The 72,089-nt window shown below is 34.3% G+C and overlaps 6 protein-coding genes across 8 annotated transcripts; 3 read left to right on the forward strand and 3 right to left on the reverse strand.

Moving 5' to 3' along the window:
- Nucleotides 1-6,557: 6,557 nt before the first annotated feature.
- On the reverse strand, nt 6,558-9,706 carry LOC131645883 (uncharacterized). Its single transcript, XM_058916083.1, has 3 exons — nt 9,551-9,706; nt 8,944-9,109; nt 6,558-8,465 (listed from the first exon to the last, which is right to left on the reverse strand). Exons 1-3 carry the CDS (start codon nt 9,594-9,596, stop codon nt 8,210-8,212), a joined length of 468 nt encoding a protein of 155 aa, XP_058772066.1. The 5' UTR covers nt 9,597-9,706; the 3' UTR covers nt 6,558-8,209.
- A 4,918-nt stretch (nt 9,707-14,624) lies between these two features.
- LOC131649173 (E3 ubiquitin-protein ligase RING1-like) lies at nt 14,625-16,985 on the reverse strand. Of its 3 annotated transcripts, none has more exons than XM_058918921.1 (2): nt 15,968-16,985; nt 14,625-14,923 (listed from the first exon to the last, which is right to left on the reverse strand). In XM_058918921.1, the coding sequence occupies exon 1, from the start codon at nt 16,921-16,923 to the stop codon at nt 15,973-15,975; it is 951 nt and encodes a 316-aa protein (XP_058774904.1). In that variant the 5' UTR covers nt 16,924-16,985; the 3' UTR covers nt 14,625-14,923; nt 15,968-15,972. The 3 variants fall into 3 exon arrangements, with proteins under 3 accessions (XP_058774904.1, XP_058774906.1, XP_058774905.1); XM_058918923.1 differs by having other exon boundaries at nt 14,625-14,945; XM_058918922.1 differs by having other exon boundaries at nt 15,952-16,985.
- Nucleotides 16,986-17,165: 180 nt separating this feature from the next.
- LOC131649174 (pentatricopeptide repeat-containing protein At3g59040-like) lies at nt 17,166-21,212 on the forward strand. The gene is made up of 7 exons (XM_058918926.1): nt 17,166-17,315; nt 17,437-17,740; nt 18,434-18,724; nt 19,158-19,406; nt 19,811-19,935; nt 20,179-20,277; nt 20,561-21,212. Exons 1-7 carry the CDS (start codon nt 17,242-17,244, stop codon nt 21,120-21,122), a joined length of 1,704 nt encoding a protein of 567 aa, XP_058774909.1. The 5' UTR covers nt 17,166-17,241; the 3' UTR covers nt 21,123-21,212.
- A 1,547-nt stretch (nt 21,213-22,759) lies between these two features.
- Nucleotides 22,760-24,139, forward strand: LOC131649175 (thioredoxin X, chloroplastic-like). The gene is made up of 2 exons (XM_058918927.1): nt 22,760-23,180; nt 23,729-24,139. Exons 1-2 carry the CDS (start codon nt 22,845-22,847, stop codon nt 23,933-23,935), a joined length of 543 nt encoding a protein of 180 aa, XP_058774910.1. The 5' UTR covers nt 22,760-22,844; the 3' UTR covers nt 23,936-24,139.
- Nucleotides 24,140-26,174: 2,035 nt separating this feature from the next.
- On the forward strand, nt 26,175-28,063 carry LOC131649176 (DNA polymerase I A, chloroplastic/mitochondrial-like). Its single transcript, XM_058918928.1, has 5 exons — nt 26,175-26,509; nt 26,645-26,737; nt 26,818-27,197; nt 27,308-27,520; nt 27,836-28,063. Exons 1-3 carry the CDS (start codon nt 26,378-26,380, stop codon nt 27,016-27,018), a joined length of 426 nt encoding a protein of 141 aa, XP_058774911.1. The 5' UTR covers nt 26,175-26,377; the 3' UTR covers nt 27,019-27,197; nt 27,308-27,520; nt 27,836-28,063.
- Nucleotides 28,064-33,205: 5,142 nt separating this feature from the next.
- On the reverse strand, nt 33,206-34,479 carry LOC131648568 (uncharacterized). Its single transcript, XM_058918317.1, has 2 exons — nt 34,245-34,479; nt 33,206-34,179 (listed from the first exon to the last, which is right to left on the reverse strand). Exons 1-2 carry the CDS (start codon nt 34,477-34,479, stop codon nt 33,206-33,208), a joined length of 1,209 nt encoding a protein of 402 aa, XP_058774300.1.
- Nucleotides 34,480-72,089: the final 37,610 nt, after the last annotated feature.

Below are 72,089 nucleotides of genomic sequence, written 5' to 3' on the forward strand. Positions count from 1 at the left end.
TCGAAGTGTGCATGCTGTAGTCGAAGATGGGTCTAGCATGCAGATGTCGAAGATGCTAGGGTTGTTAGCATGTTAAATTAGGTTTTAGTGTTTAAACCCTAATTTGTTAAGTTAGCTTGTTTATTAAGTTGGCTTGTGTAATGGGTCTTGCTGAAAAAGCCCATTAGTTAGTATGTTAGGTTTTATTATAAATAGCATACTAGTCTCTCATCATTGCTAAGCTGCAAATCCTAATTTAGGGTGAGAGAGGTTATTTGTTATTCTTGTAAACTTGTAATCTTGTTTTAAGAGAAAGTAAAAGAATAGCAGTTATAACCAATTCTTGTGTTCTTATTCTCTTCCCTAATTCCCTATTATACTTTGTTATTGGTATCGTTTTTCACAACAATCACTAATTAACAATAATACTAATATCAAATTAAAACCCAATAATATTATGATACAAAGTAGTAATATTACAATTAAAAATTTGCATAATATATATATATATATATATATATATATATATATATATATATATATATATATATATATATATATATATATATATATATATATATATATATATATATATATATATATATATATATATATATATATGGGATTTATTTTTAGATGATTAATTAAAAAATCTGAACCAATTTTATTCAATATTTTACGTTGTTTAATTTGGATTAGTTTTTGGGATATCTAAATTATAAATTGTAAATGTTTTTGTTAATATTAATATTATATCAATATAATAAAATAATAGTTTTAATGTAGCATACAACATATTAAAAATTAGGGTTAACCTTGTAATTTTTTTTTTTAAAACCAACATTATCATATGAAGATAAAAGGGGTGTATGCGGATAAAACAATTCAATTAAATTAAAAATCTAAACCAAACCGAACTAATAAAAATTGACGTGATTTGGTTAGATTTTTGGTTTTAGTTTTTAGGGACCGCCAAACCGATGAACTAAACCAATGAAAATAATTACACTTTAAATCTTTTATTTTAACCATCATTAAACTCAAATTTTTTATCGGTCCAACCATTATTCATATTTGTTTACACTTTATTCCTTTCAGTAAAACACACATCTAGAACCAAACTCCAAAGCATAACAAGTATAAACTGTAAGTCACAAAAAATTTAATTGCTCTCGTTGCCTGCCATCACTGTTGCTCTCACTACAGTCATTCTGACTTGTTATGGTCGCATTCTCCGTGTTCAAGTTTTCTTCATTAATTTTCATTTTTTTACGTATTTTGTTTCGTCTTAAACAAAATCCCTTCTAGACTTGTTATAAAATAGTTTTGATGTGTGTTCGAGGTGTGAAACATGTTATTTGAGGTGTGTTTTATTGTGTTCTATTTGTTAAGCTTTCAAATCCCTTACCATCATTCTGATGCCAAGTGTTAACTTTTATATTTAACAGTAAACTTATTTCATGATGCAATGGAAATCAAGTCGCTGTTTAATATGTGTTAAGAGCAACTTGTAATTTGTTTGAAAAAATAGAGCATGAAATAATTTACATGAAATGTATTATTTTAAAAATAATAGCATAAAATACACCGAAAAACACGATAGTGAAGTATATACTAACTTTGCCCAAAATCTCATACTTTATGTTGTACCTTGTTGTTCTCTTTTACTTTGACATCAGAGTGCCTTGCAGATACAACCCCATTTTTCTCATCCATAAGCGAAGATCAAACCTACTGTTGCTGGCCAACTGCTCGTCGCGAACAATATCCATGTCACTAAGTTTGGCGATATAAATCGACCCCACTCAATATATCATATTATTTTATAGTTTTCAATTAGTTAAATGATTAAAATACATCTTTCAAATATTCATACTACGCATTTAAAATTTAAAATTAGGTCTCACTAATGCTACTATATACTTTAACTAGTAGTTGTATCCGTGCGATGTACGAAAATTATTTCACATAAAAAATTAAAATATATAAAATATTAATAAATTATATGTTTAAATTTTTTTAGATAAAATACAGTAGTATAATAAAAAATGGCTGTTGTTTGTATTTTTTAAGTGGAATTGTTCACCATATTTATGCAAGATCGGTCCAATATAAAGTCAAAAGCAAATTTAAAAATAAATTTTTTTAAAATAGTAAATTTTATATTTATATTTAAATTTAAATTTGTTTATTTACTTATAAGGTATAAATTATTTATTAAATATTAATTATTTGTAAATAAAATACAATGTATAATATGAAAAAGTGAGAAAAAAAAGCATTATCCTCAATTATATTAAAATGATTATTTATATTGTTCTCTATATACTTTTATATAGATAAGGATCCTCTACCTTTTGGGAGGGAAAGGTACTGACTTTAGGCTAAAAAATGAATATAAAATAAAAGAGTGATGATGTTTATTTTGGAGGGAAAAAATGTGAGAGAAAGTAAATCATGAGAGAGATAGAGAGAAAGTTAGAGAAAGGTAGAGGGTTGAAAATTAGGGGATCCAATGATCCTCTACCTTTTGGGAGGGAAAGGTAAAGTGACTTTAGGCTAAAAAATTAATAAGATAAAAGAGTGATGATGTTTATTTTGGAGGGAAAAAGATGTGAGAGAAAGTAAATCATAAGAGAGATAGAGAGAAAGTTAGAGAAATGTAGAGAGTTGAAAGTTAGGGGATCCAAGAATCCTCTAACTTTTGGGAGGGAAAGGTAAAGTGACTTTAGGTTAAAAAATTAATAAGATATTTCTATGGATAAGGATCTTCTAGCTTTTAGCAGAGAAAGATATAGTGATTTTAGGCTAAAAGATAATAAGATAAAAGAGTGATGATGTTTATACAGAAGTTAAATTAAATCAAATAATTTGATATGATCCAATATGCGGACACCCTTAATTTTTTTTATTTATATAAATGAATACTGTTTATTATTATTATTATTATTATTATTATTATTATTATTATTATTATTATTATTATTATTATTATTATTATTATTATTATTATTATTATTATTAAATAGATAGCCAACTAATGTTGTCTCATTGGTATTAATAAATGCATTATGTGTTCTCAACTACTACCAAATTTTATTTTTAGTGAAAGCAGACAAAAGGAGAGATTGATAATTATGCCAAGGATTTGATGCAACTTTAAATGATTTGCATACTCATATCTCTATGGTTGAAATGATGCCACTTTCCACATTAGTCAATAAAAATAATAGGTCGTGATCATATTTTCTTTATTTTTTATTTTAACTTAACAAGAGTCTTTTCAAGCATTATCCAAACATTATTTTAAGTCAAACTCTTTTGTTCCCCTAAAAACTACACTTTCTTGTTGTTAAATTTTATACTTTTATTTTAAAACAAAAACTTTAATCTCTCTATTTTAGTATTGTTAGAATTTTAATTTTCGAACTCATGTAGCATGTCAATGATATGACAAAGTTTATGTGATATTATGAAATATCTATATTATTTAAAATTATTTGTTATTTTAATAATAATAATATAAATGATTATATTTAAAAAATAAACTTAAAATTTAAATAAATAAAAATGTAATATGATTAACACAATGTGGCTGTCATTTATTTTAAAAATTACATCAAAATATAAAATAATCTTGAAAAATGAAAAAAATGATTAGATATATCATTATCATCAATGCTCAAGAACAACAATCACTAAATCTTATCCCTCTAAGTGATGTTAGCTACATGAATCAACTTTTGTCATAAAATTCTATCAAAGTTTATGCTTTTATTCAAATCATTAATCTCGAAATCTTTCTTAATAACTTTTTCATTATTTTTTTAGGTCTTCCTCTAATTTTTTATCTTTTTTTTTTTTTATCTGGTATACACTCCTTACCATAGAATCTACATGCCTTCTCTCTACATGTCTGAACCACTTAAGTCTATTTTCCACAATTTTCTATACTATAGGCACTACCCCAATACTCTCTCTAATATTTTTATTTCTAATTTTATCCTGATGAGTCTTACCACACATTCTCTACAACATCCTCATCTCTGGTACACTCACTAAATTATATATTTTTAATTAATAATATTATTATAAGAATGCGATTAAATAATAGATAAAATATAAAATATAATATATTAAATATTAAATTTTAATATTACAAAATTAAACTTAATTATGTTTAAAGCATATAAAATGATATTAAAAATACTAAATTAAAATAATATGTTATAGTATAAAAAATTAAAATCAATTAATAATAGATTGATTTAATACATCATTCTAATATAAAAATACAAAGTATTAAAATATATGTTTGAGGTTTGGTTTAGTTTTGGAAATTCAATTGAAAATTTGATCCGGTCCAAACAATTTTCATAAAATGACATCCTAATAAATTCAATAATATTCATCAGATGTCTTTAAACAATTTTGAAAAGACTAAATGATGTTGGGTGAGAATATGGACTATGAACGGTCTAGAGGGGGGGGGGGGGGGGGGGGGTTTGGGGTGTTTGAATAGAACTTCCATATTTAAAATTTCATTTGAAAAGGTTTTTAACACATTTTCGAAAAACAAAGTTTATAGAAGCAAATTTTGTGTAAAACAGATTATGACTATATTGAGAGTATCACAAATATGCTTAATGAGTTTATAATATATCAAATTGAACTACTGAATTTCACCAAAGTACATACTAATCGGATTGTAAAATTATTCAATTCCACAAGATGTCTTATCAAATGATTTTCAATCACGAACAAAAATTCTACTATCACAAGTCTTTAAACTTAATCCACACTAAGACAAGGTTGAATTACCAATTTTAACATAACCTACAATTTATTCAACAAATTGCTACTAACAGATAAACCCATCAACATGCAAATCTAGAAATCAATAAAAACTACCTAATCATGCGATCAAGTACAAAATTAATTGACTGAGAGATAGATAATTGAGTAAACTAAGATTTATAGTGGTTTGACACGTTCGTCCTTTCTTTGTACTTAAATTCCACTATTCAATGGTTGTCCATTGAAATTTCGTTGGTCTCCCTCTATGATTTGCAATAATATTACAAGAGTTCGTACAATCACTAGTCCACAAATAAATGTTGAAAATAAATTTTCTTCTATTCTGGATATTGACTTGTACACAACTCCACGAACTGAATTTAAGCAAAATCTTTACTCGAGACCACTTCTTGAATCTTCTAGCCCCAACAATCTGCTCCTAAGTCTCCGTTTGCGGCGATTTCCATACAAATTTGTTGGTACCTGGAGTGTTGGCTTGTCCGAAAATCGAAAAGAACTCATATCCTATATGTAGACTTTCACACAATACTATCAATGTCAACTAGGAGAGATGAATCTTATTATTTCCACTAAAGTTGTTATAACCAATCACAACACCACAAAAATGAATCTCCTCAATCAATCACGGAACTTTCAAGATAACATTCAGATCCATGCAACAAGGAAAAAGAATGAGATAGAAGATGAAAGAAATAATTTGTAAGTGTTCAAGAAAGATTCAAAACTCTTTTGAAAATCTAATAACAAATGGTTTGTGAGTCTTCAAATAATCAATGAAAGAATTTTTTTCTAACATTATAAAAGGTTTGAGAGTTAAAAATGATTTATAGGTGCTAGAGATGAAGCATAAAAGTTGGTGAAAAATTCATGTTTGATTCAAGTCAAGAGCATTTAGTGAATTGAGTCAAGTTAGCAAAGTAATGTGGAAGAAGATATACGCTTTTTTTAGTGATTCTAGTCAAGACTAATGGATGATTTGACTCACACAGCCTATGATTCAAGTCAGCTTGGTCATGATTTTACTCCAACTTGGCAGAGGCTGAAGAATGGTCCGTAATCCAACTTATGCACAAACTGTGATCCGACTCACAGAGTGTGTGATTCGAATCAAAGCAAGATGCATTTCGATTCACAAGTTGCAACAAAGCTCTGGTTCCTTTCTTCCTTGTTTGATTCGACTCAGAGGAATGTGTGATTCGGATCACACTTCCAAAATTTCAAAAACTCAAATTTTCAACGATCTTTTGAGATTTTACCTTTGGCATGGCTTAAATAAATCTCAATTATAGTTCTTGTTCCAAAAACTCGACTAATTAACTTAAAGTATAATGTTCATACTCAAACACAAACACTTTGAATTATACAAGCTAAAACACAATCAAAAACTCGATCCTTAAAGATGCCTAATTGAAGAGGAGACTCAAATATAAAACTAAATTCAAATTAAAGCTTAAGGGACAAACAACAAAACCACATAGATGTCTCCCCTTTAATGTATCAGAGACATGCAACTTCAAAGGAGGCCATGCAATATTCAATTTTCTCAAATAGGAGTTTTAGAAATATCTATTAATTGTCGACACCTCTAACAAGGTGGGTGATGAGGTGTATAGACACATGCACATACAATGGTTATTATGATGTATCTTCTATTTCTGATGGGTTTGACCATTTTCATAGACAATAATGTCACCTACACCACTTGGTATATTTATAGTATTTTAGAGATTTAGATATGGCTGATGACTGCACCTGGATATATGACTCTTTTCTATATCATATTCATATAATTATTGAATTATTTGTTGAAAAATATTTTATTCAATGTTGCTTAAGTATATATTGAAGCAGACATGAATTTATCAACATTTCTAGGTATTGGTGGACGAGAGAACGGTCACAAGTACACATAGATTGATCCATGTGCCAACATCTTTATTCCAATGAAAGCTCACTCTAATACATAATTGTATCGATAGTGCATGAAATTGATTACTAACGCAGTATGTGTTGTTTGATAACTATGCCACTTATTGTAACGCAGTATGTGTTGCTTGATAACTATGCCACTTATTGAGACACGCACCCACCCACTAGATGACAACTACTTCTATTCTAGTTTGATAAGATACGGATTGCATAAGGTATGATACCTTATTGAGCGCGTTTGGTGCTAGTTCGTGTACAAGCAATATACTCCCAAGCATCTTATCGTCTTTGCTCTTCATGTGTTTAGTACAAGGAACATATTTTGTCTGAGAACCGAGGTGTCCAGATCCTACATGGTTGGGAAACTATATATAAATGCATGAGGTGATATTTTAAGATGTAGTTAATCCTCTAACTACATTAAACAAGAAACAAAGGTTTTAGTATATTTTATACGAGAACAACTACTTATATGATTCTCAATTTGGAAGGACAGTCATTTATCTTGCAAAGGAGGCAACACTAAATGAAGGTGGCATTATGAGTGATATTATCTTGCATATGCTCGCATCCGAGACTTGGCTTCTAAATTACAATCTAGTGGGATTGTACAGAAGGGCATTGATGCCCACGTTGATGTTTAAGAGACTTTGAAGGATGCCGATACTTAAAATACAAATGAAGAGGTTAGACAAAAAGCGCATTAGTTTTCGTGCAATGCAGCATGATGCATTCTTTTTTGGGACATCTGGTTAGTATTATTTAGGTAGTATTTTGTGTGCCATATTATGCATCCGACATCATCACGTATTTTCTTTAACATGTTATATTGTGCATTATTTTAGATATATTATATCATTGGTTTCTATTATGCGATATAGATTGCACCAACCTTGGTTTCACTGACACTCAACTGCATAATGACAGTGATATGTTGAGCTGGAGTAACCTGGCTGTCCAGTCCAGTGACATACATCCCTGTTGCTATACTTAAATTTGCAACAATTACCAACGAGGGAGGCGAAACAGCGAGACAGTGGCAAAAACGGCTACAAGAACGGGGAGAACGATATGGCAAAAACCAAAAAGCACAAGCAATAACAACAAAGCGAAACGCTTTGATAGACATAAGACATGTTACATAGATATGAATCATTTCTTAGAATCATTCATACTAAAGCGTCTCAGCCTTTTGTCTATGTATATACTCTAACTTAGGCCGCGCAGTTTTTGTGATCTATCTCTATAGATCATGTTTTAGTGAGAACTTGATTTCTTTGCAACATGCATATTAAATTGCTAGTAAAAACTTTTGGTAGTGTTGATTTAATTACTAACGGTGAACCTCTTTCAATATGAGGGGAATGTGCTTTCTTTGATCTAAACAAAGAGATATTACAGCAACTTTTTTGAATTTTACAAGGCAGTGAAACTCACATTTCAGCAGAGGGATTGAGCAGCAAAACCACTGCTATGTCAGCATTCATTCACTAGGGAGTACATTGAAGAAATGATAAACCTCATCTTCATCAAAGACACCTACCTCTGTTGAACAAACAGCGCAGCAGACTTGTTTTAATTTTTCATTACTAGATGAAATTGCATCGCTCCCACCAAATTCTTTGTCCCTTCTATTTCTTTTTCTTGATGTTGAGCTACTTTGCATCATAACTGGTTTATCCTCAATCTTGCAGTTTGTAACAAATATCGCTCTATATTGGGTCAAATATTTCTCGTGCCTGTAAGACACAAATAAAGTCACAAACCACAAATATTATTGCAATCTACCAATTTAGAATTCATACACAAAATACTCTGTAATAGACATAAACATATCTAGTGAGAAAAATTCTTGTGACTCATGAGAACAATCAACAATGACCATAAAACCATATATGAATGATCAAGATTTTTACTCCTCGTTTTCATGTTTGCGCTTAATATGCTCCCTCCCTATAATATGTGCAAGGCCGTTTTTGAGGGTGAACAGGGCGGACTACCGTACTGGGCCCAAAATTTTTCACGATTAAACAATGGTTAAATAGGACCGTTAAATCACATGTAAATAGAGTCTCTATTTGTTTTGTCATGGTTAAATTGCGGATAACCTACATAGGGCCTCCAAAAACTTGAGACGGCTTTCAATATGTGTATGAATGCATGCGAAACAACACAAAATACATAAGTTGGTTTGCAAGTATAAATATCGGCGTATACCTTTGACATTCTAGGCAGAGTGTGGTGAAGCAAGCAGGGCAGCAAAGCACCGCATCAGAATCACGTCCATGTCTATTTTTATGAATCCACTTTTCATCCTTTTCGTCAAGGTCAGGATCATAAAACTCTGGTTTCGTTGCGTAGTCAATCTCTTCATCATCAGAAACTGTGATATTTATATCAAATAAACAAAAAAAATTAGATGATTAGGTCAATACACAAGACCGTCTTCATGGCTGTGAAAGACAAGCTACGGCACAAGGCCCAAGGCCCAAAAGAACCTCATAAAATAGTTGTGGCACTTAAACCGTAGTTAACCTACTCAGAGCCTACGAAAACTTAAGACGGTCCCACAATACAATGTCAAGCATTGCATAGTCTGCTGAAAAACACTCTAAAAAATACATGATTCCTCTCTCCTCTCTCAAAACCCTAGATTTCCCTTTCCTCTAAACTCAAATTCACTTAACAAATTTCTAACCACTAAAATTTGCCTATAACAAAGATGCAACAGTTACATTTTTATTGGCAGGTAATTTGAAATTAAGAGAAGCGTGATAACAATTACACTATTCAAAAAAAAAAAAAAAGTGGTGTTAATAATTACCAGTTTGTTGTGAATTGGTGGGTGATTTGGCATCTCCTTGTTCCATCTCTGGGAAACGTCACTCTGTGAGAGAGAAAAGAAACGAATTGAAGATGGAAAGTGGAGCCTTTGAAGCCCACAACACTATATTGGGCCTGGGTTTCGCTAAACAAATTCCATCAAAATACTACTAACACATTTTTTTTTTAATTTTTTAATTTTGTTAACTTTTGATTTGATAGAGAAACAAAGGTTATTGAAGCGACCATTGTTAGCGATTCAATTACACTTTTTATTTTATGTGAGATGATCAAAATAATTTATAATTTACGAATAGATAAAATAAACATTATATTATAATAAATATATGTTTAGTTATTTAGCGTAGAGAATTTTAAATTAACATTTAAAAAGAAATTTGATAATTAACTTTCAATTTTAATAATTCATTAGAGAACACCTATCTAGTTTATGAAACAAATATCCATCTCTCTTATCTAAATAATTTTATTTTATTCAAAATTTTAATCACTATCGAGTGTTTTTAAATTCTGAACCATCGATCGAACCGATTGAATAGAAAATCAAAAAGATTATCGATTGGTCTAATTGCTGGATCAGTTAAACCCTTAAAGTATTAAACTAGTGAAAATCAATTAAAATCAGCCAAAATCAACTAATCATCAATTTTGAAAAATCGGCAGTTTAAATACTTGCTTTATTTTTTCATCAAATAAACGATATTGTTTTGATAATTTTTTAAAAATAAATTAAAATATACATAGACTTTATTTAAAACTTATTTGAAATAATTTTTTCTTTGAAATTAAATTTATTAGTTCAAAATTTATTTAGAATTTAGATTTAAAGAATTAACTTTGTAAAATTATAAAATTTTAATATTTTGTAGGTGTCGTGAATTTTTTTAGAAATAAAAGCATTTGATTGGATCAGTTTAATAATTATAAAATTTTGTTAGAAATCAAGTTTAATCCATTTTATTGATGTGATTCAACTAATGACTCAGTGGTTCGATCAATGAACCAATAACTTAGTATCTTCACCAATTTAATGATCGATCCAATTTTTAAAATATTGTAATATCACATAAATTGCATAGTCCTAAAATTCTCCCGTTCCACAAAACAAATACAATTCTATATTTTATAAATTAAAATAGGTGGACAGTCCGATATTTTTGATACTCTTAAATTTAGATGGATGTGAATACCTTATTCAATTAAATAATATTATTCTAAATCATATCACTTTTTAAAATTATTTTATTTTAAAAATAATAAATTAGTTTTCCCTAAATATACTTATACCCAATTAAAAATCATAAAAACTCATATCATATCACTTTTTAAATTATTTTATTTTAAAATAAATACCCAATTAAAAATCATAAGAACTCGTGACTAACAAAAGAAATTTACCAAACCTCAAAAGTTGGTCTAGTCACTAGACTCTAGTAGTGGAGGCTTAGATTTTGAGAGTATGCTCCTCTCAAAGTCCTAAATTCGAATTCCGCTGCCGATTAGTCGATCGTATGACCGAATATCAAGATTTAAAAAAAAAAACAAAAGAAATTTACCTAATACTCCATTTGATAATAAGAAAGTTCATTAAATAGGACTCATCACATTTTTATTTACACATTGCTTGAAATTTGCAGAACTATTATACATTCTGTGGGATAATTTTGCTAATAAAAACATAATTACTATTTATTGTTTACTAACTTTCCCTTCTTCATTATGATTTCTGTAGACTCATCTTCTTTTGATGATTTTTCTTTCTCTTTGGCATGATTTTGCAAAGACCTAATTCTCATGCTGTAAATTCCTCTTTGAAGATTAATCATTTGGAAAAGAAATTATTTATCAGTCTTCATTCTTCATTCAAGCTTAACTTAATGATAATTCAGACATATAGGAAACTGAGAGTGTAAAAGCCATCCAAAATGGCACAATCATTGTATAAGCTGTAGCTGATTTGTAACACCTTGAGAATATGTAGTGTACAAACTTTATTGCAAGAATGAGGAAGCCATTGAGAATGGTTTGTGGTTTTATATTGAGTGGTTTTTTACCTTTACTGCCAAAGATATTACAATCATTTTCTGGTTTATAATAGGTTGGAGTTCCACATATAAAAGAGCTAAAAATAGCACCTGCAAAAAGCCCTAAAAGGGCATAAAACAAAACAACTTTGTTCATGTTTAGTCTTACTTTTGAATCCTTTTTGATCTTGTACACTTATGCACTCTTAGAGATTTGAGAATGCTACATTATATAAGTTTTTTAAAGTTACAAAATTTGTAGAGTACTCTTAAGATTAAGAATGATTCATAGCATGGTTAGTTGAATGTTTAAAATAAGAGAAGGTCAACATGTCTAGTTATTGTGCAACAAGTCAACTTGGAGGGCAAGGTATAACTAACAATAATACTACAATAAATTATTTAACATCGAGTCAAATAAGCCACACCAAACATGGTTTCCAAATTGACACAAGAAAAGTGTAGTGTGTTTTGGATTAAGGAATTTGTAGGGAGAGGAGGACGAAATACTTTTTTTTATAAATTGTTTTCGGCTAAAGTTAGTTGTGATATTGACAATTAACCGTGTCTTCTAATAATTGTTCCCAATTGTGATTTCATTTTAGAGTAACTAGTAAAGGACCCGTGCGTTCGCACGGGTCACGCAAATTCAATATAGATAATAATAAAATATATAATAATATAAAATGCATATAAAAATTAGTTTCATTTAATATGAAATTCATATAATTAGGTAGTTAGATACCATTGTGTCCGCACGCGTACGTTATTGTTTAAAATATACCATTAGTATCCATTACCCCTGCGTTCGCATGGGTCGCGTAATAATATATCTAACCAATAATAATATTATTGTGTAAATTGTTTTAAAATGTACCACATATAAATTCATTAATTATTATATTGTGTATGAAAATCCATTCTAATATTTAAATAATGATGTATATAAAAAATATATATATTTGTTTAGAATATATATTGTTTTCGACTAAAGTTAGTTGTGATATTGGCAATTAACAGTGTCTTCTAATAATTGTTCCCAATTGTGATTTCTTTTTAGAGTAATTATTTAAAACTATGTTCTACAACTATGAAATCTTTTAATAATTTAGAAGTTGTAGAGAATTTTTGAGTTTTGTAAGCTACACTAAAAAATATGTAAAATAATAAAAAGTAAAAAGATAAATGTGAAAATAGTTTGATCTAATGATTTGTGTAGGATATTTATCAAGAAAAATATTCAACTTTTTATAAAATTGTGACTTAGATTATTTTTGCGTGTAATGTGTGAGTGATCGAAGGTTTGAGACAAATGGACCTCCACCAGGGACATAGAATTGTGATCTATAAAAATGTCACTTCATTCAATTATTTTCGCATGTAATGCTTTTGTATTGTTCACTAACCGCACTAGTGGTGTCTAAATGATGGAACCCAATCTCAAATGTCCAATTATCACATTTATCTGGAGTTTGGACTTTGACCCTTTCTTGCACCTCATGTCATTCGCGGACTCTAAAACCTAAACCATGGAACACAATCTCAAATGTCCAATTATCACATTTGCCTGGACTTTGACTCTTTCTTGCACCTCATGTAATACGCGGACTCTAACAAATTGAAGACTCCACTCTTTCTTGTTCGGTTGCAATTTCATTCGGCTAGCTTTGCTTTGACTAAAAAACGTTCAACTAACTTTAAATGTCCTAGTCCCTTTTAGACTGATAATTATTATACTAGTTATAGTCGTTTTTTTGGATTCTAGATCTTCCAATTATCAAACCCCATAACTATTATGCTAGCTATAGTCCCCTTTTGAGTTCGAGATCCTCCAATTATCCACACCCAAGGTTTCAGTGTACCAACAAGATGCATATCAACTATTAGATTATGGATTTTATTATCATGCCAAGATTTCAATGTCATAAGCGACTTATGGATTTCCACACAAGGATGCCGTGCTAAGAGCATCAATATCTATAATTTTATGTCATGCCTACACTATTCCCAAAGCAACGATGTCTCCTTAGATAATTGGGTGGTAACGCTCAATATCGTTCTTAAAGATATATATATATATATATATATATATATATATATATATATATATATATATATATATATATATATATATATATATATATATATATATATATATATATATATATATATATATATATATATATATATTGTGGTATTTTGTAGAACCCATTTTAGAATTTTTAATGAATTACATAAATATTTAAAAAATATAGATAAGCTGTTTAAATAATTGAAAAGTATAAAATCATATAATAAATTTAGTAAGACCCATTTAAACAACTAAATGAGTTTTTTTGGATGTGGATGCTCTAAGAAGATTGTAAGAAGCCACACCAATGTTTAAAAGTAGTTCGAAATTCAAAGACAAATTCATGTCCCCACTTTTTAATAATAAAATAAGGCACCTCTACATCTTTATATGGCTAAGATTGTGATCTAATAACGAATCAAAATACTTCAAAAAAACTTAGACGTTCATTCATTAAAGATGATAATGGAAGGGCAGATGAAAAACCATAAAACAGAAGAGGAACCCATAACAAAGAACCTTGGTCGAAATGTATATGGCTTAACGGTCACACACACAATTGTATCGTCCAACATGATTGTCTCCATCTACTACAATTCCCTTTTTTTATCTTTCCTAATGAGATCCAAGTTCATATCTCTAGTCTTGAAACATTATATAACCCCAAGTTTCAGGTCATTAATCCCAAACACTTACTTTTAATTACTTTTAAATCTAGTGTTAAAAACTTATCACCCACAATGGATCATCTGTCCCATATGATTAAACGCTAAAATTTCAAACAACTTTTCTAATTTAGAAAAAAATCGTCAACTATGTTTCCTAATGACATTAACAATCTACCTGCATCACTCATTTAACATCCCAGGTGACCGATGGTTAACAATTATCAGTAATGACAAATTTCAACCTGAGCATGACATGCTACGATTATCGTTGTAAAATAAGAAGAGTGCGGATGAAGGATAACAATTAACACTGGACAATTGAGGAAGATGATCTGTACATAAAACAGGGAAAATTTGCTATCAACTCTGTATAGCATACCTAAAATCTCAACAACTGTATACTGACACAAAATACCATATTCCAGCCATCTAAAAAAATTGGAAAAAAGACCTTTAAAATTGGACAAAGTTACCAGCCAAGGGCTTACAAGAACTTCTATAGACATAATAATGCAAGTAATCTACTATTCACGGACACCCTCAGCTGCATGTGACTGTTCCCAATTCCAGTTTTAAACGCCAAATCATACCTGCAGAAACACCATGGACATGCTATTCAGCATTAGATATCAACTCATAACATAATAATGATTTGATTAAACAACTAAATTCCTTCCAATTCACTAACTGATGTTTTATTTCTCTTCATTTGCACTTCTTTCTACAAAGCATAGCCTTAAATAAAACACGGAAAGAAAACAATTATATAAAAAAGTTCAAGACTCCTAAAATAAAACGAATATCCAGGACGTGATGACTATACTCGGAAAGAACACTTCAAATCTGAGATGCAGTTCAGACTATCAACACTTAATATAAGATAATTATAAGACGAGAATATAATAATCTTGAAAAATGCATGGCATTAATCAACTCGCTAATTAGAATGACAATACAAGTACTCTGGGAATACTGATATGAACGTTCTCACCCCAAAACAATGCAAAAAAAAAAAAAAAATATAGTTTTGTTAATTGCAAATGGCGGTAAAAATGGGCGGTTGTTGAAATTTTGCAATGCAAAACAGTTTTGTTAATTGCGGATGGTGGGAAATAGGCGAATGTTGAAATTTGCAAATTGGAGAACCATAGGGGTTAGTCCAAATCCCGCTACGCTATAGTGGCTATTAAACAACATTGGAGAAAATAAATTGACTTTGACAAGAAGTGTAAATATTAGAACCGCCAACAAAACTGATCCAAGAAAGACGCCTAGAAAATCAACAAGGCTAGACTTACATATGACATGGTTTGTCAAACATTTGAACATATAATTCTACGCAGCACTCAAAAACAGTAATAAAACAGAACATTAGCCAAAAAGAATAGAGTTGAGTATTGATTTGAATGTTTCAGGACTAATACAAAATCTAAACCTTAAACACACTAATTAAATGTTCAAAACTAACTAAATCTAAGCCAAAATCATAACAATAACAATGATCCAAAATTCTAATCAAAACATAATGTATCTGAAATGCTAATAAACTAGAAAATGACTCACGATAAAGAACACCATCATTATCGTCATATAAAACGAACATAAGACAGATTAATACCTTTCTAGATACTTACAATTTTCAATCCAAATCTTCTTGCCTATTTCCCAATCCCCTTCCATCAGAGTCCTGATCAGAGTTACCAGAATCAAAAGGATACCGCAAAGATATTCTAAAAGTCCTGTGGACAGGTCTATTTCCTCCTCCACCACCACCACCACCAGTACCGCTCCCATCAACAACAGACCTCAAACCATCGCCGCCACCACCACCACTGCTCCCATCCCGGTTCTCATAATCCGCATCATCAGTAGGCAATTCATATCGACAAACAGGGCACGAGTTATGCAATTGAAGCCACGGAAGCAAGCAATCATCATGATACACATGCTTACAAGGCATTTGCTTCACCTGCAAGCCCTTCTCAAACTCATCCTGACAAACAGCACACTGGTTCATCTCCGAGTTCAACAACTCATCATCAACAGTAACACTTGGTAGATTCTGAACAGCCTCTTTCGACGCCGGCGGTGTTCCATACCGGTTAGGATCATTCTCAGCAAGCTGCTGAATCAATTGCTCGAGACCAGGACCAAGGAAGTAATCTCCCATGTTAGACGGAATACGAAACCCTGATTCGGAATCAGAACCTTGATTGATCTCGAACTGAATATTAGCACCATCAGCATGAAGGCCGTTAAGATGATTCTGAAGGAAAGTGATCGGGTCGAAATTATCGGTCTCCGGTTCGGCGGTTTCGAGCCGGGTCCGTGAAATGGAAGCAGAAGAAAGCAACAAAGGGAGAAGAGAAAAAGGATGGAAGGGGAAATCGGATTCGTTATCGGAATCGTCTTGGTTGAAACGAAAAATGACGTTAGGGTTAGGGTTTGGATCGGGAGTGCATTCTTCAATGAAACCTTGAAAGCAGATTGGACAGAAAGGCTCGGAATCCTCCGAGCAGGTAACTCTTTGAGTGCAATTGTGGCAGAAGTATAGCTTTCCGCCACCGCCGTCGCCGCCGCCAGAAGACATGACTCGTCGGAGTAAAGGCGACTCAAACTAAAAATGACAGCAACAAGTTTGATACGTTTCAAATCAATCAATTCTAGTAACTTGTTTATTTTGCTTCTTAAATGTATAAATGGGCCTAACAAATGGGCCTTATATTTGAGTTAACTTTGGGCCTGGCCCAGCCCAACTAAACAACATGATATGTTTTTTATTAAAAAAAAAAAACAGATAGATAGATATTTATAACTGATTATTAACATAATCTTCTTCTTCTTCCTTCTTCTTCTGGTGCGATTTTGGGAAAACGCTGAAGCAGAACTCGACGCAAACCTCTTCGGTATGTGTAGTCTCATTTCGAAGTCACACTGTAACTTAGGATTGGGGAAACTCTCTTTGCCACCTCTTCAATCAAGGTGAGTTGAATTGAATTTTTACGAATTATTATTATTATTATTATTTTTTTGTGTTGTTGTTGTTGTTAGTAGTAGTTTCTCGATATTGTTATGTGATTATTTACTATGTGTTTGTTTGTAGTAAGTCTGAATATGGAATTGTGAGGGTGAAAATGAGTGGGAGATTGAAGGTGGTGTGTAAGGGTATGTTGACACAGAGGAAATTCATGCAGAGGAAGAAGAAAATGGTGGTTTTCAAGGATGATGATGATGAAGAACCTGAGAAGAAAAATTGGTTGAGACTCATGAAATTGATAGATGAGTCTGGCTCTGCTGTTTCTGTGCTCTCTTCTGAGAAGATGAAGAACAAAACTATTCCGAAAGACCTTGTTGTTGGTACTTTAATAAGGTTTAAACAACTCAAGAAGTGGAATGTTGTTGCTGAGGTATATTTTCCAATGCATTGCTCTTTGTATTTTTTTTTTCTGAATGAATTTGGCTTCAAATGTTTTTTGTTTGACTGTTTGGAGGATAATTTAGTTTAAACTTTTAGCTTTTCTAATGATTCTAACCTCTGCAGCACGAAGCCTCTTGTATTCAGTGTGTGTCTCAGTGTCCAACCGACCTTATACTGAATAAAGAGTATATATGTATTGGTATCATTGTCTTAGTCCATTTTTTACCTTAGTTGTAACAACAGACAAAACCATAAAAAGATACTTAGGGGGGAGGAATTTAAAAAAAGGCTATATGTAGTTAGGTATAAACTACCACTTTCGACTTTTGAATTTTTACGTATAAAATATAAATTAATAAAGTACGAAAACAAGGAGAATTTACGTTGGTAGCAATGATATATATACATTGACACAAGTGTTAGAGGATAAAACATAATAGGAATTGCAATTTTTTACCTTTTAAATTTAAAACCTGTAGGAACCGTGTTATTATTTGGTTGGTGAATATCATTTTTAAAACAAAGGGCCTCTGAAGATTTTGTCAAATGAGGATGGCGACCGCTCCTAAACCTTTATACTTAGTTCCGTCCCTAGTGTCAATGTGTTTGAGTCGTGAAAAGTGTCTGTGCTTTATAGATTCTAATTACCTGTGGGTTGTTATGTGGTTTCTATTCTGTTTAGATTCTTGTATGGCTTAGAGGACAAAGCTGGTGGGATTTTAGTAAGATGGATTTCATCTTGCTTATTACGGCTTATGGAAAGCTTGGAGACTTCAATGGTGCTGAGAGGGTGTTGGGCTTGATGAATAAGAATGGTTATGCACCAAATGTAGTGTCTCAAACTGCACTTATGGAAGCATATGGAAAAGGAGGCAAATACAACAATGCTGAAGCGATTTTTCGTAGGATGCAAACATTTGGCCCTGAGCCTTCTGCATTCACATATCAGATTATACTTAAAACATTTGTTGAGGTAACATAAATATCATATTTATCCTGTCCAATTTTATTTACCAGTAACATTGCACTTATTGCTTTTACCCTCTGTGCTAGTGGTTATCGTTGTTGTTGTTGTTATTGTACTTCAGTTTACCTATAAGATACATTCAGTTGAAGTAAAATATATTAATTGCTGCATTCTTAACTTTAATTTCTTTATGTTTGGTTAAAGTCGAAGCAAGCACCTTAAACATATGTCCTCATGTGAATTTGAACATAGAGATATTATGGGATACATGTTACAACCACCATCCAAACTAATCATGAATGTCCCATGAATGATTACTCAACTCCAACACGTTTCCTCATATTTCTTTCATAACTACATTGAACTCAGTGTAGATTTCTGTTATAGAGTGCTGGGCTTTCAATTTCGGATTCATATAATTGATTCAATTCAATTGTAGGGGAACAAGTTTAAGGAAGCTGAAGAAGTATTTGACAAGCTATTGAATGATGAGAATCCACCTTTGAAACCAGATCAGAAGATGTTTAACATGATGATTTATATGTATAAGAAGGCTGGAAGTCATGAAAAGGCTCGCAAGACATTCGCACTGATGGCTGAACGGGGAATTGAACGATCTACTGTAACATATAATAGCCTGATGTCATATGAAACAAATTACAAGGAAGTTTCAAACATATATGATCAGGTAAAATAAAAATATCTGTCTACTTTTTACAGAGTCCTCGATAGATTCAGGATTCTTTCATTTCATTTGTGTTGTATCCTATGCATGGTTACTGTAGTCAACATTTTCCTGAAAATATTCATACAATTAAGTGATTTTATTTCTCTTATCTTATGGTTTAGAAACCTTTCTCCATGTTAAATCGATCAGAATTTTATTAAAATATCAAATCTCTGATGTATGAAACTCGGTCCTTATTCACAAGAGGCAATGGTTTTCTCTGGAATTTCCCCCAACAGATTATTTATTTAATCTTGTGGTATTTTCAAGACTTTCCATTGGTTTTTGTCTCGAAGATCTGTTCCCTTTTTAATTTACTGTCTATAATTAATTCATCAGATTTTGAAGTAAATGCCTAATTTTAGATGCAAAGAGCTGATCTCAGACCCGACGTGGTTAGCTATGCCTTACTCATCAATGCTTACGGGAAAGCCAGGAGGGAGGATGAAGCATTAGCAGTATTTGAGGAAATGCTTGATGCTGGTGTCAGGTATGCCAGAGAATGAGAGAATAAAACTGTTAATGCCATGAGTTAATAGAAAGCTTGATAGATTAGCTTATTACTCCAAGAGTAATATAATATTTTATAATTATAATCAGCACTGTAAAATTGAATTTACCTTAATTTGAAATTATTGTATCCTTGAAATCTAGAACTTTCTGATTCTGTTGCTAAATAAAATTTATTTTATCTTCCTTTTAAAAAGTTACTGTATTCTCTTCCTTTTCACAGGCCAACTCGAAAAGCTTACAATATTTTACTTGATGCATTTTCCATGTCGGGAATGGTCGAGCAAGCTCGGACTGTGTTTAAGAGCATGAGAAGGGATAAGTAAGTTGCATTCCTTTCTATTGTTAGTTTATATTAATATGTTTAACGAATCTGCCATTATTAACATTAAAATTTAAAGATATCTGTTATTTAAGCAATTCAAAAGAACTTACACTCTGTTGTCTATTAATGAATAAGGAGTATCCAAAAATAAATAAGAAAACCTGCTTCAAGAAGTTGTTTGCGTTTGGTCATTTTTAATTCATGTGCCGATTCAATTATGAATTTAGAGAATGTATTGCGATAGCATTTTACCATTTCGTTTTACTTTTTTTTGGTGCAGGTACATGCCAGATCTTTGCTCATATACTACAATGTTATTAGCATATGTCAATGCTCCTGACATGAAGGGTGCAGAGAAGTTCTTCAAAAGATTGATACAAGACGGATTTGAGCCTAATGTTGTCACTTATGGAACCATAATTAACGGGTATGCTAAGGAAAATGACATTGAGAAGGTAATGGAAAAGTACGAGGAAATGCTTGCGCGGGGTATCAAGGCCAACCAAACAATTTTGACGACTATCATGGATGCACATGGAAAAAACGGAGAATTTGACAGTGCTGTTCATTGGTTTAAAGAAATGGAGTTGAGTGGACTTGTTCCTGATCAGAAAGCTAAAAATATCCTTCTATCTTTAGCAAAAACAGAAGAAGATAAAATAGTGGCTAATGAGTTGCTACTAGATTCCACTGAAGTTAACAATTTACCTAAAGCTAATGACCTTGATGAAGAGGACGACGATGATGATGAAGAAGAAGATAACTACGAATATTTTGACGACCAGGTTGCGATGACTAATGACAAACAACCAGAGGAGTCTGAGTTAAACCATGTCAAGTAGTTAAAGATATAGACAGTAAAAATTTTGTACACTTTCAAATTTAGGGAATTTGTATTTTTATTGAGATTGAAACTATCTATTCATTTTAAATTGTCATTATAATACAAGAAATTCCAGAGGATTTTATCTATCAAGAGTTAAGTTGGGAAATTGAAAAAAGTATTTTGCCCCATCATCCATTTATGGCTAATTAGCAAGTAGTATATTATCAATTCACAAGTAGGGGTGGGAATAGGCTGGGCCGAGCTAGGCTTTGTCAAGCCTGAGCCTGACCTGCTAAAAAATTCAAAGCCTAAGCCTGACCTGTAGCCTATCGTAGGCTTATTTTTTTGGCCTGAGCCTGGCCTTTTAGAAGGCCTGATTGGCCAGTTAGCCTACTTAAAAGCCTATTTCATTTGAACATTTGTAAATAAGTCATTCAACTCAACTTTATATCGACTAACAAATTAAAAGATCAGTGAGATTAAATGTTTGTTTGCATTGACTTATTTGAGTTTACCTAGTATATAAATTTTGTGATACTATTTGTTTGAAAAAACTTATGGAAGTAACTTATGACATTGTTCATAAGATTTTTTTCATCTTATTTTCATAATTTCTTTAAGATAACTAATATTTATTTTTATATTTTAATTCAAAATACAAAATACAATATAATATTAATAAAAATATTCAAATTTATTTAAATAGGTCGGCCTCATAGGCTTAAAAGGCTTTTTATATGGCCCGTGGCCTAGTCTTTTTAGCTAAATAGGCTTATAAAAAAGCCTAGGCCTTTTCTATTTATGTAAAAAGTCTGGCATGACCTTGGCCTATGTAGGCTGGGCCGTAGGCCCTGTTAGTCGGTCTGGCCTATTCTCACCCCTATTCACAAGTTTTCATAAACAATAAGCTAATGCTGTATAAGGTTAAATTTTTACTAAAATTTTTATTTATTTTTTATAAATTAGCGATATTGTGCATCCCTTGAGCTGGGTTACATTACATTAACACAAAATTTTTCCTAACTAAAGGTTTTGTGTCATTGTAAAAATAGTGTCTTTTTAAATTAATTTTATTTGGCTCAGTAATTTTGTACTAAAATTCACTTTTTAGATTAATTAAATTTTTAGATTAATTGAATAATTAATATATCTAGTCTATATATAAATTAGATATATTAATTATAATATTGTTAGGTTGAACATCATCATCGAATTTCAAACTCTGATATTCAGAATTAGGTGTGTGAATATTTAATGAATATTATCACTTTGTCACAATTTGCCTTATGTAAAATTTATTGACCATTTGAGTTTAATCGCATATTAGATATTTCAAAACTAACGGAGATGTAATTAAAAAATGTTATTCCGTCTAAATTGGATGAAACAATAATAAGGACAAATAATAAAATTAGATGAAATGCATTTCATCCTATTCTATTACATTCCATTATCTTTTTACCGATCTAACGATAAAATATACATTATTATATCAATTCCATTTCACTCCATCGCATTCCGTCAATCTAAATACACTCACTACTAACCACTAAAAGTTCAGTTTACATTTAAATTGACAGTAGAATATTTATCGCCATTAAACATCTTTAGGAAATTGGAGTATTTTATTTTCTTTTGTGGCCACAAATTAATATTTGGGCAAGTTATAGGTTCTTCATTATCTATCATTCCTACTTAGATTGGTTCGGCTTCATTGAAATCCAACCAAACTATCACAATGGACACAATCACCTCCACTTCAGCCTCACTTACACTCTCTCTCCGTGCGGTTCCGGTTCGTACAGTTTCTTCTTCCATCTCTCTAACCTCATCTCTTCTCTTCCCACGCTCTCACTCATCCTCCAGGCACAGACTCTACTCCGAAAAAAGAAGATTCTCGAATTCTCCCTCTGCGGTTCCCAAGTTTACAGTCAGGTGCGGTATCACGGAAATCAACGAGAGTCAGTTCAAGGAAACCGTATTGGAATCTGAGCGTCCGGTTCTTGTTGAATTCGTCGCTACTTGGTGCGGTCCTTGCCGGTTGATCACTCCCGCTATGGAAGCCCTAGCTAAGGTCTTTCTCTCTTTCTCTAATTTTCGATGTTCTTGATTCACTGATGTTTTGTTTATGATAATTAATCTATTGCGAAAATTCTGGTATATGTTGAGCTGAAATTTAATAGGATGCTTTGTTAGTTATTTATCTTTTTTAGTTAATGCATTTATGAGTCATTAGAACACCAGACTTTTCAAAGCAATGAAACAACAAAGTTTAATAGATAGTGTATAGATAGATACATGAAGCTGACATTATTTGCAATTTAATGTTGGCAAAAGTGTAGAATGCTTTATAGCTTGTGGAATGAATATGATTGATACCTGGCTGGGAGAAGGGCCGTCTTTGAGGGCGTATAAGGCGAGTAATTGCACAAGGTCCAAAAACTTTCACGGGTTAAACCGTAGCTAAAAAAGGTCTCACAAAATATTTGTTATCATTAAACTATGGTAAACCTACAAAGAGCCTCTGAAAACTTAAGACGGCCTTAGATATGAGCTATGTAGTAAATGTTCTTCGAGATCATAGTGTTTCCCAACTGAATACTCTTATTCATCATATTACAGGAATATGAAGACATATTAACAGTTGTAAAGATTGATCATGATGCTAACCCTGAGCTAATTAAAGAGTATAAAGTTTATGGACTGCCAAGTGTGATACTCTTCAAGAACGGGCAGGAAGTTCCAGGAAGCAGGAAGGAAGGTGCGATTACAAAGGCGAAACTTAAAGATCATGTCGATGTTTTGTTAGAATCAATATCAATTACATAGTGGTTCTATATGTGATTTCAAATTGTGACTTTTTTTTGGAAAACTAGTTACATGGAAGCAGAACTATTTCTGTTCCATGTCTGGTATGAGGGTTTAATAGGCTTTTACACTTTCAATCTGCTGTATAATCTGTATTATTTCTGAAGCTGCATATACAGCATATATTATGGTAAAGAAAGGTTGTGTTGAAGCTCCTCTTTGATATATGATCAATGTCTTTCCACATTTTACTGGTTTAAAGGTATTGTACTTATTTTTCATTTTATAGATAAGTTTGAGATGGTATTTGTGAATATTCATTCATGATTATATAGATTCCAATTAATGTTGGAATTCAAAATCTCTTGCTAATCTTTCTATCATTCACAAGTTCAAATTCACTGTGTTGGTATTCAATGTTGCACTGGAAAAACTTGTGCAGGAAAAAAGTGCTTTTGGTATTTATGCGGGTTCAGATTCAAATTAAAATCGGCTGTGGTTTGTTTGTAGTAATGATAATGATTTTTTAATGAAAATTTTTAAAGTAAAGAATGACACAAATATGAAGCACATTGATTGCTTAACTTAACTAAGCTAAAGCATCGTAATCTACAATATAAGAAAGTTAACTGATCTGGAAAGTACGTTTCTGCCCCTTTGCTTCCCCAAGCTGCCACATGGACACCTTACTTGCTCTCCTTTTCTATACCACCGAGTCTGATTTCAAAACAAGCCAAAGAAAATCTTTTCAAAATTTTTGAATATAATAATAATCATTTTATATTGCTATGTTTCTTGGTAAACACAATTATAACCTCTGCCATACTCAAAGTCTTTCTCAAAGTCTTTTCATTAGGTTTTGTTACTCTCTTTCTATCTACCTCAATCTTTTTCCTCTTTCTCCAACTCACGGGCGATTTGAAATCTACACCAGCTTCCATCTTCATCCATCTTTCTACGGGTTACCGGCGATTAGTTTGGTGGTGGTGGAAACGGGTTTCCGGCGACGAGTGTGGTGGTGGTCGGATTCAGATTATCATCTTTCTAACAAAAATATTTGCTATTATGTTTTAACGTTCAGATTTGTGGTGGCAACAACGGGTTACCGGCGATTAGTTTGGTGGTGGGGAAAACGGGTTTCCGACGACGAGTGTGGTTGTGAACGATTTTGGATGAATGGGTTAAATTTGTTGAAGATCTATGAAGATGATGACGAAAGATGCGATTCTGAATCTCGGGTGAGGTATTTCTGGTTTTTGTTCTTGATCTCTCTTCCTTATCCATTGTCAATTCTCATTAACAGGACTTTTTTTCCAGATCCGACCCTTCCATGGGATTAGGGTTTCAGAGATCTCGGTCGCAAGTTTTTTTCAATATGGTATGTTTAAAGTTCCAACCAATGTTTTGTTGTTCTATAATATTCATTGTTAGATTGTTGGGTTATGAATCTTGGTACAAAGACTCTTTAGTTTCGCTGAACCGGCTTTTGGTTTCTGTTTGGTTTTGTTTTCTGCAGGAACTTTTTGTGGTGGTTATGCGGAATGGTTAGTAGAATTTTGTGGGAAGTGACGGTTCGAGTCGGTGATGTAACCTGTTATAACAAGGTGAAGGTGCGTAGACTCTTAATTTTTCTCTCTTATCTTCTGAACTAATGCAGAGTTATTGTATGGCTTGAATGATAATGTAAACTATTTTGAATATTGATCTGAATGTAAATATGGTTGATTGAATTCTGGATTGGGTTTCAAGTAGGATATTGAGGTGTTATGGGTGAGTCATTGATGGCAATTTGGTTTCACTCATGCAGGTTTGATTAATGATTTGAAGAAAAACAGAGTGTTCGATATTGAAGGAAACAAAGGAAGAAGGAGGCCAAAGGGAGTTGACTCTATACAGTGTATGTAGTTCTAATTAACATATTGGTTTATCCTGCATATTGTATATCAATGATAAACCGTCATGGCATTTTGCAGGTCTGAACTAGCTCGGTTTTTATGGGAACCAGTTTGTTATTCGTTTCGGTTGAGCTTTATGCAGGGCTGCAGTTCTGATATGGTTTGTTTTTTTCATGTACGAATATGCATAGTAAGTGGTTGAATGGTATTTTGGCTTGAGTGTGGTTTAGTGGCTTGAGTATGGTTGTTGCTGTTTTGTATTTTCTGGTTTTTGCTACAGGTTTGGAGTGTTTTCTACGACTGATTATTAAAATTTTAAATTCTACATCCTTTTGTCTCTTTTCACCTGGCTGGAAACATTTTTTCTGATTTTGATTTTACCGATGAGGTTTGTAACTTGGATCTTGACGACGAGCATGGAAATCCTTCTCAAAATCATATCGAGGTTCCAAAAGATGATAATTCTGCATATGGAACAGCCTTTGCTGCTTTTCCAACAGAGAAAGAAGGGAGAGAAGCTTGCCATGCCATTGCTTCTTTTTTTTTTAACTTTGAAGTTCTTTATACCATGCTCTATGTCAGCTTCATAGTTTCTTTATGTCAGGGACATGATATATCAGGAAAGGATAACCGTGTTCATTGCTCCTTAAATATCAACACAGAGACAGGACGCTTGTCAGCTAGAAGGCCAAATCTGCAGGTATTCTAATTTGTTTGATTTATAAGAAATTTTCTCTATTAGGATATTTCCTTTTAATGGTGGTAGTTGTGAACCTGAAATTTCTTAAAGCACTATTCATTTGATCATTGACCTTTATCTATGTGCATGAATTAGAATCAACCTGCTTTGGAAAAAGACCGATACAAAATCCGTCAAGCATTCATCGCTGCACTAGGGAATTCTCTTATAGTTGCTGATTATGGACAGGTTAGTAGTTCATATTTTGTATCTATTTGGAATATTCTCTAGAAATTTTAATCGGTTAACAGTGTTATGTATTGTTGCAGCTGGAACTTAGGATTCTCACGCATCTTGCCAACTGTAAGAGCATGATGGATGCTTTTAAAGCCGGCGGAGATTTCCATTCAAGGACTGCTATGAATATGTATCCATATATTCGTGAAGCAGTTGAGAAAAAGGAAGTGCTTCTCGAGTGGGATCCTCGGCCTGGTGAAGATAAGCCCCCACTTCCTCTATTAAAGGTATAGAAGCATGATTTGTTGGTTTAGCATTGCAAACACCTTTTTCATAATTTGTTCATGACTCTATTTGTGTTTTCCCCCTTCCATTTTAGGATGTGTTTGGTTCTGAAAGAAGAAAAGCTAAAATGCTTAACTTCTCAATTGCATATGGGAAAACTCCAGTGGGGCTATCTAAGGATTGGAGGGTACACTGAGTTCTATTACGTATTATGAGAGATTTATTATGCTGACGAGTGTCCATGATTTATTATTTCATTGTCGAGAAAAATTCACATGTTTTTTTTCTTTCTTTTAGGTTTCTGTGAAAGAAGCTAAGAAAACAGTTGACCTTTGGTACAATGACAGAAAAGAAGTTTTGCAATGGCAAGAGGAACGTAAAAAAGAAGCTCGTAAGTTTCATTGTGTCTACACATTGCTAGGGCGAGCCCGGAAATTCCCTTTGATGGCCCAAGCTAATACCTATCAGAAAGGTCACATTGAGCGTGCTGCTATTAATACTCCAGTGCAGGTTCGTAATTCTTTCGGATAACACTTGAGAATCACATTAAGGTTAATCTAACATAGAGAACAAGGAATAGTGAAATAACGTTTTCAAAACTCACTTATAAATGCATCATCATATTCCAAAGTTTTTATCAAGGTGATAGTGCAAATAGTGTTTTAAATAAAATATCATGGTTTAATTGTATTTAACGTCACAATATCGCATTCATTCATACATACAGATTTTTCTCTATGGATTTCTGATTTGTAAAATGCAACAGGGATTCATTCATACATACAGATTTTTCTCTATGGATTTCTGATTTGTAAAATGCAACAGGGTAATGCTGCTGATGTTGCCATGTGTGCCATGATACAAATTTCCAATAATAAAAAGTTGAAGGAGCTTGGATGGAAGTTACTTTTATCTGTTCTGATAATTCAACACTTTGTCTTATTCTCTCTTATATTTATTTCTTTGCACTTGGAGTGTAATTCAAAAGTAAAGAGACTTGGAGTGTATGCTAAATTTTGATATTGGTGAAGCGGCATCTCTTAGATTAAACTACTAGGGACTAAACTACTATTATACTAATCATATTTTTTAATTGAAAATAATATATACTTTACCTATAATTAATATATTATACTAGAATATAATTTAATTAGTATATATACTGTTAAATAATTTAAAAATATTCAATTACCTCTAACAAAGTTAATATTATTTATATATATTAATGAGATCACACCAGTGGCCATTCGTGAGGACGCACGGGTAACACACCAGTAACGTGTAAATACACGGGTAACCATATTAAAATCCGCGTGAACGCACTGATATAATATATAGAAAGTTAAAATATATATTATTGATGTAAAATAATTTTGGATTTCGATCGCACGGGTAACACATCAGTACGATGTGAACGCACGAATAATCATATCAAAATCCGTGCAAAATTCTCAGGTTTTTATATTTTTTTTACAATTAAAGAAAATAAAAATAAAACTTATGCCACTTGTACTACTGACTTTTTTTTTTATATATTTTAAACCATAGTTATTTTTTATGAAAAACGGTGTCGATTATTTTTTACAAAGTATGTGTTTAAATATTTTTCTTAACAATAATTATTTTTAAAAACTTAAACAATTAGCTTTCAAATTTTAAATAGATATATTTTTACCAATGCCAAGTTTTTAGATAATTACACTACAAAAAGTATGTCCATTTTATAGAAAGAGATGGAAAAAATTATGTATCATGACTAACCTATCAAGTCTATAGTTTTACACTGTCTATAGTTAGACTCACACGCTCTCTTTTTTTCATTTCTCCATTGTTCATTCCTATTTTCTTCACCTACTTCATGATTTGCACTAGATTTTTTGCACAAAATTTCTTGGGAAGACAAAACTTTTCTGCACCATATTTTTTACATATCTAACATATCATATAACATCATTACACAAGCTATTATCCCATTAATTTATTATGAGAGGAAAGAGATTTTTTTCCATATTCTTATTTGATCTCCTTTCAATGACCATTTATCCCATTAATTTACTATTATATAATTTTTTTTATTGAAAGAGAGTGTACCGAAAATCATGTTGGAGAGAGAATAATCTACTATCTATTCATTAATAATAGATTGACCAAATTGCCTAAATTACCCTTTCACCAAAATTTATTTGCACTAATAAAATGTCATTTTTGTAACTAACAAATTAAGTATTCACTCTTTCAACTTTATTGAATGAATGCCCCAAGTGTTAGCTTTTCATTGGTCCGAATTAAATAACATTTTCCCTACAACTTTAATGCATGAGTGATGACATCACATGTAAGCCATGGATGATGGAAGTCATATTTAAATTTCCCTTACATTTCATTTTCCCACACTTTCTTACTTTCATTTTAATTTTTCTTAATTTACTTATTACCACAAAAAATATTAATAATCTATTTTTAAATTTTAATCTTACTAAAAATTTCAAATTTCTTTTACATTTCATTTTTCCATACTTTCATTTTAATTTTTCTACATTTATCTATTATCGCAAAAAATATTAATAATCGATCATTTAATTATTATTCCCAAAAATATTTAATTATTTCACGGGCCACTATCAACTCAATATTTAATCGATCATTACACATTTTCTCTATCTTAATTAAAATTTCAAATTTCTCCCACATTTTTTCACACTTTCTTACTTTTATTTTAATTTTTTTCTCTATTTATTTATTATCTCACGGGTCACTATCAACATAATTTCTATTTTATTTTAATCAATCATTGTCTTTATTTAAAAGATAATATCTTTATTTTTATTTTTTTCTCCATCTCACGATTTTTTATCATTATTTAATACAATTAAATTTCCATGATTATTGTTTATTTTACATTTGTTTTTAAATATATTTTATATCGCATCAAATTATTTTTTTATTTCACGGGTCATTATCAACATAGTAGCTATTTTATTTTAATCAACAATTACTATTAATTGAGAGATAATTTTTATTTTTAAATGTTAATATTTCATTTTTATTATCTCCATCTTATAGTATTTTTTTATATGATTATTTAATATAATTGAATTTATATGATCATTTTTCATTTAAAAATAAACCATAGTAATCTATATCGTTTTCTTTTAATTGTTGTTGGACCGTCAATTATTAAATTACCTGACTCAATTTTGCTATTGTGTTCTTAACGTATCTTAAACATTTTTTTTTGTGGATCATTGTTTTCTATATAATTATTGTAAAATTTACAATTAAGTAAATTATTTCATATTTTTCATTTATATTTAAAATTTTACATTTGCATTTGCTAAAATTTTATTTTTTCTCCAACTCACATATCCTTTTTTATATGGTTCTTTATTACACACAAAATTAACACATGAATACGATAATAATGTTTAATCTTAAGGGTCACTTTCAATACAATGCCTATTTTATTTTAAACAATAATGACTTTTATTTGAAAACTAAAGTATTTATTTTCAAATTTCAAAACGATTCCTATGGATATTTGGTTTTCAAAGAATTGGGAGAGCAACCAATAAAACTCTAACTCTATTCAAGTAAAACAACTCCTTTTAATTATGCATATTGCTTATAATTCCTTTTATTTATATTATTCATATCATTACAAAAATACTACACCAGAAAAAAAAATCACCCGTGCGGAAGCACGGGTCTCTGACTAGTTTTTGCCTTTTCAAAATTTTGACACTTCTATTAGATGCATGCAACTCTTCCTACTTCCCAATGTTCCAATGCATGCTACTTTTCAAAAAAAAATCCAAATTTCAAAAGGCTACTTTTTCTTCCCCTACTAAAGTTATTTTTAAATTTCATTTTTTTATTTTTTAGATTTTTAAAAACATCTGCATAAAAATCATTAGCAGATAGGACTCAACAGTTATCCAATTTATTTCAGTTTTATGGGTACTAGATGTTTTTTTTATACATTTAACTATTACTTTTGTAAGGTTATCGTACATTTTTCTATATATTTAGATTATTATTTTTTCACGGGTATCAGATATTTTTCTAAACATTCAATTATTATTTTTTCACGAGTACCGAACATTTTTCTATATATTTAATTATTATTTTTTCATAGGTACCAGACATTTTTCTAAACATTCAATTATTATTTTTTTCACGGGCACCAGACATTTTTCTATACATTCAGTTATTATTTTTTCATGGGTACCAGACATTTTTTTAAACATTCAATTATTATTTTTTTACGGGTACCAAACATTTTTCTAAACAATCAATTATTATTTTTTCACAGGTACTGAAATTTTTTCTATGCATTCAATTATTATTTTTTTCACATGTACCAGACTCTTTTCTATACATTCAATTATTATTTTTTCACGGGTACTAGACAGTTTTCTATATATTTAATTATTTTTTTACGGGTATCAGATATTTTTCTATATATTTAGATTATTATTTTTTCACGGGTACCAGACATTTTTCTAAATATTCAATTATTATTTTTTCACGGGTACCGAACATTTTCTATGTGTATAATTATTATTTTTTCACGAGTACCATACATTTTTCTAAAAATTCAATTATTATTATTTTCACGGGTACCAGACATTTTTTTTATACATTCAGTTATTATTTTTTCACGGGTACCATATTTTTTTTAAACATTCAATTATTATTTTTTTACGGGTACCAGACATTTTTCTAAACAATCACTTTTTATTTTTTCACAGATACCAAATTTTTTTTCTATGCATGCAATATTATTTTTTTCACAGATATAAGACATTTTTCTATACATTCAATTATTATTTTTTCACGGATACCAGATATTTTTCTATACATTTAATTATTATTTTTCACATGTACAAAATATTTTTCTAATAAAAAATATACATTTGAAACAAATGCGCGTCCCGTACCAAAACCCGTGCGAACGCACGGGTTTGTTACTAGTTTGTTGTTTGAAATTTGATTTGATGGCAAAAAAACATAACAAGTCAACATCTTTAAGTGATTCTATAATCAAGTGATAGGAAGCTATCCTACCAAAACTATAAAATTAGAGTTTCAACATTAAAAGATAAAGACATTAAAAATAAATTATGAAAATAGAGATAAAAAGATAATTTTTGATTTCATTGATTTTTAATGTGTCTATGACACTACATATATAATGTTACTAATGGACCAATAATTAAAATGCCCAAATACTAGTGGAAAACCAATTCAATAACAATTGAACTAAAATACCAACTAATATAAAACCTTAAATTAATCATTCTAATTAAACTAAAAATATTAAAATATAACTAAATACTCTCTATCATTGCCGCGGGGTTCACTTGAATCTTGTCCTCAAGGTTCTAAAATAACTCCTTGATCCCATTGCTTAAACGAATGATGTCTATCAAATCTAATATACTCAGTTTCCACACCTTCAGTGCCCACACACTGCTTCACCACTTTCAGAATAAATGCAACAGTCATTAACTTATCCTGACTAAACCCAGCATTAACAAATGCATTGACAAAAGTAGCATCAAGGTAAGCATCACATACTACTCCAACAAGTTATATCCTATGTGGTTTCCTCTTGTTGCCACCAATTTGTTCAGGTTCTTCATTATCAATTCTTTCCCAATAGCTCTCTGTTGTTGTTCCATCATTATTCTCCCAGAACAAAAATTCCAAAAATCTAGCTCTCAAGGATAAAAAATGACTAGCAAATCCTGCTGAATTTTGATGCAACAAGATTTCTGGAACAAGTATATTTCTAAATAATGTAAATATCAGCTGTACCAATTTCCAATCATCCTCCGTGAATTTATTAAGTTCCAAATTCTCAAGTGATTTTTCCAAAATGGACACTATCACTGTAGCAACATATCTGTTAGTCACTGCAGACTTCAAATTCCATAAATACTCCAACTGCTGAGATACATCTGTGGAACCAGGCTCAATTGGCATTGTAAGGAACACCAAAAACTTCACTGTATTCATAAGCATGCTACAATCTTCGTGGTAATTATCGGTAATCGGTACCAAATCCTTAGAAACTATATTCCATTTGCACACTTGCTTGAACATATCACATGTTTGCGGATCGTCATGTCTCAAAAACCTTAGCAAGTCTTTCAAGTTATCGAAACACTATTTTCCTTTGGAATAACCGAGTCAGTTTCCGTCGCCGTCTTCCTTGACAGTTAAGTAAGGAAACAAAACATCATCTTGTCTCACAAATTCAATCCTGCTTGTTAGGAACTTGGAATATGGCTGATAATTGTAAGTAATAGATCCACCCATTGTTGGTTGATGTAACCTAGCTCCAATTAGATTTAACAAAGAAGTTTTTCCACTGCCTGAGGGACCCATCAATTCTAAAACTTCACTTGGATTTACACAACCAGTGATCCCTTTCAATATATCTTTGGCAACACCTTTTGTCATGCCGTTGAGCACTACCTTGTATGTGACATTAGTGAACTTTAGATATATTGGTAGAGTAGGTTCAGTTTGAAACTTTGGCTTATGAATTCTAGCTTCAATCTCTTCAGTTGTTTGAGGTGACACTGAAGGTGGTTTGGGTGCAGAACATTGATGCAGGTCCAATTGAAAAAATAATAGTATCATATTTCTGCTGTCTTGATTCAATGTGCTATTAGGAACAATTTTTTCTGACTTGCGTGGGCTATTCGTAAACTCAATTTCCTTAGTCGCAAGTGGTCCTGGATCGTAGGTCATGGAGATGATGCGCAACACCTCTGCGGCGAAGAATCTGGCAGCAGCTCGTTCTCGCATTTGATCAAACAGATGGTCTCCAGAAGTATCAATGCTCAGAGAGAAATCAACAAAATTAGCAGCAACAGCTACTGTAGTACCACTAGAGGAGTCACCCCGTACACGATTAAGAACAACAGGATTTGTAGGTGTTCCAAAATTCGTATTTTTGCCACTGACTTCATAAGCTAATTTGTCAACAATGGTAGGTCCAATACAATTAGTATTGGATTCAACATGAGTAAAAACAACAAGAGACATAGAAGAAGCAGGTTCATGCGTCCTTTGTAAACCATTGAAGTACGCAGGCACAATAACCACAACCTTAGTTATTTTATCATTCAAAAACTCCAAAGCACCATTCTCAAGACCTGCTCAGAAATTTCTTCAGCTGCAAAAGATTTACCGATAGCGGGACAATCGAGTTTAACATTACCGTTATCATCTCTGGTGGCTCTATAAGAGACCTTCTTTGACTTGTCGTCAACCTCAGACATCTTCCTTACGATAAATCTCTTGGCGGAGAAAAACTTGTTCTCATGATTCACAACCGCTTCCCTCGTTGCAATTTGACCGACCAACCTATCACCGTTCTTGGTATACGCCACCGCAGACGGCATGGTTCTCTGACCCTCGGCGTTGGTGATAATAGTTGGTTTTCCACCTTCCATGGCGGCAACTGCAGAATTGGTGGTTCCCAAATCGGTAACAATGACTTTCTCAGTGACGACTCTGAGAGTGAAATCCTTCTTAAAGGTTTTGCTGCTCAATTTAGGGAATGTGGCGCGGGTGAAGGGAGAGAAATTACAATTGAGTTGATTATCGAAGAATAGGGTTTTGGAAATATCAGAAAGGGAGAAATTGAGGGAGGAGAGACGGTTTATGGATCTGACGGTGTTTTTGAATCTTTTCTTAAAACAAGACACTTGCAAATGTTTCTTAAAAGAGGGATGAGTTACTTGGATATACTTATCAAAATCTCTTCTATTTTTTGAATAGGTTTGATATTGATGACAAATTGGGAAAGAGGTGTTTGTTGGTTGGAGTTGTTGATGATAACTATTATAGTCATATGAATAATAATATGATGAATAAGATGATGTGAGATATTGGATCGAACTCTAGTATTGTCGAAGGGTAGCTTCTTGGTTCGACAGTTCGACAGAGTTAAGCATGAAGTCGAAGGATTGTTCACATGCTGGTGTCGAAGTGTGCATGCTGTAGTCGAAGATGGGTCTAGCATGCAGATGTCGAAGATGCTAGGGTTGTTAGCATGTTAAATTAGGTTTTAGTGTTTAAACCCTAATTTGTTAAGTTAGCTTGTTTATTAAGTTGGCTTGTGTAATGGGCCTTGCTGAAAAAGCCCATTAGTTAGTATGTTAGGTTTTATTATAAATAGCATACTAGTCTCTCATCATTGCTAAGCTGCAAATCCTAATTTAGGGTGAGAGAGGTTATTTGTTATTCTTGTAAACTTGTAATCTTGTTTTAAGAGAAAGTGAAAGAATAGCAGTTATAACCAATTATTGTGTTCCTCTTCTTCCTTGTCCTTTATTCTTCCTTGTTTTATACTTTGTTCTTGGCATTGAATTCACAACAAATTGGTGCGGTGAGCGTGGAGAAGATGCCTTCAACAAAGTATGAGATTGAAAAGTTCACCGGAGTGAATGATTTCGGTCTGTGGCGCTTGAAGATGAAAGCCCTACTGGTTCAGCAGGGCTGTTTGGAAGCGTTGAAGGGAGAGGCAGCCATGAATGCAGAATTGACGGCAGCGGAGAAGACGAATATGATCGAGAAAGCACACAGCGCAATTTTGTTGAGCCTTGGTGATAAGGTTCTCCGGCAGGTATCAAAGGAGACGACGACATCAGGGTTATGGGTGAAACTTGAAAGTTTGTATATGACCAAATCGCTGGTAAATCGACTCTACCTGAAGCAAGCTTTGTATTCATTCAAGATGATTGAAGACAAAGTATTGGCTGAGCAGTTGGATATGTTCAACAAGCTGATTCTTGATCTTGAAAATATTGATGTGAAGATCGATGATGAAGATCAAGCGCTGTTACTATTGTGTTCTTTGCCTCGATCACATGCTCACTTCAAAGAAACTCTCTTGTATGGAAGGGAGTCCCTGACGTTTGAAGAAGTTCAATCAGCCTTGTACTCTAAGGACTTGAATGAACGAAAGGAGCATAAACCTTCGACTGTTGGCGAAGGTTTGGCCGTTAAAGGAAAACTCTTACGAAAGGATGGTAAGTTCGACAAGAAGAAAGGCAAAAGCCAGTCGAAGACTTACAGTGGCGAAGCATCTGGCATTCGGTGCTACCATTATAAGAAGGAGGGTCACACAAGAAAGGTGTGCCCTGAACGCTTGAAATATCATGGAGGTAAGGATAATGGCAACGCTGCCATTGTTCAAGATGATTTCGAATCATCTGATGTTCTTGTGGTTTCAAGCAGTGACTCTAAGAAGGAGTGGATTATGGATTCAGGTTGCACTTGGCACATGACTCCAAACAAAGACTTGTTCGAGGAATTATGTGATCAAGATGGTGGATCAGTATTGCTGGGAAACAACAAGGCTTGCAAGATTGCAGGTGTTGGATCTGTAAGATTCAAGCTCCATGATGAGTCAATAAGGTTGTTGACTGAAGTCAGGTATGTTCCTGATTTGAAGAGAAATCTGCTTTCTCTTGGTGAATTCGACAAGAAAGGATATGTTTTCCAAGGAGAGAAAAGTATCCTAAGAGTCATGAAGGGTTTGAAGGAAGTCTTGAGAGGCGTGAAGAAACAAGGCTTGTATACTCTTGAGGCTGAAGTTGTAAGTGGTTCGACAAATGTTGCATCCACGAAACCTTTGTCGAAAACAGAAATCTGGCACATGAGATTGGGCTATGTCAGTGAAAGGGGTCTGGTCGAATTAGGGAAACAAAATCTGCTTGGTGGAGACAAAGTCGAAAAGCTGAAGTTTTGTGAACCCTGTGTACTTGGAAAATCTTGCAGAGTGAAGTTCAACAAAGGCAAACAAAGAACACATGGATCCCTTGATTACATCCATGCTGATCTTTGGGGGCCTGCAAGGTGTGCATCACATTCAGGAGCAAGGTATTTTCTATCCATAGTAGATGATTATTCCAGAAAATTATGGGTATTCATCCAGAAGACTAAGGATGAAACTTTTGAGAATTTCAAAAGTTGGAAGACTCTGGTTGAAAATCAGACTGGCAGGAAGGTCAAGAGGTTGAGAACCGACAATGGCCTTGAATTTTGCAATGAGGCATTCGACAGTTTTTGTGCTGCCTTTGGTATTGCAAGGCACAGAACTACTGCAGGTACTCCACAGCAAAATGGTTTGGCTGAAAGATTTAATCGAACTATTTTGGAGAGAGTCAGATGCATGTTGACTAGTGCGGGGTTAAAGAAGGTGTTCTGGGCTGAGGCTGTTTCGACAGCAACATATCTGATAAACAGATGTCCTTCGACAGCGTTAGATATGAAGACACCTGAAGAAGTTTGGTCGGGACATCCACCAGATCTCGACAAACTGAGAGTATTTGGCTGCGTAGCCTATGCTCACATTAGGCAAGACAAGGTCGAACCTAGAGCTCTGAAATGCATGTTCATGGGATACCCTGATGGAGTCAAAGCTTATAGGCTATGGTGCCTAGAGCCAGGTCACAGGAGGTGTATCACCAGTCGAGATGTAGTTTTCAATGAAGTTGAAATGGCTTTTAAGAAAACTGATGATGTTGGTCGAAGTACAGAAACATCTGACGAAGAGCTGGAACAGGTAGAGATTCCTGTTGAGGTGGAGCATGTTGATGCTGAATTGCATATCCCAGATGAAGTCGAAGAAGAAGCAGAAGATACTGAAGTTGAGGAAACTGACGATGACTACCTATTGTCGAGAGATAGGTCGAGAAGAGTCATCAAGCCACCTCAGAGACTTGGATATGCAGATCTTATAGCTTATGCCTTAATCTCTGCAAGTGAGGTTCTAGACGAAGAACCTAGAGACTATAAGGAAGTTATGAGGAGTCGAAATAAGACTGAATGGCTGAAGGCCATGGATGATGAGATGAAATCTCTTCATGATAATCATACTTGGGAACTGATCAAGAAACCTGTTGGGGCAAGGTTAGTCAGCTGTAAATGGATTTTCAAAGTTAAGGAAGGAATTGAAGGAGTGACGTCGAAAAGATACAAGGCAAGGTTAGTTGCAAGGGGTTTCACTCAGAAAGAAGGTGTCGACTTCAATGATGTGTTTTCTCCTGTTGTGAAGCATAGGTCCATTCGAATGTTGCTTGCCATGGTGGCACAGTTCGATCTTGAACTGGAACAGATGGATGTGAAGACTGCGTTCTTGTATGGTGATCTAGATGAAACGATCCTGATGAGGCAACCTGAAGGGTATGTCGAAAAGGGGAAGGAAGATTATGTGTGCAAGTTAAAGAGATCTTTGTATGGGCTGAAACAATCTCCTCGACAGTGGAATAGGAGATTCGACAATTTCATGGCACGCATAAGTTTCATTAGAAGTCAGTTCGACCACTGCGTTTACTTCAGATTTCGACCTGGTAATTCATTTGTTATTTTGTTGCTTTATGTGGATGATATTCTCATAGTAAGCAACAATGTTGAAGATGTGACGAGGGTGAAGGCTGAACTCAATAAGGAGTTCGATATGAAGGATCTGGGAGCTGCTTCCAGGATTCTTGGAATTGACATTCGAAGAGATAGAAAGAAGTCGAAGTTATGCCTATCTCAAGAGGCATATCTACGGAAGATTCTTGAAAAGTTTGGTATGTCGAATTCGAAGCCAGTTGTGACTCCAACAAACCCTCAATTCAAGCTGAGTATTGATCAGTGTCCCAGTACTGATGTCGAAAGAGCCTATATGAATAGCATTCCGTATGCTAATATAGTTGGTTCTTTGATGTATGCTATGGTTTGTACTAGACCCGACATAGCTTACGCAGTCAGTCTTGTAAGCAGGTACATGGCGAATCCTGGAAAGGCTCACTGGCAAGCATTGAAGTGGATTTTAAGGTACATAAATGGGTCTCTGAATAGAGTCCTAATTTATGGTGGAGCCTTGGGTGAAAATAGTAAAGCAGTAATAGAAGGATATGTCGACTCTGATTATGCAGGTTGTATGGATTCCAGAAAATCTATTTCTGGATATGTTTTCACTATGTTTGGCACTGCAATTAGTTGGAAAGCAACACTTCAGAAGGTTGTTGCTCTATCAACCACTGAAGCGGAGTATATTGCCCTAACTGAAGCTGTGAAAGAAGCATTGTGGCTTGACGGTTTTGCGAAGGAGCTGAAACTTCAAGGTCGAGGTATCACTGTTAAATGTGATAGTCAAAGTGCAATACACCTGTCGAAGAATTCAGCCTATCATGAGCGAACTAAGCACATTGATGTGAGGCTGCATTTCGTCAGAGGAGTAATCGAGCGTGGAGAAGTCCAAGTGCTGAAGGTTTCGACTGAAGACAATGCTGCTGATATGATCACCAAGACATTGCCGAGTTGCAAGTTTTTCCACTGTATGCAGTTGATAAAGCTGCATGAAGAAAGCTAGTTTGTTCCTTGACGTTGTAGAGTTAGGTCCAAGGTGGAGATTTGTGAGATATTGGATCGAACTCTAGTATTGTCGAAGGGTAGCTTCTTGGTTCGACAGTTCGACAGAGTTAAGCATGAAGTCGAAGGATTGTTCACATGCTGGTGTCGAAGTGTGCATGCTGTAGTCGAAGATGGGTCTAGCATGCAGATGTCGAAGATGCTAGGGTTGTTAGCATGTTAAATTAGGTTTTAGTGTTTAAACCCTAATTTGTTAAGTTAGCTTGTTTATTAAGTTGGCTTGTGTAATGGGCCTTGCTGAAAAAACCCATTAGTTAGTATGTTAGGTTTTATTATAAATAGCATACTAGTCTCTCATCATTGCTAAGCTGCAAATCCTAATTTAGGGTGAGAGAGGTTATTTGTTATTCTTGTAAACTTGTAATCTTGTTTTAAGAGAAAGTGAAAGAATAGCAGTTATAACCAATTATTGTGTTCCTCTTCTTCCTTGTCCTTTATTCTTCCTTGTTTTATACTTTGTTCTTGGCATTGAATTCACAACAGATGAATATGAGTTAGGGTTAGGTGGATGTGGTGAATATCCATGATTTGAATACAAACTTGGTGATGATGATCCAACATGAGTGTAACAATGTGTGAAAAGTTCCCATGGGAAAGATGGAAATGAGGGTGTGATAGGAGATGTAAATGAAGGGTTTGTGGGATAGGTAGGAGGAATACTCCATGGATGATATGAAAGTGGAAGATAATGACAATCCATAGGAGGATTTGAGTAAATGGATGAAAGCACCAATTGATAGGAAGCTATCCTACCAAAACTATGAAATTAGGGTTTCAACATTAAAAGATAAAGACATTAAAAATAAACTATGAAAATAGAGATAAAAAGATAACTTTTGATTTCATTGATTTATTTTTAATGTGTCTATGACACTACATATATAATGTTACTAATGGGCCAATAACTAAAATGCCCAAATACTAGTGGAAACTCAATTCAATAACAATTGAACTAAAATACCAACTAATATAAAACCTTAAATTAATAATACTAATTAAAATAAAAATATTAAAATATAACTAAATACTCTCTATCATCAAGTGTGTTTTCTTTTTCTTTCATTCATGTAGATTGTTGATGGGAACATTTGTTCAACTTTGAGCACGACTTTACGATCATTATTGGTGATTTGTGTCAACATTAGGGACAACTTTTGTCCAGAACTAATGTTGCTTCCAAACTATCGTCATCTCTTCGTCTCTAGAAAGATCAAGACAATGAAAACAGTCACGATGAGCATAAAACCATCAAAGAAGAAGAAAAGACCAAACTACAAGTGACAAAGCATTGCGAGAAAAATCTAAGCAATGCAAAAGGTAAATAACACGTTCACAACAATATTGGGAAAATTTTACTCCATACCCTTGTCATTATCCCTCTACCCTTACATTTGTTAAAATATTTCAATTTTATTCTTTTTACTTATTAAATAATTTTATTATTTGATATTTACCATTTCATATCACTACCAAAGTGTAGCGAATAATTTTATTCAAAATTTTCCGGTATGTGGTATGTAATTTTTTTCACCAGATAACTTACAATCAAGTTTTCTAGTATGTAATTTTTCTTCATAAAATAACTTGCAATAAAATTTTATTAACCGGATAACTTGCAATCAAGTTTTTCAATATATAATAAAGACTATAAATGGTAGACACAGAAACAATGAAAAACGGTGGCTTAAAATAAAGAAAATAAATAAAAAAAATCGTTGCCTAACAGATAAATCATAACTAATTTTAAAATTTTTAAAAAAAAAGAGAGAGTTTATGCAACCATGAAAAATTGTGGCCTAAGGGTATGTTTGAATTTGTGATATGTGATTGAATGAAATGAAAACTAATGAGATTTAATCGTTTGGATTAGCAAATAATGGATGGTATAAAATGAAACATGATAGGAATTCAATTCCCTATTTTTTTTGTTCCATCTAATTTGGGGTGTATGTGATGAAATGAAATATGTTTAATAAGATAACCAAACAATGGAGTGAGATGTATTTTCCATTCCGCTCCGATATGTTTCATTCTATTCTGTTATGTTCCATCAATTCAAATATAACCTAAAGTAAATAAAATTGTTGCCTAAAGTACTAGACAAAAAAATTCATGCGTGGTATATACAATTTTTCATAAGTTGCAATAAAACATGTCTATTAGAATGGGCCACAATTTTATTTACTTTAAGCAAGAGTTTTCATTGTTGCCTAAACTCAAGTTATTTGATGAAGAAAAATTACATGCTGGAAAACTTGCTTGCAAGTTATCCGGTGAATAAAAATGACATACCGGAAAACTTGATTGCAAGTTATCCAGTGAAGAAAAATTACATATCAAAAAACTTGATTGCAAGTTATCCGATGAAGAAAAATCACATATCGAAAAACTTTGGACAAAGTTATCTGGTACATTTTGTTAGGGGTGTAAAATGGTAAATATTATATAATAAAATTATTTGATAAGTGAAAATAATAGAATTGGAATATTAAAAATAATATGGGGTAGAAGGATAATGAAAAGAGTATGAGATAAAATTTTCCAATATTGATAAAGTGACCTACTAATTGAACCTCAAGAGAACAAATTTCACTTGTACCAATCATCCTACTGCAGTTGCGGAGGAAGCCCCTTTGAGGGGTTCAATTTATTGCACCTAAATGTCTATATAAATTGCACTTTGAACCCCCTGGAAAAAATTATTTACACCATTTATTCACTTGATCTTGAATTTATTTACTTTTACACCCTCGAATCTAGGGTTCTATCTAGAGAAATTGCACTTTGAACCCCTAAATGTTTTTTACTAGCACCATAAATTTACCTAGTCCCAAATTTCTTTACTTTTGCATCCCCTTACCTAAGGTCTTGGCTCTTCTACTGGTGGGCCCTAAGACCAATTATATGTTACAACATATGCTCATATAAAAAACAATAAAAGGCCGACTTCACCTTTAGTGAGTGACCTTTCACCACTCACTTCAAAATTTAGGGCAATAATTTTTCCAATGGCAATCTACATAATAATATCTTTTAAAAAGTTATAGACGACATTGCTTAACGCTAAGAAATAAATTGTATTGGTCAAAAAAATACAAGTGTGCATATTACCCTTGCAATGACAGAAGTACTCAGAGGTCTTAGTATGTTTATAACAATTAGTTGTGGTTAGGGCTTGTCCACCGGCGAGAAGCCTGGTACAATGATTTAGAGGACCTGCTCAAGTGAGCTAAGAGGCTATGTATCACAGTTTTGTACTTAGGTATAAGCGTATGAATTATGATGTTACTGTGTAAGTTAGGACCATTTTCCTCCCATTTGAGGAGAAGTTTGGGTGATTCCATTATCATGGGTTGTATGTGATATTGTATGGGTTGTTTCTTTTAAAGTTATTACCCACATATTTCATAGTAGCAAATTGGAATAAAAATATTTAAATAAGTGTGCACCTGCACTATAGACACAAAGCAACAATGGAGTCATCTATCATGACTTTAACTAGTTCGACAACTGGCACGTTATAAGGATTACTGATGGATTTCATATGTTGTGTATTTGTGCCACTCAGGTAGTAAGGTTTGTGGTTTCATTACCTTCATGTACTCCATTTGGCCTTTTTGTAGTTGCAGTAGGTGTAGATCGAGTGGTTATTTTTTGATAAGTGTTAGCACTAATAATTTCAAATAAATTAAAACATTCGGTGTAAATTTTAGACTATAAAGCTCCACGAGATTATGCGTCCAACATATTACTCAAAGATGGTACCAATCCATTGTGAAATGTTTCCAACTAGAGGATACAAATTTGAATACCATGGTGTGGACAATGTCTCAATTGAAATTCCGGTATAGCAGACCCAGATGTCTTGAAAGATGTCGAGACATCCGGTCTATAAAGAAACACTAGCAAGGTATATACACAAATTTATGTTGTACTGAAAGATAAATGACACCAGAATTATTTACCCAGTTCAGTGACAAACACAACTACTCTTGGGGCATACCAAGCCAGGACTGAAGTTCACTATCAGCCGTATTAATTCAAAGCTAAACTCCCCCATTTATAACTTTTTCACTTAGTCCCTACCCAGTGACCCTTCTACCTAGATCCTTTCTAGATATGGAATATCTCCATCCCACTTCCTATCACCTCAGTGATGTTGTACAGGTTTCCAGTCCCACGATTTGTATCAACAACCTAATCAACAACATTATGATCTCATAGACAAAGAGTTTTGGAAGACACACTTCCATGACAATACCTCGCCAAGACTCTTGACTATGAAACATAACTTGGAGTTACTTTAAAGCTTCATCCAAGAATAAGACATACTCCTCTTGCCTACAGGCTTCGAGGATTACAGTGACCTTTCCACAATCCGGGAAGTTCACTTAACCTAGCCCTAATGATTACATCTTGATATATTTCGGTTGGCTTACTTTCTAGGTTACAAACCCTTTTATTTATAACCTATACCCAACTGGATTCGGGCCTTCAATCACAACTAATTTGATATTACAATATCGCAGTAACTTCTTCTACAAACAAGGTCTTCAATATCCTAGTTTCATAATAAATCTCCATATTTAGAAACTATATACTTTTCAAATCTTCTAATTGATTCTTCAGACCTTTTAAACATATAATGCCTTATATGATTCGGATAATATCCATAGAATATTCTGCATCTGTTAATTTGAAACTGAATCTCATTAATCCAGCTCAGCAGGCGCGATGTCAACTGTTATTCCATAGAACATGTTATTCTAGAACATGTTCCAACATCTCACAGGACATCTTCTTGTCGTACCTGTTGTATTTTGTACCTGTGTTCTATTAGAAAGTTTTACATCCTATGATACATATTGTTGCTGTTATAGTTTAGCCAAACATAAATGCCAATTACCAAAATTCAGAGAATTAACATCAATAATTCTTATTTACCAAACTATATTGTTACATCCAAATAAAAAATGGCACACAAACTTTTTCACAACAAAAATGTAATATACAAATGGTTAACCAACAAGGCAACGACCAATAGAGATTAGCGTGCTTGCAAATCAATAAAATCTAGGAAGCAAGCGACCCAACATGAGCGGACGTCATTTATATCTTCTTGTGTGAATGATGTTCGGTCGTTAAACACCTACAATTTTAACAAAATTTAGATTAGAATAACACAAAAGCGACAACATTAAATCTTCAATATCAACAACAATAACAACAAAAACCTTTTACTAGGTAACAACTACAACATTAAATTTTCTTACAATAAGAAAACAACAAACTTAATATTTTTACTTAACAACTAACTTAAATTAGTTACATGCATATGGATAAAGTGATTATATTATTTCTTGAGTCAACAATGCCTCCGGATTGCTTACATTAAGAAAACAACAAACTTAGTCTTTTTACTTAACAACTAACTTAAATTAGTTACATGTATATGGAAAAAGTGATTATCTTATTACTTGAGTCAACAATGCCTCCGGAGACAATATTCAACGTATGTTTCATAACATAATATCCACACTTATATCCTTTTGGTTGTAGCCATGTCAAGAAATAATTTTTATATAGTGATTAATACACACAAAAAGCACAAGTACTGCATTAGCGAAAATAAAAGATTGTCACAATACTTTTGGAAAAATAAATTTAGGCTTTCTATTTATAAAGTCACGACACAAATTGTATCCCACCACAACTCTACATGTTGAAATATTAAACATAAATAAAAAATATTCAAAATTAAAGTGAATATTTTAGTATTACAAATAATACCACTTATTCACTAATTATACATTTGATCTTTGAATCAAGTTCTTTTCCTAACGAATATAACATAATTACACTATTAATTGTCAATGACCACTGCATGGACATCCAGAATAATCAATCTAATATTTATATTTGAAAGCAATATATTATTGATTTTCATTATGCGACTTTTTTAAGTTTTCTTCAATTGCTTACTAATCAAGGTTAATCTAGACTAAACACACTTAATGATCGAAGGTTAATCTAGACTAATTATACATTTTATCTTTCAATTGCTTACTTATAGTGGGTTGAAATTTTTTTATTAGAATGGTCGAGACCTGAATGAGTAATAATGGGGTATACCTGGGTGAGTGGGAACAATGCTATCAAAGGTAGATGGTGTTAGGCAAAAAGTGAAAGTAGAGAAGTGCTAGAAAATTAAAAAGTAGTAGGCTAATTTATGTAAGATTACTATTAAATTGTAAAATTCTAACAGTGCTTGCTTACTGTGTGTTACTTTTTATTGCTCATTCGGATGATAACTTCACAATCTACCGATCGAGTTAAAACTCCATATAGTTTGACACACATGATGAAACTTAGGTCTTACATTGAAGAACCCCTTTTAAATGATGATGCATTTTTAAATTTTATGTTTTATGATCTTTGACCAATAATTAGGCATGGTTTTATTCGGTCTAATAGATATGCAGTTGATGAATATTGGCAAACATTTGAGTATTGTTATGCTGCTGGTAATAAAAAAACTGCTTTATATGCGTTTCCGGGATTTGTGGTCCCCAAGGTGATATTATATTCAGTTTTCATGATTTATATCATATTCCAGTGTTGTATTATATTTTGAGACCATAATTCCAGTCCAAACTCAAAATATGTTTTTATCTTTTTCCTTAAACTTTGTTAGATTTCTCGCTTCTATTCATAGGTATCTAACCGTGTAGTGATAGTTGAACGTGCTGAACTTTTAAAGCATGTTGCTAAGAATGATCTTAGTGGAAAAAAAATCTTACAAGGATTGTGAGAAGATTGCGAAAGATCTGAATCTTACCCTGGAGCAGGTTGGTTTGTTTCAAGCTGTTTGCTGGAGTTGTTCATCTGTTTCAGAATATGCAATGTCAGTATTGTATCCCTACCATCAAAATCAGTAGCATAATATATATGCGAGGGAACATTGATTTAATAGGCTTCTCTCACGTCTTAGTCAAATACTGTTACAAATTTATTGTCATTTTTTTGTGCTTCTTGAAATGTTAGTCTTTATTATTATTTTGTGTTTTTTTAGTAAATATTCTATAAATCTGAATTATTGTGAAGCATTATTGGCTTCAATCTATGATCAATATGCATATGAACAATATGATCTAATTGACTTTTTGAACTTGTTGTTTATTATAAATTCAGAGACAAAAGGTTGGTAATGGTAGAATAAACTGTAAATGGGAAGTGAACTCATAATTTTGAACTTCAAATGAGGGATTTATTGCTTTTTGTGAAATGATATTCAAATTGACTCATTTGAGTGTTTTGTGTCGTTGTTTACTGTTTCAAAGTGACCGACTATTGCTAAAGAGGTAGAAAACTGCATTCTAAAATTATGTGATTACTTGGAGTTTAATGTAATTTTATCATTAAAGTATGCAAAGTGATCTGTTAGTTAATATGCATAGTGATCTACTATAAAGAGACTGAAATTGGACCATGTTATAGCAATTTCACAATTATAGCAACCTTGATTGATTTACATGACATGTAAATCAATATATAGCAACCTTGATTCATTTAGCCTTACCAATAAACATATTTACATTTTCCATTTAACCATTATGTCAATGCTTAATTGTTTTATGCTTTAATCAATGCGACATTCTTACAACCTATATAACTGTTTCGAACTGGCCCAATGACTAGGCATGATCCAATCCACTTCTACACCTAGAACGGCCCAATAGCCTTGGCCTAATCAGTTAGGGGCAAAGGGAAGCACTTTTCCTTCTGCCCCTCCGTCGAAGACACTTCCTCACTTGGCCAGAGGACCAGAGAACCCATGTTGTCCTCATTCAAACCTCCACATAAGCCAACATCAAGAAATCCATTATGCCCCTCCATCAGGGACAAATGATCACCTGCTTGTTGGGCACCATTATGAAGGATAGAAAAACACTTAGAAAGGGGGGGTTTGAATAAGTGTAGCTTTAAAAAACTTGACAGATAAAAATAAATTGCACAGTTATTTTTATCCTGGTTCGTTGTTAACTAAACTACTCCAGTCCACCCCCAAAGAGATGATTTACCTCAACTGAGGATTTAATCCACTAATCGCACGGATTACAATGGTTTTCCACTTAGTCCGCAACTAAGTCTTCCAGAGTCTTCTGATCACACACTGATCACTCCAGGAACAACTGCTTAGATACCCTCTAAGACTTTTCTAGAGTCTACTGATCAACACGATCACTCTAGTTACAATCTGCTTAGTTCACTCCTAAGACTTCCTAGAGTATTCTGATCAACACGATCACTCTAGTTCCTTACAACTTAATGTAATTCTAAGAGTTTACAAATGCTTCTTAAAAGCGATAATCACAACTGTGATATTTCTCTTAATCGTTTAAGCTTAATCTCACTAAAATATTACAACAGCAATGTAGTGAGCTTTGATGAAGATGAAGATTCTGAGTTTTGATTTTAACAGCGTTTCAGCAAGTTTAATATAAGTTGTTTTGGTGCAGAATCGTTAACCTTGCTTCTCATCAGAACTTCATATTTATAGGCGTTGGAGAAGATGACCGTTGAATGCATTTAATGCTTTGCGTGTTCCGTACAGCATCGCATTTAATGTTATACGCTTTTGTCAACTACCTCGAGCCTTGTTCACGCTGTGTCTACTGACGTAGCCTTTAATAGCTTTTAACGTTCCTTTTGTCAGTCAGCGTAGCTTGCCACTTGTACTTCCTTCTGATCTGATGTTTGTGAATACAACGTTTGAATATCATCAGAGTCAAACAGCTTGGTGCATAGCATCTTCTGATCTTCTGACCTTGAAGTGCTTCTGAGCGTGATACCATCTTCTGAGCTTCAGTGCTTCTGATCTCTTGTTCTTCTGATGCTTCCATAGACCCATGTTCTGATTCTGCTTCGACCATCTTCTGATGTCTTGCCAGACCATGTTCTGATGTTGCATGCTGAACCCTTTGAGACAAAGCTTCTGAGCGCTAAATTATGCGTACTCTTTATATATATTTCCTGAAAGGGAAATTGCATTGGATTAGAGTACCATAATATCTTAAGCAAAATTCATATTATTGTTATCATCAAAACTAAGATAATTGATCAGAACAAATCTTGTTCTAACAATCTCCCCCTTTTTGATGATGACAAAAACATATATAAATGATATGAATTTGCGATCAGAAAGAACAGACGGCAAAAGACAAATTACATAGCTATAGCATAAGCATATGAATATGTCTCCCCCTGAGATTAACAATCTCCCCCTGAAATAAATACTCGAAGAACTTTAATAAAAGACTTCCCTGATTATTTCGGTAGAGACGATCATATAAGCTTTTGTCTTCAGAGAATTCATAGCTTCTGACTTCTGCTTCCATTGGACAACTTCAGAACTAGAATTTCTTTAGATCCTTAGAACACTCACAGCTTCTGATTCCTGCTTCCATCTAGGACAGCTTCAGAACTTGAATTTCTTTGATCTTCTGAACATTCACAACTTCTGATTTCTGCTTCCATTCAGGACAGCTTCAGAACTTGAGTTTTCTGGATCTTTTAGAACATTCGCAGCTTCTGATTTCTGCTTCCCTCGGATAGCTTCAGAGCTTTGAATTTCTACCAACATCACTTCATGCTTGATTTGTATCAGAACATTGTTGAATGTACCAGAGCATCATCTGAGCATCTCTACATCCTGAAATGTTACAGAACAAAAACTAAACGACAAAAGTCAGCATGAACGAGTTAGAACATAAAATGTATGTTTAAACACATTATATGAATCAGAGCAAATAATGTATCAGAGCCATAACATTATATGTATCAGAGCAAATAGAATTTTGTCAGAATAAATAGACAAATATAGATCAAATTCTATTATCAGTGCTTCTGATTCATTCTTCTTTCTTGCTTCTGATTTCTGAAGCTTGACAGCACTCGGCTTGCTTCAGTTTCCATGGTTTTGCTTCTTGTGTTTGCTTTGAAGATTCTCTTCAGTATACCTGCAAAACACTTAAACCATATAGAACTTGCAGTTCTTGTTAGTAAATGTGTGGGAGCTTTACCCAGCAACTGATAGATTTAATCAAATCATTTATCATTTATCTTTCTCCCCCTTTTTGTCATATCATCAAAAAAGCAAAAAAGATTCAGAGACAAACAAAACGAAACACACGAAGGAAGAAGATGATTTCATTGAAGTTCAACCAGCAGGTACAGAAGTACATGAAGATAAGAAAGATCAGATGCACAAAGACAGATGCAACGAGAAGAAAGAAACAACACAGACTCAATCTAAGATGGCCCTAGTCTTGACAAGATCTTGGTCAGCATCTCTTGAACCATATTGTTGTGTCCTTCTTGCCTCACCATGAAAGCGCTATACTGATCATTGAGTGAGCTTTGCTCATCCTGTCTCTTCTGAATTTCTTCTAGAGTCCTTGCAAGACGAGAAGATTCACCAGAAAAAGCTTCACCGCTTTCAACCACAGGAATGGCATGTTGATCTGCAGCTTCCATAGATAGATCATTTGCAGGAATTTCCTCAACAGGGACAGTTTTAGCAACATGATCTTCAGCATCTGCTTCTTGCATAGAAGCATCTCCATATTCTGCAGCAGGAATTTCCGAGTCTCCATTCTCAAGTGCCTGAAGAATGGCAGCTAGATTCCTGGGAGCAGAAGGACCTTCAACTACTGGTGGGTCAACAACTTCTGGAATGACCAAGTTTGGATCTTTCTCAGACGGGTTTTCCCTCAGATAGTCAAAGAGAGTCTTGAAATCTCCGAGCAGAACAGGATATTGAGGTATCCAAACCACAATCTCCCTGCAAGGATTTGCTTCCAATGCAGCAGCGAGTCTTAATTGTTCCATCTCATCCAAGAAGGGCTTCTCTTCCAAAAGATATCTTCCTTTGAGACGAGCAAACCAGAAGTCTTCATAATTTCTCAGAATTCCACGAGGCCGTGGGGCAGCAGCTACACAGGCTTCCTGAAGTTCTAAAAACAGAGCATCTGATTCTCTGCGAAAGATCCTCCAGAAGTTCCGCATAGCAACATCATTCAATCCAGAACTTTCAGCGAGTCTGAGAGTATCAAAGGTACTTCTGAGATTCCTCTTTATGTTTTCAAAAACTACACCAATAGGATATACGGGGCGGGATTTTATTTGGGTTTTTGAAAAGGCAGGTTTGGAAGTGAAGTACGGATGAGGTTCTCTATCCAACCTATAAGAAGATTCTGCTTCAGTATCAGAATCTAACACTACCACTTCAGCTTCAGGACGAGGCTTGGGAGTGTAGTTGCAATCACGGAGCAGCTGCTCATGTGATGCAGAGGTTGGAAAAGGAGAATCACAAGGATTGTTTTGAGAGGTGGAGGGAGTATGTTCAAGAGTGGCGTTGAGGGAAGGTTGAGATGGAAGGAGAGTTTGAAGGGGTGGTATGTCCAGAACAGGATTTATGGTAGGTGGAGAGGAAGGAATAGTTAAAGGAGAAGATGGAGGTGTAAGAACATGGACAAAAACAGGTGATTCTGATGTGGCTTTTTCTGGTTCAGGTGTAGGGACAATCTCTATTGGTGCAGCTTCTGAACAAACAGCAGGAACAGAATTAGGTTCAGAAATGCATATACCTTTGGAACCTCTCAGAAAGGCTTTGGCCACAACCTCAGTCTTTTTCTGCTTCTTACTCTTCGGCTCTTCAATAACCTTTGCTTTGCCGCTAGCGATTTCTTTCCTTCTGACATAAGCCAGAACTTCTGGTTGATTCTCAGCCTCTTGAGCAGCATTTTCTTCATCTGAGCTTTGAATAATCATCTTCCTTTTTCTGATTTTCTTCTTCTCAACAACTTCAACAATCTCAGCATCGTTATTTGACTTCTTCTTCTTTTTCTCAGCTTCCTTCTTTTTCTTCTCAAAATCAGCAGAGACAGCCTTAGCAACCTTTGCAATGACTTCTTCTGGGATCACTTCTTTATTGGAGGTAGCAGCAGGATGATCAAACTTTCTTTTGGTCCTTTCCTCCTTCTTACGATTCACTTTAATAGGAGCACCTTTGTCTTGATCTTTAAGACTCTTATCCTCTTTTTGTGATTTCAGATACTTAGTTCTGACTTGTGGTACCTCACTATTGAAGAAGGTTTTGAATTCAGCTAGAACTGGCTCTCTTCTGATTGTTGTTCCAGCAAGAGGTTGAGGAGTCTTAATGATAGCTTTAATCACGTTCATCCTTTTTAAAGTGAATGCGTTCAGACAAGCCCCAGATGTGACAGCAAGGTCTTTCACAATACCTTCAGATTCCAGACTCTCAACAATCTTGGAATGCACCAGAAGGTTTGTAATGATTCTACCAAAAGGAATGATTGTTCCACCATTTTCTTTTCTGAAAGCGTTTCTGGAATCCTTTACTGCTTTCCACATATGGTTGAAGATAATGTAAACCACATCAACCTTCTTCTGAGTGGCAATGCAATAAAGAATATATTTTTGCTCATTGTTTATGAAGTCAGCGGCATGTGTCGCTTTCCTATGGTAGAAGCACCCAAGAATGATCTTTGTCCAGATTTTGTAGATATCTCTCAACTCCTTGACGTGTTTTGTTTTCTTGACATTTGAATAGAGAGTGGATAGAACCTCTTCCCAATCTTCCCTTTTATCGATTTCAAAAGCTCCTTCCGCGTTCTTCAAATCAAACATCACTCTAAGGATGTTTTCAGTAATAACAACAAACTTTCCATGGACGAAAGAAAGTATTGATTTTGGAGCAACCACAGCATGTGCCCAGAACTCCTTGACAAGATCTGGATAAACTGGGCCAACGAACTCAGCAAACAACGAGGTCCATCCTTGAAAGATGATGTCTTCTTTAAGATTAAATCCATGTTCTTCAAGGTTGTCAAAGTCAACAATAAGTTCACATAGAACTTCTAATTTGTTCTTGGGAATAGAGCATGCAACAACAGGAGTAAGTTGCAACGTTTCTTCTTGGAGATGATGAGGAACAGATGACTCAGCATTTTGGGATGAGAATGCAGCCATTGATGCAGAATGACAAAAAAAAAAACGAGCAAGAGAAGCGAACTGGGTTTTCGATTAGGGTTTTTAGACAACGGCTAAGAACTTTTCAAACGAGAGAATGCAAGGAGAGAGAGAGAGAGACAAAGGAGCGAAAAAGATGTACGATATGATTTGAAAAGAATATATAGAGACGGATTTGAAAAGAAAAAATAATAAGAAATATAAATTGAACAGTTCCAGAATCAAAGGAAATCAATTTTATTAAATGATGAGTGACGTGAGGAGAGAGAACGTGGTAAATGAAATGATTTGAAACAGTTACCTAGGTCGGCGTCTTTTCAACTGCACGCTTTGTACTAACCGTACAGACACGTGTTCACCATCAGATAATAGATGACAGCTGTAGATTTCATAATAGACTTTACGCCTTCAGATTCTGATTACTGCTTCTGATCTGATCTACTTTCTCTTTTGGAAACACTCCTTCTGAAGTGTGCTGATATAAATCTGAATGATCTTCTGATCCATTACTTCTGATATACACAGCTTCTGGAGGTTCACTTCTTTGTTCTGCAGCTTCTGATAAGACAAAACTGTATCTGCAGAAATTCTTAAGCTCTTTGTTTCATCAGAAACAAGTTTATCATCAAAACAAATGTGTATTGATTCGTCCACAATCAATGTTTCAATGTTGTATATTCTGTAGCATTTAGAGCATTCAGAATAATCAAGAATGAAACATCAATGCTTTAGAGGCAACCAAAACAGATGGTTCCAAGACTAATAAACTTTCTTTTCTGAATTCCTACAAACATAGTTTCTTCAACAGATTTAAGAATCAGAACTTGGAAGACAATCTTTCTTCCCTTCAAGTGTTGAGATCAACTTGAGTCCAGGAGACATGTCATGTTGACTTTTATCTTCTTTGTCACCAAGAGAATCTGCAAAAGAAATAGTCTTTTTCTTTGGTACCCACATTTTCTTGGGTCCTTTCTTGTTAGTTCTCCTCAAGTTCTGATTGAACTTGGGTTTAACATTGTAAGCAATAGGAGGAACAGCATGATAATTCTTAATGTGAGTTTCATGATATTTCCTAGGTTGTGTCACATGCTTTTTGGTATGTGTTATGTGAAAACTTTGAGCATGTGAAGTGTGCCTAATATCATGGGAGTGGCCATACTTGAACTGATCATACAATGGCTTGTATGTGATTTTCATTTCATCAACAGGTTCAAGTTTGTATGGGGTTTCACCCTCAAAACCAATGCCGACTCTTTTGTTTCCAGACACAGCATATATCATAGAAGCTAGCTGACTTCTGCCAATACTTCTAGATAAGAACTTCCTGAAACTTAAATCATATTCTTTCAGAATATGGTTTAGACTAGGAGTGGATTTTTCTGAATCAGAAGGAGATCCAACATTATTGGATAATTTTAAAAGTTTTTCTTTTAATTCAGAATTCTCCAACTCAAGCTTCTTTGTTTCAAATTCAAATTGCTTTTTCAGCTTTTTGTATTTGAGACTAATCTGAGACTTGAGTTCCAGAAGTTCAGTTAGGCCGGAAACTAACTCATCTCTAGTAAGTTCAGAAAATACCTCTTCAGAATCTGATTCTGATGTAGATTCTGATCCGTCATCTTCTGTCGCCATCAGCGCACAGTTGGCCTGCTCATCTTCTGAATCATCTTCTGACTCATCCCAGGTTGCCATAAGACCTTTCTTCTTATGAAACTTTTTCTTGGGACTTTCCTTCTGAAGATTCGGACATTCATTCTTGTAGTGTCCAGGCTCATTGCATTCATAGCACATGACTTTCTTCTTGTCAAATCTTCTGTCATCGGAAGATTCTCCACGTTCAAATTTCTTTGAACTTCTGAAGCCTCTGAACTTCCTTTGCTTGGTCTTCCAGAGTTGATTTAGCCTTCTGGAGATCAAGGACAGTTCATCTTCTTCTTCAGATTCTGATTCTTCAGGATCTTCTTCTCTAGCCTGAAAAGCGTTAGTGCATTTCTTGATATTGGATTTTAATGCAATAGACTTACCTTTCTTTTGAGGCTCATTTGCGTCCAGCTCTATTTCATGACTTCTCAAGGCACTGATAAGCTCTTCCAGAGAAACTTCATTCAGATTCTTTGCAATCTTGAATGCAGTCACCATAGGACCCCATCTTCTGGGTAAGCTTCTGATGATCTTCTTTACGTGATCAGCCTTGGTGTATCCCTTGTCAAGAACTCTCAATCCAGCAGTAAGAGTTTGAAATCTTGAAAACATCTTTTCAATGTCTTCATCATCCTCCATCTTGAAGGCTTCATACTTCTGGATTAAAGCTAGAGCTTTAGTCTCCTTGACTTGAGCATTTCCTTCATGAGTCATTTTCAAGGACTCATATATGTCATAGGCCGTTTCCCTGTTAGATATCTTCTCATACTCAGCATGAGAGATAGCATTCAGCAAAACAGTTCTGCATTTATGATGATTCCTGAAAAGCTTTTTCTGATCATCATCCATTTCTTGCCTTGTCAGCTTTACGCCTCTGGCATTTACAGGATGTTTGTAACCATCCATCAGAAGATCCCATAGATCACCATCTAGACCCAGAAAGTAACTTTCCAGTTTATCTTTCCAGTATTCAAAGTTTTCACCATCAAATACCGGCGGTCTAGTATAACCATTGTTACCGTTGTATTGCTCAGCAGAGCCAGATGTAGATGCAGGTGTAGGTGTAGTCTTTTCACTTTCATCAACCATCTTTTACTGAAGCGTTTTTCTCTTCCTGAATCTTTTCTAAACACGGTTAAGTGCTGGCACCTTAGAACCGGCGCTCTGATGCCAATTGAAGGATAGAAAAACACTTAGAAAGGGGGGGTTTGAATAAGTGTAGCTTTAAAAAACTTGACAGATAAAAATAAATTGCACAGTTATTTTTATCCTGGTTCGTTGTTAACTAAACTACTCCAGTCCACCCCCGCAGAGATGATTTACCTCAACTGAGGATTTAATCCACTAATCGCACGGATTACAATGGTTTTCCACTTAGTCCGCAACTAAGTCTTCCAGAGTCTTCTGATCACACACTGATCACTCCAGGAACAACTGCTTAGATACCCTCTAAGACTTTTCTAGAGTCTACTGATCAACACGATCACTCTAGTTACAATCTGCTTAGTTCACTCCTAAGACTTCCTAGAGTATTCTGATCAACACGATCACTCTAGTTCCTTACAACTTAATGTAATTCTAAGAGTTTACAAATGCTTCTTAAAAGCGATAATCACAACTGTGATATTTCTCTTAATCGTTTAAGCTTAATCTCACTAAAATATTACAACAGCAATGTAGTGAGCTTTGATGAAGATGAAGATTCTGAGTTTTGATTTTAACAGCGTTTCAGCAAGTTTAATATAAGTTGTTTTGGTGCAGAATCGTTAACCTTGCTTCTCATCAGAACTTCATATTTATAGGCGTTGGAGAAGATGACCGTTGAATGCATTTAATGCTTTGCGTGTTCCGTACAGCATCGCATTTAATGTTATACGCTTTTGTCAACTACCTCGAGCCTTGTTCACGCTGTGTCTACTGACGTAGCCTTTAATAGCTTTTAACGTTCCTTTTGTCAGTCAGCGTAGCTTGCCACTTGTACTTCCTTCTGATCTGATGTTTGTGAATACAACGTTTGAATATCATCAGAGTCAAACAGCTTGGTGCATAGCATCTTCTGATCTTCTGACCTTGAAGTGCTTCTGAGCGTGATACCATCTTCTGAGCTTCAGTGCTTCTGATCTCTTGTTCTTCTGATGCTTCCATAGACCCATGTTCTGATTCTGCTTCGACCATCTTCTGATGTCTTGCCAGACCATGTTCTGATGTTGCATGCTGAACCCTTTGAGACAAAGCTTCTGAGCGCTAAATTATGCGTACTCTTTATATATATTTCCTGAAAGGGAAATTGCATTGGATTAGAGTACCATAATATCTTAAGCAAAATTCATATTATTGTTATCATCAAAACTAAGATAATTGATCAGAACAAATCTTGTTCTAACAATCTCCCCCTTTTTGATGATGACAAAAACATATATAAATGATATGAATTTGCGATCAGAAAGAACAGACGGCAAAAGACAAATTACATAGCTATAGCATAAGCATATGAATATGTCTCCCCCTGAGATTAACAATCTCCCCCTGAAATAAATACTCGAAGAACTTTAATAAAAGACTTCCCTGATTATTTCGGTAGAGACGATCATATAAGCTTTTGTCTTCAGAGAATTCATAGCTTCTGACTTCTGCTTCCATTGGACAACTTCAGAACTAGAATTTCTTTAGATCCTTAGAACACTCACAGCTTCTGATTCCTGCTTCCATCTAGGACAGCTTCAGAACTTGAATTTCTTTGATCTTCTGAACATTCACAACTTCTGATTTCTGCTTCCATTCAGGACAGCTTCAGAACTTGAGTGAAATCATCAGTCGTGCTGAGTGTTATAAAAAGGGTAAGGAAAGTAACAAAGAGAAGCACTTCAGGGATGGAAACAAGAATCTGAAAGCTAAAGAGGAAGGATCAGGGCAGAGGAGGGAGCAACCTCGACCTCCTTCACGTTATAGACCCAGTCCGCGACCTTTCTGCCGACCTTCTTCTTTAGAGGACGACTTGACACCTCCGAATAGTTGGAGGGAAGAAATCTTCCAGGAAGTTGACCATCTAAATCTTATACCACCACCCAGGTGCCCAACACATGTGAACGCTGAGATGGGAAGTGAAACCACAACTTGGTGCAGTTATCATCGAAATCAAGCCACACGAACGACTCCCATCAACTGAAGAAAAAATTGAAGCACTGATACGAAGGGGACATCTCTTGACGTATGTAAGGCACATGGCTAGGGCCTAAACCGAAAAAGGGAAGCCTCTAAAGGCATCCCCAATGAGGAAAACCAACATCAGAAGAAAGGAAAGGGTCCCGAGGAGATACCCGAAACCAAGATAACTCAGCATATCCTTAATACCATCGATGGTGGATTTACTGGCGGTGGGGAAACTAGCTCTACGAGGAAACGATATGCCCGGGCGGTGATTCACACTTATGAGGAGAAGACCCTGAGTCAAGAGGATGACTGCATCCAATCATCTTTTCCAAATAGGATGTAGTGGGAATCCTCGCCCATGAGAATGATCCCATAGTGATAAAAGTTCAGATTTCAGATTGAAGTGTGAAGTGGGTTCTGGTTGACCCTGAGAGCTCTGTTGACGTACTTTATTGGGACACATTCAAAGGAATAAATTTTGATACAGCCGAATTGCTATCTTTCAATGGCACTCTGGTCGGATTCTGTGGAGAACAGGTGCAGGTATTGGGACACTTAGCTGTGTTGACTACCTTTAGGAGCGGAGCCAGTGCAAAGACGATTCGATTCTGGTATCTAATTGTCAATGCCGCGTACCTTTACAATTTCATCATAGGAAGACTGTCTTTTAACACCTTAGAAGCTCCACTCTCGACTTTATAATTCACAATGAAGTACCTGCTAGGATAAGGCCGAGTTGGTGTAATAAAAGAGGACCAAGGGATGGAAAGGAAATGCTATAAAGACAACCTGAAACTGAAGAAGAAAAGCCAGCTTCAAGAGGGGGATGACAAGGAAGGGGCACTCATAAGGTCAATCTAGTCGACATAGATCCTCGGGACGATCCTTCAGAGGACAGTTTGTCTCCACACAATGAAACCAAAGTGATCTAGATCGGGAAGTTACCTTCAGAGATCACTTACATCAATATTAACTTATCTGCTAAAGAGGAGAGTGCAATCGTTGGAACACTAAGTAATAACATAGACCTGTTTTCATGGAAGCCTTCGCACATGCTCGGGATCCACCCAAATTTCATGTGTCATCACTTGGCTTTAAATCCAGAGACTAAGCTGATATCACATAGGAAACGAGAGGGATGAGAAGAGAAGAAAAGGGAGGTCAGAGAAGAATTCCAAAAGTTAATAGATGCAGGGTTCATTCAGGAGATCAAGTAGCCTATGTGGTTATCCAATGTGGTAATGGTTAAAAAGAAGTCCAAGAAGTGGTGAATGTGTGTCGACCAAAGATGCATATCCTTTGCCTCCAATAGACCAACTCATTGATGGGGCCTCCAGGTATAAACTTCTCAGCTTTTTGGATTCTTATTCAAGGTATAATCAGATTCACATGAACCCAATAGACATTCATGAGTGATCAGAACAACTATTATTACGAGGTGATATCGTTTGGGCTCAAGAATGCAGGAGCAACTTATCAAAGGATGATGAACAAGGTGTTTGCTACCCAGATAGGAAGAAATTTAGAGGTTTATGTGGATGACATGGTGGTCAAAATAGTACAGAAACGATGACACGTTGAAGATCTGGAGGAGACATTTGCTTCCTTCAAAAAATATAATATGAGGTTAAACCAAGAGAAGTGTAACTTTGGAGTACAGACCGGGAAATTCCTGGGTTCATGCTCATCAACCGGGGAATAGAAGCAAATACGGATAAGTGTCGGGAAATTATAGACATACACAGTCTTACCTCAAAGAAAGAAGTTCAACAGTTACTGTAACATTCCAATTCTACCCCGGTAATTATTAAGAAAATCAGAGTTATAAAATTATATTTCGACAAACAATTGGAGTATTACAATTTAACTTAAATAACCATATCATGCCATCATAGATTCATAACACCAATTCATAGATGAACTAAAACCACATCAATCAACTTTATTAACATTAAGCAGCGGAACAACATTAATCAACTTTGATAACATAACATCTTTCAACTTAAAACCATTTTAAACATCAACAATTACTTTCCATGTATCAACATAGTTATTCAACAACAAAATCAAACAACTAAATAACTAGAGTTCATCCCCCGAGTGTTACGTATCAGAGCGACAACCCGACTTGGACTAACGGCAAGTAATCCTTCAATTCTCGAATACCTGCACGTTACCAACAAGGGGTAAAATTCAAACAGAAGGGTGAGAACTCAAATAATTATAAATAAACATAATAAGGGAAATGTAAAACACAACGAGAATACATTTCAAGAATTCATCACTCTTCACATAAACATGCAGTCATATACAATATCTTAAGATTCACATGTTTAACTCATTCAAAAAAAGCTCCACAATTCCAAGTAATCAAACATAATTACCAAACAATGTACATAATCACATTTCACCAACATATAGATTCTAAGTACATTACTCTTCTAACACATTCACAAAATAACAATTGTATATAAGTATAATCATATTTCAAGTATACAAGTAATCACATCTCTTACCACATGTACTCATCATCAACCAACATGGTTCACATATTCCACATATACACATATATCATTAATACATATATATTCACAATGCCTCAACAATTCATATCAAATGAATTCAACTTTGCAATATGCATTCACACATCATAGCAACCACTTAATCATTACAATGACTCTAATGCAACTCAATATTTTGCATATGCATGCGGTACCATTGGAGTAAAACTCCTATCTCAAACAATTGCCATTGGGCCGTCTCAAACATTTGCCATTAAGGTCGTCTCAAACATTTGCCACTTGGGCCGTCTCAAACAATTTCCACTTGGGCCGTCTCAAGCAATGCAATGGATGCTACTCAATTGATGCACACCCAAAAATACCACATAAACAACATGTCACAACATCGTCTAAACAACATCAACTCAGTGCCAAGATTCTATGGCAATAATCATATCATTACTATCATAGTAATTCATCACGTCTCAATCACGTCGCTATATCGTATCATCATACAACAATACATCACTTCACAATAACAATCACAATACAACTTATCAACATTGACCATAGGGTCTAAAACAACAACAACAACAACAACAAATTCATCACATTAACAACAAACATCAATAAATTTCTCATATTATCAACAAACATCACATTACACAAATCAAGTAACGAAAAAACACGGTTAGTTCAACTTCTTAATGAAAGCATACATGTCATGAATATCATATCCCATAACATATCCACCAATGCTATCCATAATTCATCAATCCATAATGAACACAAACTTAATTACATGTTATCCACAATTCATCACATAACATGTATTACACCGTTATTCACTAAATGTACAAAACACATAAGAATAAACATAAGTTATTCACACAACAACATCATAATTAATTCATCAAATGCTAACATACGTTATCCTATCATATATATAATTACATTAGCTTCCTAACGCTTTGAACGCCACATAAAACAGAGTTACAGATCAAAAGTTATGATCATTTCAATTTTCACAAAACAGGGTATTTACGCCCGGCGGAAGAAACCCTTCGCCCGGCGCTCCAAGGCAGTAGTGTGACCATAAAAAAGGTCACTCACCCGGTGCTCGCCCGAAGCATGCTCGCCCAGCGGATGAAACTAGACAATAAAATTCTGTGCGTTTTCAACACTTTCAATACCAACTCAAATCCGATTTTTGCCAACCAAACTCATCCAAACCATAATTTAACACACATAAAAGGCTCCTAAACATGTTCCTATTCATGGGTTCACATACAAATATTATAAAACATGATTAATAGCACAAGTCCCATGAATTGAACATAAACCCTAACATGTGAAAATCTATGAAGTTAAGAGAATAAGAGATCATACACATAACATATCTTTACTCACAACATTACCCAATCATATAAACTTATAATGACTTGGATTCACACCCTTACCTTGAATCTCTAGCCCACCCTCTTCAAGAATCTACTTTCCTCTTCTCTTTCTCTTATTTATCTTCTTTTTCCCCCAAATGAGTTATGACTCTAAAACCCTAATCTCTATTCTTACTATCTCTTTATTTTCTTAATTGGGTTTAACCCACAATCTTTCTAGCATCATAATTATAACACTTATGGCCAATTAGTTATATCTCTCTAATAACTCAATTAATCTAAATAACATAATTACATACATAATCAAATATTCAAATAATTATTATATCACATAATAACTAGATAAATAGATAATTATTAAAAACACCAAATAATATAATTACTAATATAATTAGTAAAAATAATAATAAAATAGGGATGTTATAGTTAACGGGTAGGTTGAACGCCCTGTCCTATTTACTGTCGTGCACTGGGGACAAGTTTGTTCATTTCTTCGCGGTAGTTAGAAAGTTGGCTGAGTTCGAGTGGATCGTAGCCTGCAAGGAAGCCTTGCAAGGAGTGAAGAAGTTTTTGTCTTCACCTCCCATCTTGGCGCGACCAAAGGAGAATGCACCTCTGATCCTATACTTTGCCTTGTCCGATAGGACCATGAGTTTTGTCCTAGTCCAAGAGGAAGAAGGTGAAGAGGAGAAACCCATGTACTTTGTTAGCAAGGTCTTGAAGGGAGCAGAGCAGTGATATCAAAAGATTAAGAGGTTGGTATTAGCTTTGATAATAACAACTCAAAATTTAAGGCATTACTTCCAGGGCCATTCCATAACCGTGAAGACGAGTTATCTAATAAAACAAATATTGAAAAAGCCCGACCTGGCTGGAAGGATGGTAACTTGGGCAGTGGAGATTTCTGAATAAGAAATAGAGTTCGTCCCGAGAACCAGCATCAAATCACAGGCACTGGCATAATTCTTAGTGGAATTAAGCGGTCTCACCCCTAAGGAAAGCGTATGGATCCTTTACGTGGATGGGTCATCGAACCTCAAGGGTAGTGGATCGGGAATTGTGCTTGAGGGGCCGGAGGATTTCATACTAGAATATTCTTTGAGGTTTAACTTCTCGGCTAGAAATAATCGGTCAGAGTATGAGGCTTTAATTGCATGGATGAGGTTATCTAAAGAAGTTAGAGTAAATCACTTGATGGTCAAGAACGGGTCATAGTTGGTAATGGGACTGGTAAAAGGGGAATACCAAACCAAGGGTTCAGAGCTGAAGAACTATCTGCAAATAATGCTCGGAATGTCAAAAGTCTTCTCAAGGTTTGAGATAAAACATATCCCTAGAGAAAAGAATTTAAGAGCCGATATGCTGGCCCGTCTGGCTAGCACCAACGAGAGCTTAATCAAACGGTTATAGAGAAGGTGTTGGAGAAACCCAACACGGTCAACGATAAGGTTACATCAATTGTATAATTATCATGGTGGATGGCTCCAATAGTCCACTATCTTACACAGGGAAACCTACCTGAAGATGCTTAAGAGGCAAAGCGTGTAAGAAGGATATCTACTTGTTGTATTATGGTGGCGGACAAGCTATACAAGATGGGGTAGTCAGCGCTTATGTCAAAGTGTGTATCAGAGGAAGAAGATGAACTTGTGATAAAGTAGGTCCACGAAGGAACATGTGGAAGCCACGTAGGAGGGAGATCATTATCGGGTAAAATTCTCAGAGCTGGGTATAACTGGCCGCGCATGCTGTAGGAGCACTTGGAGTATGTGTCCAAATGTAACAAATTTCGGGTGTACGCCTCATTTATTCACTCATCGGCAAAGTTTCTACATTCTATTTGTTCTCCGTGGCCATTTTATCAGTGGGGAGTCGATATCTTGGGTCTTTTCTCGTTGTGCCAGGGCAGCTTAAGTTTTTTATTGTAGTCATAGACTATTTCACAAAATGGATAGAAGCTGAGGTTGTGGCGTGTATCACCGCGGAAAGAAGCGACGTTTTTACTAGAAAAATATTATATGCAAGTTCAACTTACCCGGGATCATAGTATCTGACAATGGAACTCAATTTGCGAGTAATTCCATCGTGGAGTTTTACAAAGACTTGGGGATCCAGAACATATTCACATCGGTGGAGCATCCACAAGCTAACAGACAAGCCAAGGCAGCTAACAAGATAATATTGACTTGGATGAAGAAGATGTTGGATGTAGCTAAGCTGCACTAGGTAGAGTATTTAGAAGAAATACTTTAGGCATTTCACACAACCCCCATTCGACTACCCGAGAGACACCTTTTCGATTGGTATATGGGGCTGAAGCTAGGGGTGCTCGCGGTGCGGTTTGGGCGGTTTTGACGAAAAAAATCATCCGAACCGCAAGAGAAAAATAGTGCGGTTTGGTTTGGTTCGGTTGGCTTTTAAAAAAAATCCGAACCAAACCAAACTAATGCGGTTTGGTTCGGCTCGGTTGGTTCGGTTTTTTACAAATATTTTATTGGGCCATACATACACATATAGATGACAATATAATTTTGTATTTAGACATTCATACACTATCAAATAACAACAAAACTCGTCATATTTTGACAACAATTTTCCATTTAATATGTAAAAATTAAATTAGACAAAAGTGGAATATTAAACATAAAATAATAGCATAAACTAATAAAAATTATTATAATGAAACAAAAAATTGAAGAGACGAAAGATTAGTGAAGGTGAGAAAGAAAAAGAAAAAGGGTTGAGAGATTAGATAAGAAGATGTGCGATAAAAATAAAACTGAATTACAGAACATTTACATAAAAATGAGAAGTTGAAAAAGAAAGAATATAAGAGAGTACAAAGACTATAGAAAAAGAGAGAAGATGTATGTGGCAAAGAAGGTGCGATAATGTTATTAGAGATTTGAGAAGATCAGGACTGAAATTATATGCGTGAGAATGAGAAAATTGTTCGTAAACATAAGGCTAATGTATAATAGGTTTAAGTTTGGGTTGAATGTGAGTTAAGTAAATTTTAGGTTGTAACATAATGCGGTTTGATTCGGTTTACAAAATACAAACCGCAAACCGAACCGAACCATGCGGTTTTGTTAAAAAATGACCCAAACTAATCCGAACCAAATGCGGTTTTTTGCGGTTTCGGTTTGGTTTGGTTTGGTTTGCGGTTTTCTATTGGGTTGGTTTGGTTTTGAGCACCCCTAGCTGAAGCTATGATACCGATAGAGATTCACACACCTACACGGAGACGAGAACACTACAGGGAAGATATCAACAATGAAGATATAAACGGTGCAGCCGATTTGTTAAACAAAGTCAAAGAAATTGCTCAGGTCAAGGAGTTGGTGGCCAAGCATCGATTAGCTAGAAGGTGATGAGATCATGAGTTCACTAAGCATGTGGAAGGAAACATATAAAAAAAGTGCTCCAAATAAAATGTGTCAGGGCCCAGCTTGTCAAATTTTTGCCCAAAACACTTGTTTTTAATTTTTAGTATATTTTTAAATATTCCAAAGCTCTTAAAGCTTAGAATTTTCGTGGTCTTTTATATTTATGAGTAAATAATGGACTCAAGAAATCAATAGGTCAAGCTTTGAAGGAAGGAGAAAGAGAAAGGTGAGATGCATTAATAAAAGTGACTATAAATTGCTATTATTCATCAAGGCAATTAATATCCACTTTCTCCACTACCTTTAAGTGTGTGACATTTCTTTTCCAAACCATTATTGACTAGTTAGTGGGCTGAAGTTGTAGAATTTCTTGAGTTATTATCGTAAGCTACCTTTTACTTATAAATAGGGAGCTAAATATGAATGAAAAAGCAAGTTGAATTTTGTTAAACACTTTGTATGATTTTTAGAGCTTTGCTCCTTTGGTTCTGGATTGGACCATATTTTGATCTTATCAAGAAACCAAGTTTCTTGTTAAACACTTAGTAAGATCACCACATTGTTAAACACTTAGTGAAGATCACCACAAGATTCAACTTAAGAGAACTCATGATCTCATCAGAAGGTTTAACTTAAAAGTCAGGAAAAAAGAGTAAGGGGAAGCTGACTCCTAACTGGGAAGGTCCGTTCTGAGCTTTATAGAGGTTGGAAAATGGTGCTTACAAACTGGAAAATTTGGAGGGTATAGAGTTATGTAGGACATGGAATGTATCAAATCTTAGGTTTTATTTCAGTTAATATAATGTCATGCTATTGAAAATAAAATGTATGGGATGCACTCTTTTCCCTTCCAAGGGCAAGGGTTCTTAATGAGGCATTCGGAAGATAAAAAGTTTGTAACACCATGATGTCTGAATCAAATTTATGTCAACCTCGATAAGACTGTGAGCCTACTCACTAAACCTTGTTAGGGGCTCTGAACGAACGCCAACCTCAATAAGGCTTTGAACCTACTCGGTTAACCTTGCTACGTCAACCTCGATAAGGCTCTGAACCTACTCGGTCAACCTTGCTAGGGACTCTGAACGAAGACTTGACACTTCCAGGCTACGGGTCGAGTCCTTAAGTCGTGGCATACTTGACGCTTCTGGCCTATATAACACTCCCGGACTACGACTCGAGTCTTTAAGTCCAGGCATACTAGACGCCTCTGGCTTATATTACACTCCCTAGCTACGGGTTGAGTCCTTATGGCTATGTGCACTCGTTAGGATGGAACCCTTTATTAAAACCCAAATACAAAGACTTTGGGCTTGTTTGGTAATTATGGGCCTTGACAATACTGGGTACTTGCTAACAATACATCTTTGAGATTGAAATAGCAAAGGCATTCAAATTATTTTGTGCATACATTTTTTCATGCTCGAATTTAAATAGAATATAAATCTTTAACTACTACCGACTTAGGGCTTCATGTGGCTTGAAATAATACTAAGTTCATTAGTGATCGGACATTTCAGTCCTATGTACTTCATGCCCAACGGGCTTAAATACATATACCTCGGAATATTTAAAGGATACTTATGCCATAAGATGCCAAATGAAAAAGCGCAAAGTAAAAACAAAAGTGATAATTAAAAAAATAAGGCCTAAATGGTAGAAGTTCAGGAGTTACAAGCAAAAAGAGGGTACAAAACCGTTCTCTCTAAAACAAAATTACATAAATGCATCCTTATTGGATGACTAACAGAAAGCACAAGTCTAAAATTCTATCGTTTGAGTTCTCATTACCCTCATCAACATTGTTCTTGTCGCCAGAAGTGTCTGTTAGGTTCATTTGAGGTTAAGGGTCCTTTTCCACTTCTTCAAGGTCCACCAAGAGGCCATCTTGCACCACCTTAAAAAAGTTTAACTCAGACAAGTCCAGGCCGGGATGAAGGCATAATACTTGATATTTGGCCTTGTCAAAAGCCAGATCGCCAGCATTAAGGATGTCCAGTTGTGATTTTTTAAGGGAATTATTGAGCTCATCATTCAGGGCTTAAGTCGAGTTCAACTTATCGGTGAGATGCGAAAGTGAGGTTTTGGATTTTGCCTCCAAGTCCTCCCTCTTTTTCTTTTCTTTGGACAGACTTTTCTCCAGATCAAATATCTTGTCATTTGAGACCTTTTGGGCAGTTTTCAGCTGAGTAACCTCCTTTTTTAACTTCAGCTCTATTTTCTCATAATCATCCCCCGATTCAAACATGCCTCGTGATAAGACGACAAACCTCATAAGATATGAACTAATATTATGAAACATCTTCTGGCGGTCTATTGAGTTAACCTTGCTAACATCTTCACTAGCATTAAGATGGTCGTAGAAGAACCGGGAGACCATAAAAATTGTTGGACCAAAACTTGAACTCCCTAGAGGGTTTTGAATTTCCTTCCCCAGAGTCTGCATCATTGAAGTGATCTCCATATCAGCATGGCAAACATCATTACTCATGAAAGTTTTGAGCTTTTTGGGAGTACTCTGAAAAATTTCTTCCTAAATGGCTTGAGCGGATCCTTGAGACTCTTGTTTACCGAATGAGGCTTAAGTGGCTGTCATTATCTTCCTATTGGTTGTCTGAGTCTCAAGCCTGTCCAGATCAACCTTTGTCGTGGAGGGTCCTCCAGTCCCTTTCCTCGTTGTCTGCGCTTCCAACATCAATTTCTTTTGTTCAGCGACTGATATGTCTGTCATCCTGTCTGAGAATTAAAACAATAAAATAATAAGCGGCATAAAATGGTATTTAGTTAGAACAAAGAGAAGGGGGAAATAAATAGAAACGACATTTACCAAGAAAGGTTAAGGTGTCCTTAGTGGATAAAGGTACCAATTCCTTAATTCGCATCATACGAAAGGAGTCTAGGATCTCCAGAGATTGAATCTTTGATTCACTTAACTTCTCATATGTAAATCCGAATATTGAAAGAGGTTCTCTAGTCCAGTAGTGGGGAAATCAGGGATGTCCGTCTGAAGCAAAGAGAACTTGAGGGAATCTCAGCCCATACTTAACCCGCACGAATCGATCCTTGTACCCTTTGTAGTTACTAGTATACACTTGAAGGAAACTTTTTTGAGAGATGCCTCCGATTTGAATCCAGGTACGCCTCTCTACTCCTTTCGCTTCAAAGGAGGAGAAGAACAGGCCTACTGTTGGACTAATACATATAGCGTTACATACTTTTTCAAAAGCCTTTGTAAAACCCCAACTGTTGGGGCAATGTTGAGAAAGGGATAAATTTATGGTTTTTAATATATCTGCTTAAAAATATGAGAACGGAAGTCCTCTAACACGCCAATATAAAAATAAAAGAACTTTTCTTGTGAGCTCTTTGGACGAAGGATGCACACACGCTCCTCGGGATTGCATGTCTCCAGAATAACGTCCTCTTCCTTCCCGGTTGAGGATATGTTCTTTAGATAATGAAGTTTCCCAATCCTTATATCATCAAAAGAATTTTTTTATAGCCCATTACCTCATTTCAAAAGGAGCGGCATTCTCCATCAATATCTCCACCGAACCTGAGGAAGAAGAGGTGGAATCAGAATCGCTAAAAGGGGCAAAAGCATCACCGTAAAATTCTTCTATGGCTTCGTTAAAACTTTTTTGGCCTAAATTCCCTTTCATATCAAGCATGCACTGATCCCACATTTCTTTTCTTTCCTCAGCATTTCTGGGTTTCCTAATATTTCCCTCACTATCGCATTCTCTAATGATAACCATTCTTTCTAAAGAGAAACGAAAAATGCAAATGAACAAGAAAAGTGAAGGAAATACCTAGGAACACGCTTGATTTTGAAGACGTGTTAAGAAGAGTAACCGTTAGGGAGATGAGTAAGGAGTTGAAAGAAAATGGAGAGAGATTAAATAGGGCCAATGAATAGTGGCATAAGTAAAGGAACAATTGCCTAAGAATAAATAACTTTAAAAATACATCATTACATTATGAAGAAGCTGAAGCATTATTTAAGGGAAAATGTGACTCTCTAGTTTAAACCACGTCAACACAAATAAAGTCGGGCATTTGACTCAACATTTATTTAGAAAATACTTTTTCGGGCTCTCATAACCGAACACTACACCCCTTAAATGGGATACATGCTCGGGGGGCTTATACACATCCCAAAAAATATTGTTTGGCCCGGGTCCTATGACTGGCAGAGTATGACTTTGAGAAAGTTTAATGAGTTATGCTAGTGTACAGATACTTCCATATGGGTAAGCACTTGTACGCGTCTTGTGTATGATAGAGATGGTACGACCTATTGTTGAAGGAACTAGAGAAGTCATGAAATGGACCATTAAATACAGACATTGCATGATGGTTCATTGAAGCCACTTAAAAGCTGGCGGCGGGCGTTGCTAATGATAGCATAACGGGGGAGAATATGAGAGATTCCTCTTAAATGAGGTTCTTAATGATCATGGTTATATAAATGGCTCCTGACATAGGGATAAGCAATACATTCTTCTTGGGCATACTACACTGATAGTAACACCCAAATCCCCCATAATATCATAGAAATCCATCTCATTGAGACTCACCCTATTCCCATAGGAAAGTCACTCAGTTTAGTATTTTCCGCAAGAACATTGTGTATCTCCTTTTTAGTGAATGGTGAATTAGTTGGTTTAGTTGGATTTACATTATAATATTTAATTTTATCTGTACCATATACCATATTCTTGATCTTGGTTACATATTAGGCCCGACCATGGGGCAGGGCAATCGATTGAAAGGACTTTTTCTTTGAAAATTTTGACCCTACAATTGATTAAGTTCTATATAATTTTGAATTGTTTATAGGAAATAGAAGATCAATTGTCTAGTGAAATTGATTCAAGAACAACTTCATATATTCAAATTTGTTCAAGTATTGTAATTGATCAGCAAGTGTGTGGTGACTTAATTTATAAAGAAAGTGTGTGTACTTTCTAAAAGTGTTTGCAAATAGAAAGTGGTATATTTTCTATTTGTTTTGTAAAAGGTTCTTTGATTCGGGGAGATTCAAAGTGCATCATAATTTTTATCTTTGTCAAAAAGGTCCTTTGAATTAGGTTAATTCAAAGTCCACCATATGTTTGGTGTTTATGTTTGATTATTGTAATAGTGGTCTTAGTGTGAGGCTTGTACAAAGATATAACATAGTGGAAAATCCTTCAAGGTGTGAAGGGACTAGATGTATCCTTGGATGATAAGGGGAATTAGGATAAATATCTTGAGTCATTTACTTCTATGCACTTAAATTTTCTTCTTTTTTGTTCTATGTTCTTCATCATATTTCTGGAAAAATAAAAAGGAAATAATCATCACTTAAGAACGAGAAAAATTCATAAAACCTAATTCACACCTCAGTTAGGTTGCACTCTATAGTTACACCCTTAAGTTGGTAAGGGAAATTAATATAAATCATTGTGTCATTTATTTTCTGCACTTTAAAATTCTATATTTATATTCTTAACAAGTAACATAACCATTATCTCTTCCGAAAAAATTAACAAGTTTAGAAATGATAAAAATTAGCTAATCTAATTCTCCCCCCCCCCCTAGGTTGGGTCTCATAGTTACAACTTCCATCAGAGCAAGAGTTGAGTGATTTTCTCCTAGATCCGAGAAACATGGGTTCCACTAAACCATTCTTAGGAAAAGACACTTGCATAAATGGGAAACCTTGCTTTACCGGTAAATGTTACAATTTTTGGAAAATAAGAATGCTGATGTTCCTTGAGTCACAAGGTCTAGACATTTGAATAGCTTTCAAAAATATTTTCTTCCTTCCTAGTACAATTGTTGAGGGTGTAAATCAATTAAAACCTTAAAATGCATAGAATGAAGATGATATCAAGAAAGTTCAATATGATAAAAAGGCCTAAACCAATATAGCATCCGCCTTATGGATGTACGGATTCTTTAGGGTGCCAAACCGCTAAAGAAACATGGGAAAACCTTGGAAATCACACACAAATGAACAGAAGAAGAAACCCGGTCTAGACTAAACACTCTATCTTAAGGATATTAGATATGTAGAATTCTACCTGGAGAAAAGATTCTAGATCTGCATAAAAAAGGTTCACCCATTTGATAAACCATGTAATCGTTCTTTGAAAAATATTCATTAACAATAAAAAAATTAAAAGACCTTAGATCCATAAATAAGGCATGGAATCCGAAAGTGGCAATGATTTCATAAAAGAAAAGTCTATCTAAGATGACATTGGCGACATTGTTTGGAAAAATACAAAAACATAAAATGGAATTTGATCAATTGAAAAAGCATGAAGAACGTGAACATACTGTTAGATCTCTTACTTTAAATACAAAAGTAAAAAATTATGACCATGATCAAGAAGAAGAATCTCAATCTAAAAGTGAAGTAAAAGATAATGAAGATATAAAAGTACTAGTCAAGAAGTTTGAAAAATTCTTGAAAAAGAACAAGACAATGAAAATTGGTCAAGGAAAGAAGGTTAATGAAGTATCAACTTCAAAACAAAAGGTCACTCTCTTTGACTATGGAAAACAAGGACATAATAAGAGTTATTGTACTTTTCTTCCAAAGAAGAATAAATTATACAACAAGAAGGATAGAAAGTCAAGAAGAGCATACATTGCTTGGGAAGACAATGATATGAGTATAAGTTCTAAAAATGAAGAACAATAACATCTATCTATTATGGTTTCATATCATTCTGATGATGATGATGATGATGATGATGATGATGATGATGATGATGATGATGAAGAGGTTAGTAATTTTGACTCAAGTGATAAATCTCTTTATGGTGAATTATAATATGCTTTTAATGATTCCATAATGAACGTCTAAAGTTTTCTAGATTATGTGCTAAAAAAAGAAAATAATTTCATATTTAGAAAGTAAATCTAAAAGCATGCAAGATGAGATATAAAAAATCTAAATTAGACATTCAAGGAAGTTATTTAACATGCAATAATTGTGCATCTCTTGAATCTTAAATTGTTGAACTAAATCAAGTTATATGAAATTATGAAAAAGGCAGAGATGGATTGAATAGGTTTTTAAGTAATTAGAGATATTCTAAAGATAAAAGTAGATTAGGATATTATAAATTTGAAAATTCTAGTAAATCAAAAAGACTATCTTTATCAAAAACTAGCAATGCATGTAATTATGTTTCAATCAAGAAAGATGTGTGATAATGTTCAACCTAGAAAGATAAATAGTATTGGTAAGATTATATGTTTTGAATCTAAGATATTTTCAATCAACATTTTGAAGAAGAGTTTCTGTTTCAAAATATGTTAGTTTAATTGGTGCTAATTATTATATCCTTAATTGGTATTCAAACCAAATATGTATCTAGGGGTGGAAATAGGCTAGGCTAGGCTAGGCTTTAGAAGGCCTGAGCCTGGCCTACGATAAACTTAAAAAGCCTAAGCCTGGCCTAAGGCCTATCATAGGCTCAGTTTTTTAGCTTGGCCTGGC

Source organism: Vicia villosa, linkage group LG2, assembly GCF_029867415.1.
Source record: "Vicia villosa cultivar HV-30 ecotype Madison, WI linkage group LG2, Vvil1.0, whole genome shotgun sequence".
NCBI lineage: Eukaryota > Viridiplantae > Streptophyta > Magnoliopsida > Fabales > Fabaceae > Vicia > Vicia villosa.

Excerpts from the sequence above, each read along its gene's own strand:
- LOC131648568 (XM_058918317.1), bottom strand. The coding sequence starts at position 34,479 with ATGGAAGGTGGAAAACCAACTATTATCACCAACGCCGAGGGTCAGAGA. Across the intron at positions 34,180-34,244 it reads AGCCACCAGAGATGATAACG|GTCTTGAGAATGGTGCTTTG; the intron begins GTAATGTTAAAC and ends ATTTCTGAGCAG.
- LOC131649175 (XM_058918927.1), top strand. The coding sequence starts at position 22,845 with ATGGACACAATCACCTCCACTTCAGCCTCACTTACACTCTCTCTCCGT. Across the intron at positions 23,181-23,728 it reads CTATGGAAGCCCTAGCTAAG|GAATATGAAGACATATTAAC; the intron begins GTCTTTCTCTCT and ends ATCATATTACAG.
- LOC131649174 (XM_058918926.1), top strand. The coding sequence starts at position 17,242 with ATGTGTAGTCTCATTTCGAAGTCACACTGTAACTTAGGATTGGGGAAA. Across the intron at positions 17,316-17,436 it reads TTGCCACCTCTTCAATCAAG|TAAGTCTGAATATGGAATTG; the intron begins GTGAGTTGAATT and ends GTTTGTTTGTAG. Across the intron at positions 19,407-19,810 it reads TTTCAAACATATATGATCAG|ATGCAAAGAGCTGATCTCAG; the intron begins GTAAAATAAAAA and ends GCCTAATTTTAG.
- LOC131649176 (XM_058918928.1), top strand. The coding sequence starts at position 26,378 with ATGCTCTATGTCAGCTTCATAGTTTCTTTATGTCAGGGACATGATATA. Across the intron at positions 26,510-26,644 it reads CTAGAAGGCCAAATCTGCAG|AATCAACCTGCTTTGGAAAA; the intron begins GTATTCTAATTT and ends TGCATGAATTAG. Across the intron at positions 26,738-26,817 it reads TAGTTGCTGATTATGGACAG|CTGGAACTTAGGATTCTCAC; the intron begins GTTAGTAGTTCA and ends GTATTGTTGCAG.
- LOC131649173 (XM_058918921.1), bottom strand. The coding sequence starts at position 16,923 with ATGTCTTCTGGCGGCGGCGACGGCGGTGGCGGAAAGCTATACTTCTGC.
- LOC131645883 (XM_058916083.1), bottom strand. The coding sequence starts at position 9,596 with ATGGAACAAGGAGATGCCAAATCACCCACCAATTCACAACAAACTG. Across the intron at positions 9,110-9,550 it reads CACCAATTCACAACAAACTG|TTTCTGATGATGAAGAGATT; the intron begins GTAATTATTAAC and ends TAAATATCACAG. Across the intron at positions 8,466-8,943 it reads CTCTGCCTAGAATGTCAAAG|GCACGAGAAATATTTGACCC; the intron begins GTATACGCCGAT and ends TGTGTCTTACAG.